The following is a 60,948-nucleotide window of genomic DNA, read 5'->3' as shown; positions in this document are numbered from 1 at the left end:
ACAAAATCCAAACATTTGCAGAACCATCTACCACGATGCCTTGAAAAACAGATAACAAAGAAAACTTTAATAGGTGATTTAGTCAACTGTCTTGTTATTTGAACTCAAATCAAATACGTATACAGACATGAAAAAGAGAAGGTAATAAATTTGGTATGAAAGAACATAATATCTAGGCCAGTAGTCACATAATAAGCACACCCATATGAAAATGTACAAAACAGTAACTGTTGGAACATGTGTGGAAATTGAGTAAAAAGACTATAAACACAAATTCCCATGTTGGGTAGAACTAGTGTTGTGTGAATTGAAAAAAGTGGAAGTCCCACATCGGATGGAACACACACATTAGTAGTGTTTATATAGAGGGGGTGTACCTCTAATTAATGGGGGTACATAAGCACTAGAGAAAAAATATATATTGATATATATTTTTATTATTTGGAAATGATAAATTAAATAATTAATTTAATCATTATTAGAAAGTGCTTTCTTAGTCCCCAAGTTTTGCTAAAATATTTTGGTACATAATATAATATATTTTTGTACTAGATTTAATATATTTTAGTACTCAATTAAGATATTTTTGTACTAGATCTAATATGTGAATTACTTAATCGCAAAGTAATATGTTACTTGTTCCCAAAGTTTCTCATATTACTTGTTCCCAAAGTTTCTCGCTTATTAGTTGTGAATTTTCTCTATAAATAGAGAGCTCACACAGTGCATTCCACACACCGAAAAGAATTTCATTGAGTTGTCGGGAATTCTTTTCTTCTCTTCTCCCTCCGACTTGTGTTAACAAGTTTCTTCTGCTTCTACTCCTTTCTGTCCCTTTCGGTTTCAAATAGAGCGGTTACGTACCGTATCGAGTGGCTTTGATCAATCGATTGAACCATATTTTTAAGAGTGTTCTTAAGACCATAGTCCCTTTTCGGTTTAATGTCCCTTCGGAATTAAGAGTGGTCTTAAGTTCATAGTCCCTTTCGATAATATATGTCCCTTCGGAATAAAGAGTACTATTAAGATCATAGTCCCTTTCGTAATAATAATGTCCCGTCGGAATTATGAATGATCTTAACAGTATATAAATTATTTAAATATTTTTCTATTTGAGGAGAAATGGTGGTATCACCATATTTGAGTGGTCGTAGTACCATATTGAAAGTTTGGAGAACTTAAAGGTTAGAATGGTGGAAACACCATATTTGAGTGGTCTTAGCACCATATAGAATGGTAATAATACCATATTAAAGTGGTTTCAGTATTAAAGAGTGGTCTTAGTACCATATTTGAAGGTGTAATTCTCGAACGGTTTTTTACAGTGCAGTAGTTAACCGCACAGTTGTAGCTGGGCTTGTTTTATCCTGGAGGCGGCGTGGTTGATAGTCTACCTTGCACAATTTTGGGTAGTGCCACGAAACGTCTTAAAGAGAGCGACCTGGTCGTGACTCAACCTAGTAACAACTTCGGTAGATAATAGAATTTGGAAATCCAAATACAACAGTTTGGAAATCCAACAACAACAATTTTAAGACGTTTCGATATGCTATGTCTACCGGAGAAGTTACTTATTGAGGTTAAGATTAAGGATAAATCAAGCTATAGATTTACATCTTTCGACTGAAACGATGAAGTGATTGTTGTTTCAATCAACAACAATAAAATTTTATTTGATGAAAACAATAATTTGTTACAAAACAAATTATTAGTTACAGAACCAAACAAGTTTTGATTGTTACAAAACATGAGAAAAAAACATTTGGAGCTCATAATACGAGCGTCGCGTATTTTTTGTTACAAAAACAAGAAAAAAAATAATTTAGTTCCATTTGTTACAAAAATAGTAACAAAGAATGGAAAATGATAAAGTTTTATTTTTTTATAAAACTTAATGTCCCTTACGTGTTATTTTAAAACAATAACAAGAATTGCCATAAATTTAATGGCATACTGGATATCTAGACATGTTGGATGCTTTAAATATTGGAAAGAATTTGAATTTCAGATTTCTATTGAATAAGACTGAGTTGACTCAGACTTAAAGAGAGACTTGTGTGCTATGCACTCTTGTTGGAAAAAGATGGCATGTTCAAAATTAAAATTCTCCTTCTATTTTATTAGTTGTGTGATTTTAATATTTGACATATCAAAATTGACCACGAACAAGTGTTTAATTTTAAACTTGAGTAACTTGGGCTTAATTCCAACATTATATGATTAGACAATTTTATTTATTGCAGTCAAGAAATATGAACCAAAAGTTCATATAAATCAGAATTTAGAGGATATGAATCTCTAAACATAATAAATTATGATATGTGTGAATTTGATGACACATAAATTAGAAATGATAAAATGATGTTTTTATCATATTTATTGATGACTGTGAATTTTGGAAAATAAAATTGATATGCTTGAATGTTCAATTTTTATAACAAAAATTGAAATTTATAGAGTACCCAAGTCTAAGAACAAAAATTCTAATTAAGAAATTTTTGAAGAAAAGACAATCCAACTTGTCTTATTTTTGAACTTGGGATTGTCCGGACTATATTTGGCTTCAGGACCCCAAGAGAGTTAAACTCACTAGTAGAGCCTATGAATGTGTATTCATTAGGTATGTTATAAATAACGAAGCATATAGGTTTTAGGACCTAAATGTTAAAGTGATCATAGAATTAAAAGATGCTGATTTCTATGAAGTAAGTACCCCTGTAAATTAAAGAATAGTGGGGGCACTAGTGGGGGTAAACAAAATTCCCCTTGTATATTAAGAACTAGTGGGGGCACTATATCTAATCACATTCATGTAATTAGAAATAGTTATGAAAACATCATACGAGATGTTATAGAACCTCAAGGAGGTAAGAAAGCTAAAATTGCTAAAGAGTATGAACTTGGTTTATACATTGGAAGAAGATTCATTAAGCCTTAAAGAAGTTATATCCTCATTGGATGCTGAATTATGGCAAAAACAATAAACGATGAAATGAATTTTCTAGAGTCTAACAAAACATGACACTTGGTTGACTTGTCTCATAGTTGCAAAATTAATCGGTTGTATTTGGATTTTGGAAAAAGGAACTAAAACCTGAATACAAGGCTTTCCTTGTAGTCAAAGAGAAAAATATAGACTTCTTCGACATTCATTCACCAATCACGAAACTCATATCCATAAGAGTACTAGTCCCTTTAGCCGCCGTTCATAACTCGATAGTACTCCAAATGGATGTGAAAGTTGCCTTTTTTTATGGTGAACTAGAAGAAGAAATCTATATGAAACAACCTGAAAGTTTTGCGATTCATGGACAAGAAAACAAAGTCTGTAAGTTAGATAATTCTTTGTATGGTCTAAAATAAACTCCTGAGGAATGACATGAAAAATTTGACATTCTAATGTTATCGAATGAGTATAAAGTGAATGAAAGTGACAAATAATATTTGCACGATCATATGTCTCTATGAAGACGACTTGCTCATATTTGATTTAAAGATTCATGTTATGGATTATGTGAAATCATTGCTTATCAATAACATTGATAAGAAAGACCTAGACAAAGTTGAAGTAATTCTTGGTTTCAAGATTACTAGATCGGAAAAAAAGAACTTTTTTGATAAATCTCACAAAGTTGAGAAGTTCTTAAGGAAATATTATTATTTCACCGTAAACTTGCAATCATATATTATGATCCAAGTGTAAGACACTTGAGATGGAGTTAAACAAACAGAGTATGCGAGCATCATTGGCAGTCCATAGGTAAGCCACTGAATGTATTAGACCCGACATTGCTAATGTCGTGAAACTCTTGTGCAAGTTTACTAGCAGACGAATGAGAAGCATTGCCATGCTATAGAAAGAGTCATGAGGTGCCTTAAGAAGATTATGACTCTAAGATTACTTCACTAGGAGTAACCTATTGTACTTAAATGGTACAAGATATAAAATAGAACATCTTTCAGATGAATATTTAGCGACTAGTGTTTGTATATTGAGCATCACTAGAGGAGTTATTTGTTAAAACAAATGATATTGACTCAGTCCACTATGGAATGAATCTGAGATGAGAACACTAGAGAAAACTAGTGAAGAAGCAAGTTGATAAGATACTTGCTAGTTGTAATCCCTTAGTGGATAAAACCGTTTCCAGAAGTGTTAATTTATTGTGATAGTCTGCAGCTATTACAAAATTGAGAATCGTTACCACAATGGTAAGAGGCGATTATTAAGGCACGAACACATAGAGAAATAGAGAGCTAGCTACTCTCAAAAGGAATGGTTAAAGTAGATCATGTACGTACTGATAAAGAATTAGTTAATCCTTTGACGAAAGGAATTACTAGAAAGAAAGTCCTAAACACATCCAATAGGATGGGACTAATGCCCAAAGGTCACAAGTGATGGTAACCCGACCTACATGACTGGAGATCCCAAGAAATAGGTTCAATGGGTAATAACAAGTCACAAGTGATAGAACATGCTATGTTAAAAGTAAGAAAGCATGATTCCTGCAGCGATAGAAGGATGAGATAATAGAAACTCTTAATGAGATCTATACTCTATTTGGAGTGGAGTACATAGCTACAGGAGTACTCTTGATAGACTCACCTATACGAATGTGGAACTAAGGGCCGGTTCCTATGGGATTCGGGGCAGAATACCTAGAGCGTTCGTTAAACCGGGATACACGTGCAAGGCCATAAACGCACGAGCTTTTAGAATACACCTTATGAAAAGGTTTGTGTGTGGGTTCTATGTCTGAGATAGAGTTCAATGCTGTAAGCAACTCTTGTTAATCAGAATTTTACTCGCTATGCAAAGGTTCAAGTTGTAGGCGACACCTTTGTTTACTAGCAAATCTTATGGAGACGTTTTTGACGTTATTTATGAAACCATTTTTTAAATTCAAGTGGGGGATTGTTGGAACATGTGTGGAAATTGAGTAAAAAGACTATAAACACAAATTCCCATGTTGGGTAGAACTAGTGTTGTGTGAATTGAAAAAAGTGGAAGTCCCACATCGGATGGAACACACACATTAGTAGTGTTTATATAGAGGGGGTGTACCTCTAATTAATGGGGGTACATAAGCACTAGAGAAAAAATATATATTGATATATATTTTTATTATTTGGAAATGATAAATTAAATAATTAATTTAATCATTATTAGAAAGTGCTTTCTTAGTCCCCAAGTTTTGCTAAAATATTTTGGTACATAATATAATATATTTTTGTACTAGATTTAATATATTTTAGTACTCAATTAAGATATTTTTGTACTAGATCTAATATGTGAATTACTTAATCGCAAAGTAATATGTTACTTGTTCCCAAAGTTTCTCATATTACTTGTTCCCAAAGTTTCTCACTTATTAGTTGTGAATTTTCTCTATAAATAGAGAGCTCACACAGTGCATTCCACACACCGAAAAGAATTTCATTGAGTTGTCGGGAATTCTTTTCTTCTCTTCTCCCTCCGACTTGTGTTAACAAGTTTCTTCTGCTTCTACTCCTTTCTGTCCCTTTCGGTTTCAAATAGAGCGGTTACGTACCGTATCGAGTGGCTTTGATCAATCGATTGAACCATATTTTTAAGAGTGTTCTTAAGACCATAGTCCCTTTTCGGTTTAATGTCCCTTCGGAATTAAGAGTGGTCTTAAGTTCATAGTCCCTTTCGATAATATATGTCCCTTCGAAATAAAGAGTACTATTAAGATCATAGTCCCTTTCGTAATAATAATGTCCCGTCGGAATTATGAATGATCTTAACAGTATATAAATTATTTAAATATTTTTCTATTTGAGGAGAAATGGTGGTATCACCATATTTGAGTGGTCGTAGTACCATATTGAAAGTTTGGAGAACTTAAAGGTTAGAATGGTGGAAACACCATATTTGAGTGGTCTTAGCACCATATAGAATGGTAATAATACCATATTAAAGTGGTTTCAGTATTAAAGAGTGGTCTTAGTACCATATTTGAAGGTGTAATTCTCGAACGGTTTTTTACAGTGCAGTAGTTAACCGCACAGTTGTAGCTGGGCTTGTTTTATCCTGGAGGCGGCGTGGTTGATAGTCTACCTTGCACAATTTTGGGTAGTGCCACGAAACGTCTTAAAGAGAGCGACCTGGTCGTGACTCAACCTAGTAACAACTTCGGTAGATAATAGAATTTGGAAATCCAAATACAACAGTTTGGAAATCCAACAACAACAGTAACTCAACACTTTGCTCAAGGCTGCTGAGTTTGGCATGTGCTTAGGCATAATCTTTAATGAATGCTTCCTGATCTACAACATATTTCTCAGCATACACCTGCATATTTCACAAATAATTTTATGGTTATATCACAATTTAATTTTATGTTGAATACAAATGAACATGGGAAAATGCATTTTTAAATAATAGCAATCAGTCGAGAGGTAACCGTAAATCATAAAAATGTTTCAAAGATCTGTGAAAACATGAGTTTCATTATCAGGCCAAGAAAAGTATAAACTAACCACTTCAAAAGTAGTCTTGCTCCATAGCTTTTGGGAAAAAATTGAGCATAAATCACCTACATACAATCCATGAATAATTTCAATATTAAAAAAACCAAGGAAAAATGAATACATAATTTGAAGAGTGATGCCATAACAGTTAAGAGTAAAGAACTATCAACCCTTATTTCCTTTAACAAATGGCAAATAGAAATACAAATCACTCACATAGTTACATACGCAATATAAATCACTCAAATAGAAATATAAGATAACAAAAGTATATCCATTAGACAAAATTGCAAGCATCGGCAGATAATATTATGATAATAAAAGAACCAAATATATGCAATATTATATGTCAATTCTCAAACATTAAACCATGCAGGTTTCCCAGCTTTTAACCCCTCCCTCATTATTTGTAGTTAAAAATTGTCGTAGAGAAAATGAATAGAGTACCAACCGCTTCTCTTATATTGCTTCTATTCCCACCAGCTCGATGAAGACAGAGAGCAAGTTGGTACTGAGCCAGGATATTACCACCTTCGGAAGCTTTATACAACCATTTTAAAGCTTCCTCAGTGTTTGGAGGCTCAACTGCATAGCATAGGTATACCTTTGTTAGACATAAACTATCATCATAATTTTCTTTTCCATTCCATTCTAAGGATAAACTAATACTCATTAAAATTCACAAAAGATATACACACGCTACAATAAAAAGTAACAGCTTGCCCTATATACAATTATAAACAATGGAGAAGAAAACATTGAAATGAGAGATGTGCAACTCAAAATCCCAACAAAGAGCAGACGCATTACAATGTCATCTATTTGCAAACTACCAATCAATAATTTCAAATATGCCAAGAACTCCCATCAGCCATGCAATCATTTTCACCTAATGAAAAATTTGAATGTTTCCAAATTATTCAAGACCTGAACATTGTTGTTTGTCATACATAAGAGCTTAATGTCAAAAAATGGGACCTTTTTGAATAATTAGAGATAGTTACCTGTTCCAAGCTATTATAATCATCACCTATTTTTGTAAACTTTCTTGTATGACTTCTTGCTTTGTTGAGAAGCATGACCAACACCACCAACAGCTTTGCAGACAGTTCCTCTTGAAAACATGTTTTGTTAGAAAATTTATTTACCATTTTAGAAGTGGTACTTGAATTCCTATGGATTCAAAAATGATATATGAATGTGTACCTTCTTCACACTACTCTTGTTTATTGGAATATTAAGAACAGCGCAGAAGACAATCAATTTTTCTTTCACACATTTGTCGATCCTCTCCTTTACCCTTGTTCTCTGTTTTTTCTGCCAATAGTTGTGAAGATGTAGATTTAATTGGAGGTTAATATCAGCCATATGGATCAGATCATCATGTTTTTAATGAAAGATAACATGAACACAACCACTCACAAAGATTCATATCTATTGTTATGAATATAATACAACATTATAACAGAAAAGTACCTCATATTCAGCCCACGCATAACCAGAAAACTGGCCTATATTCCTCTTTAGATTGTTAACCTGACAATCATTCAGGAATAGCAGAGGTGTTAGAGGTTGCCATCCTATATTCCTGTTCCATATGGTAATACTCTATCAGCAACATCACCTTTGTTTTCTTCCCAAACAGTATACTATGGAGCATATGCAGGTTGCCATCAGGTTTTCTCTTTGACAAATTGAAAGCCATTGAAACAGTTTACACATAAATAACTATATTAGACAACACTGAGGTAAAAAAAATAAATCTACTGCCACTAATAGGAGGGTGTTCAGTTATGATCAATGCATAAACCAGACAACAAACCTGAATCACCAAAACAAACCCTATAGTTTTAGAGACATGAGTGTATGAGTTAATTGATATAAGTTATTTTTAACATGTTAGAAACTGAAATCTACATAATATAATTGAACATACCAATAGATATCATCATGTCCTTAAGATCGACATAAGGATTGAAGCAAATCAATGTATCAGGACCTTGCCATTATCATTTTAGGTTTAACCTTTCATAATCACCCAATCTAGGGAATTAGTATGCAAAAAAACCTATAGCAATAAAAAACTTAACCATCACAGGTCACCAATCAATATGAAGAGCAGGAAATAAGGCTATGAAATAAGAGATAGTTGTGCTTACCGTCAAATCGCAACATTGGCCGTGAGACACATTTTCCGCCATGAGCCGTCATATTTTCATTTAAGTATCTTATAGTTTTCAACCGCTCTAGAGAGCTTCATCAAAAGGCTCCGTAGTCAGAAATTAGACTTATAAGCAGTAGAAGATCCATATTCAAAACCTCCAATGACATTACCTGCCAACCCTTCAAGCATGCATTGCGCCAAAAGAAGCCTTATCAGTCAAGCAACAGTAAAAAAATTACCACGTGATGCAGGAGGGTTCATGTGATCAAATACCATTGAATCATTGTTTAAAAAAAAATTATATGATTAGAAATAGGTGCAATCATACTCATACCCTGTTAGCCCGGTTGATTATATGTTAATATGTAACTCATGTCTAACAATATGTTTATTTACACAGATCACATGTATTGTCTAGGATATATAATTAACTTCAAACAAAAGTTTCTACCTTTTGTCATATATATGCATTGGGCTCTGAAACGATAGTTGTGGGTATGTGTTTTTAACTTCAAACAATTTTTAACCAAATCACCTCCTGGAATATCACTAATGAACAAAAGAAGCCTAAAGTAATTTTCTGGAAAAAATAAACATGTAGTCTGTAACAGCCCGATTTTCGCTAGATTTATTTTATTATTTATTTTATGTGTGTTATGTGTGCTCTTATGTGATTATTTGCCTCTGTGTGTATTTTTGGTTGGGAATTGTAGAATTCGGTGTTAGAAGGGTATTTTAGTCATTTTGGACTTGGGGGCATTTTGGTCATTTTGAGAGTAAGGGTAATCTTGTAATTTGGTTGAGGATTATTTTTAGTGGTTAGTGAGAGTGGTTATTTTATTATGTTACTAGAGAGTGTGGTAATTTATTTTATTTACCGGTAGGTGACCGTTAGTGTTACATTTTACCGTTAAGTGAGTAGTAACATTTTGGGGTTGGAATAGAAATGGGTTAGGCCCATTAAGGTGTTGTGGGTTAAGCCCAGTTACATAGGACCTATATATACTCTTGTTAGTAGAGAAAATAGGTTTTCACCAACATTTGCAATTGATAGAGATAGAGATAGAGAGAGAAGAAAGGGTTTGAAGAGAAAGAACAAGAGAAAGGGGTTGGAGGTTACAGTTAGAAGAGGAATTCATCATCTAGGAGCTAAATTGAAGCTTGGGTTAGAGATTCTTGGTGCTAGAGGTAAGAGGGTTAGGCTTCACTCATAATTTCATAATTTTTCCTTTTTACCCATTTTGTGAAATTGATGAATTGAACCTAAATGTTGTAAATTCGTGCATGATTGTTATTGCTATGTTTGAGAACATGATTTGTATGATAATTGTATGTTAGTATGTGCATTAACATGTTGAAATGAATAAATATGGGTATATTGTGTTCTTGAGCAAATTTGATGAGAAGTGGAGTTATGATGTTGAATTGTGCATGAATATGTGTTCATTAGTTGTTGTTGATGATTATTGAGCTATTGGAATTGAATTGGTGTAACTGGAAATGTTGCTTATGAATTTGTGAGGAGATTTGTGGTTGTGTTGGTGTTTTGAGAAAATTTCATGATTTTGGTGAAATGAGTTGAATTGTTAGTTCTAATGCTTGATTCATGTTTGTTTAAGTGTATTGAACCTATTAGAACCTATAAACACTTTCTCGAATTTGTTTTGGTGAATTGGGGATTTGAAATGGGGATTTTTGGGTGAAAATGGTGTGAAACCCGTAAACTGCTGAAGAAACTCGCCAGGAACTCGCTAATAGCGAAGTTGTCTAGAGTTTTTCGCTGATAGCGAAAATCTCGCTAATAGCGAAAATGCTCAGAGACGGCTTTTTCTGTTTCGCATTCATGTGCCTTTTTCCCTCGTTTTTGTTTTGATCTGGCTTTTGGTGTGAACATGTAAGTTGTAGATATTTGAGTTGGCTTTCCAATGTCGTCGGTTTGACATCAAAATGATTTTTGGTTTTTGAGTTATGAGGAAAATACTCTTAAGAGGTCTTAGTGAATTTTTACGAAAATCCGGATAACTATTTCTAAGTCGACCCAAACCTCATGAATTGTTTCTTAACTTTAAATTTATGTTCTGTGAGTTCAATTAAGGTGTTTAAACTATGATGTGATGGATTTAACTTGGTTTGCTTTAAAATGGTATTCATTTGGAAAAGTGATAAAGAGAGACGAACTTTGTGATTTTCATGAATCCGTCATATTTGGCTGATGAAATGCTTATGTAACCTCTACTGCACGTATATGTGACTTATGAGAATACATGGCATAGGCAATTAAGCTTGTTTACTTGGTTTTGACTTAAATGCTCAATTATTTTCAATGTTGTGATTTTTGGAGACGAACTTGGTAGAAAATGATTTTTGAGAGCCAATTGCTTATGAACCCTTTATGAATAGATTAATATGATTATGAGATGATGTATGAATGGTTGTTGAGTGATGTATGAACTTGGTTTTGACTATATGTTAATTTATGTGGAGATGATTGGTGGTGTATATATGTGACAACTATATGTTGCTTGAATTATGGATGTTGTAGTGATTGTATATATGTTAAGTGGTGGTGAATTGTTGTTGATTGCATATAGACAAGTATTGGTGATGTTGAGGTGATTGGTTTGTGTGAACATATGCATTGTAGTCGAGTCATATGTTCATGCATTCATGACTGATGGTGGTTGATTTTATATCCAATTGAGGTGATTACGATGTTTTTGTTGCATCAAAGGTGACGACCTTGAGGTGATATGGTACCGCATGCATCTAGATGAGTCTAGTGCCATTACATATTGACATGGTTGAAATTGTGATACGTGTATGATACTCTTGTTGATACGAACTTGGAATGATGATATTGATTGATCTTGAATGATATGAGTATTGAGAATACTTGTGAATATATATATGAATTGTTCTTGAATATATCTTTCATTTCCAATGTTCTTGATTAAATCTTATATGGATTATGATGATGTAATGCTAACCCTCAGTGGTTTACCACCTGCCTTTCCGTATGGACGGGTAGATGGAGTGCATGGTGCTTAGTTTGTGTGTTTGATGTTGCAGAGGAGCGAAGTTCCTTCTTTTTATGTGCAAGTGTCTAGATTAGGGCTCTTATCTAGGGTAGTACTTGCATATTGGATTTTACTTTGACTATGTAGTTTGGTGTTGAGACATTGATGTATCTGAGAGATGTATTTATTGTCATGAGATTTGGAGATGTTATTCACATGATTATATATGTTCCGCTGCTATGTTTATGAGACTTGACAATTTATACATGTATGTCTTGCTTTTGTTTGATGATGTAGCATCTATTTCTAGAATATATTTGTATATTCGCGTGTTTTACCGCTTATTAGAGGTAGGGTGTTACAAGTTGGTATCAGAGCCTGGTTAGTCCTTGTCCGGACTAGTATTGTTGATTTTTCCTATTAGTATGCGAATGGTAATGAGTTAACATCGGTACTTGTTCGTTGTGCTGTTGTTCTTATCTGTCGGTTGGTTTTGTGCAGTCTTGAGATGGCTGGTGGTAGAGATGATGTAGCGATTGCGCAGGCTTTAGCTTCGATGGCTCGGGTGTTGGCTCAGGCTAACGAGCAGGCGGCAGTTGGTCATCGTGATCCTGGAGAGGCTGAAGAGCGGAGGCTTGATCTTTTCTTGAGAAACAGTCCGCCTACGTTCAAGGGTAGCTATGACCCGGATGGAGCTCAGACATGAATGCAGGCCATGGAGAGGATCTTTCGTGCTATGGTGACTAGTGAGGATCAGAAGGTCAGGATGGCTACTCACATGCTTGCTGAGGAGGCTGAGTGTTGGTGGACCAATGCTAAGGGAAGGCTTGAGGCTGGTGGAGCTGTGACTTGGGCTAGGTTCAAGACCGAGTTTTTGAGGAAGTACTTTCCTGAGGATTTGAGAACTAAGAAGGAAGTGGAATTCTTGAACTTGAAGCAAGAGAACCGTTCATTAGCTGAGTATGCTGCAAAGTTTGAAGAGCTTTCGAGGTTTTGTCCGTACATCAATGCGGAGGATGCTATGGTTTCCAAGTGTGTGAAGTTTGAAAGCGGTTTGAGGCCCGACATCTATCAGTACATATGTGTTCAGGAGATCCGTGACTTTGACACTTTGGTGCATAAGTGTCGTATGTTTGATGACGCCGAAAGGGCTAAAGCTAATCACTACAAGGCTCAGAATGAGAAGAAGGGAAAGGGTCATGGATTTGGGAAGCCGTATAGCAAGGATAAAGGAAAGAAGAAAGAATCTGGTGGAGGCTCTAAGTCTAATGTTGCTGAGGTGAGGTGCTACAAATGTGGAACTTTGGGTCATTACTCTAATGATTGCAAGAAGGGAGAGAGTTGCTACAAGTGCGGGGAAGCAGGTCACAAGGCTTTTGAGTGCAAGAAGGAGATTACTTGCTACAATTGTGGTGAGAAGGGGCATATCAGTACTAAGTGTACCAAGCCGAAGAAGGCGACGGGGAAGGTGTTTGCATTGAATGCGAAAGAGGTGGAGCATCCGGATAATCTCATCCGAGTTATGTGTTTTATCAATAGTACTCCTTTGATTGCAATTATTGATACTGGTGCTACTCATTCTTTTATCGCGGTTAGTTGTGTTGAGCGTTTGGGTTTGGTTGTGACTCCATTGTCTCGAGGGATGGTTATCGACACCCCAGCTAGTGGTTCGGTAACTACTTCTTTTGTGTGTGCTAAGTGTCCTGTTAGTTTTGGCAGTGTTGATTTTGAGTTGGATCTTGTGTGTCTTCCGTTGAAGCATATGGATGTTATTTTCGGTATGGATTGGATGTTGACTTTTGGTGTTAACATTAATTGTTTTACCAAGAGTGTAACGTTTTCTAAGTCGGTAGCTGAGGAAGGTGGGAAGTTCTTGACCGCGGAGCAAGTGAAGAAGTCTTTGGATGGTGAAGCTAGTGTGTTCATGATGTTTGCTTCTTTGAAGGAAAATGGAGAGAAAGGAGTTGGTGATTTGCTGGTAGTAAAAGAGTTTCCAGAAGTTTTTCCGGATGACAATACCGAATTACCGCCGGAGAGTGAAGTTGAGTTTGCAATTGATTTGGTACCAGGAACGAGTCTTATTTCGATTGCGCCGTATCGGATGTCTGCATCAGAGTTGGGTGAGTTGAAGAGTCAGTTGGAAGTATTGCTTGAGAAGCAGTTTATCAGACCGAGTGTGTCTCCGTGGGGTGCTCCTGTGTTGCTGGTTAAGAAGAAGGATGGAAGCATGAGGTTGTGTGTGGATTATCGGCAGTTGAACAAGGTGACAATTAAGAATCGGTATTCGCTTCCGAGGATTGACGATTTGATGGATCAGTTGGTTGGTGCGGAAGTGTTCAGCAAGATTGATTTGAGGACAGGATATCATCAGATTAGAGTCAAGGCAGAAGATATATCCAAAACTGCGTTCCAAACGAGGTATGGACACTATGAGTATTCTGTGATGCCATTTGGAGTATCTAATGCGCCAGGCGTTTTCATGGAATATATGAATAGAATATTTCATCCTTTTTTGGACCGTTTTGTGGTGGTGTTTATAGATGATATTTTGGTGTATTCGAAGTCAGAAGAAGAGCATGCCGAGCACTTGAGGATTGTGTTGGGAATCTTGAAGGAGAAGAAGTTGTTTGCTAAGTTGTCGAAGTGTGAGTTTTGGTTGCGGGAAGTGAGTTTCCTTGGTCATGTGATTTCTAAAGGTGGTATTGTTGTGGATCCGTCGAAGGTTGATGCAGTGTTGCAGTGGGAATCACCTAAGTCTGTTTTTTAGGTTAGAAGCTTTCTTGGTTTGGCAGGTTATTATCGGAGGTTCATTGAGGGATTCTCTAAGTTGGCGTTGCCATTGACGCAGTTGACTCGGAAAGGACAAGCTTATGTTTGGGATGCTAAGTGTAAGAAGAGTTTCCAAGAGTTGAAGAAGAGGTTGACTTCAGCTCTAGTGTTGATTTTGCAGAATCCGAAGGAATCATTTGTTGTGTATTGTGACGCTTCTAAGATGGGTCTTGTTGGTGTGCTTATGCAGAATCGTCAGGTTGTGGCTTATGCATCGAGGTTGTTGAAAGTACATGAGAAGAATTATCCGACTCATGATCTGGAATTGGCATCCGTTGTGTATGTGTTGAAGATTTGGAGGCATTATCTATATGATTCTAAGTTTGAAGTGTTCAGTTACCACATGAATTTGAAGTATTTGTTTGACCAGAAGGAGTTGAATATGACGCAGAGAAGATGGTTGGAATATCTTAAGGATTACGATTTTCAGTTGAGTTATCACCCTTGAAAGGCGAATGTTGTTGCTAATGCTTTGAGTAGGAAGTCGTTGCATATGTCTGCTTTGATGGTTAAAGAGTTGGAGATGATTTAGCAGTTTCGAGATTTGAGTTTGGTTAGTGAGTTGACGCCGGATGGTGTGAGGTTGGGAATGTTGAAGCTGACGAGTAATATTTTGGAAGAGATTAAGAACGGTCAGAAGGAAGATTTGGAACTTGTTGATTATGTGGTGTTGGTTAGCCAATGTAAGGGTGGAGACTTCAGATTGGATGAGAACGGTGTTTTGATGTTTTGTGATCGTGTTTGTGTACCAGATGTTCTTGAGCTTAAGAGAAGGATTTTGGAAGAAGGTCACAGAAGTAGTTTGAGTATTCATCCAGGAGCGACTAAGATGTATCAGGATTTGAAGAGGTTGTTTTGGTGGCCTGGAATGAAGAAAGAGATCGCGGAATTTGTGTATGCTTGTTTAGTTTGTCAGAAGTCTAAGATTGAACATCAGAGACCGTCAGGTTTGATGCAACCGTTGTTTGTGCCAGAGTGGAAGTGGGATAGTATCTTTATGGATTTTGTCGGAGCGTTGCCGAAGACTGTGAAGGGTTTTGATTCGATTGGGGTAATTGTTGATCGGTTGACAAAGTCGGCACATTTTGTTCCTATTAAGACTGGTATGTCTGTGGCGAAGTTGGTTGAGATCTACATTGAGCAGATTGTTAGATTGCATGGTATTCCTTCTAGTATTGTGTCGGATCGGGATCCGAGGTTTACTTCTAAGTTTTGGGAGAGCTTGCAAGTTGCTTTGGGAACTAAGTTAAGGTTGAGTTCTGCTTATCATCCATAGATTGTTGGTCAGACGGAGAGGACTATTCAGATTTTGGAAGATTTGTTGAGAGCTTGTGTGTTGGAGCAAGGTGTCAGTTGGGTCAAATGTTTACCGTTGATTGAGTTTACTTACAACAACAGTTTTCATTCTAGTATCGGAGTGGCACCGTTTGAGGCTTTGTAAGGTCAGAGGTGTAGGACGCTGTTGTGTTGGTATGAGTCAGGTGAAAGTGCTTTGTTAGGACTGGAAGTTGTGCAAGAGACGACCGAAAAGGTTAAGATGATTCAAGTGAAGATGACAGAGTAGGCAGAAGAGTTATCATGACAAGAGGAGGAAGGACATTGAGTTTCAGGTTGGTGATCATGTGTTTTTGAGAGTGAATCCTGTAACTGATGTTGGTCGTGCTTTGAAGTGTCGGAAGTTGACTCCTCATTTTGTTGGACCGTTTGAGATAGTTGAGAAGGTTGGGGTTGTAGCGTATCGGATTGCGTTACCGCCATCTTTGTCGAATCTTCATGATGTGTTTCATGTGTCTCAGTTGCGGAAGTATGTGTATGATGCGTCTTATGTGATTCAAGTGGATAATTTGGAAGTAAGAGATAGTCTGACCGTTGAGACTTGACCAGTTAGGATTGAGGATCGTGAAGTGAAGCGTTTGCGTGGCAAAGAGATCGTTTTGGTTAAAGTGATTTGGGTTGGACCAACTGGAGAGAGTGCCACTTGGGAATCGGAGAGTAGGTTGAGGGTTGCGTATCCAGAGTTGTTTCCTTCAGGTAATTTTCGAGGGCGAAAATTCTTTTTAGTGAGGGAGAGTTGTAACAGCCCGATTTTCGCTAGATTTATTTTATTATTTATTTTATGTGTGTTATGTGTGCTCTTATGTGACTATTTGCCTCTGTGTGTATTTTTGGTTGGGAATTGTAGAATTCGGTGTTAGAAGGGAATTTTAGTCATTTTGGACTTAGGGGCATTTTGGTCATTTTGAGAGTAAGGGTAATTTTGTAATTTGGTTGAGGATTATTTTTAGTGGTTAGTGAGAGTGGTTATTTTACTATGTTACTAGAGAGTGTGATAATTTATTTTATTTACCGGTAGGTGACCGTTAGTGTTACATTTTACCGTTAAGTGAGTAGTAACATTTTGGGGTTGGAATAGAAATGGGTTAGGCCCATTAAGGTGTTGTGGGTTAAGCCCAGTTACATAGGACCTATATATACTCTTGTTAGTAGAGAAAATAGGTTTTCACCAACATTTGCAATTGATAGAGATAGAGATAGAGAGAGAAGAAAGGGTTTGAAGAGAAAGAACAAGAGAAAGGGGTTGGAGGTTACAGTTAGAAGAGGAATTCATCATCTAGGAGCTAAATTGAAGCTTGGGTTAGAGATTCTTGGTGCTAGAGGTAAGAGGGTTAGGCTTCACTCATAATTTCATAATTTTTCCTTTTTACCCATTTTGTGAAATTGATGAATTGAACCTAAATGTTGTAAATTCGTGCATGATTGTTGTTGCTATGTTTGAGAACATGATTTGTATGATAATTGTATGTTAGTATGTGCATTAACATGTTGAAATGAATAAATATGGGTATATTGTGTTCTTGAGCAAATTTGATGAGAAGTGGAGTTATGATGTTGAATTGTGCATGAATATGTGTTCATTAGTTGTTGTTGATGATTATTGAGCTATTGGAATTGAATTGGTGTAACTGGAAATGTTGCTTATGAATTTGTGAGGAGATTTGTGGTTGTGTTGGTGTTTTGAGAAAATTTCATGATTTTGGTGAAATGAGTTGAATTGTTAGTTCTAATGCTTGATTCATGTTTGTTTAAGTGTATTGAACCTATTAGAACCTATAAACACTTTCTGGAATTTGTTTTGGTGAATTGGGGATTTTTGGGTGAAAATGGTGTGAAACCCGTAAACTGCTGAAGAAACTCGCCAGGAACTCGCTAATAGCGAAGTTGTCTGGAGTTTTTTCGCTGATAGCAAAAATCTCGCTAAGAGCAAAAATGCTCAGAGACAGCTTTTTCTGTTTCGCGTTCTTGTGTCTTTATCCTTCGTTTCTGTTTTGATCTGGCTTTTGGTGTAAACATGTAAGTTGTAGATATTTGAGTTGGCTTTCCAATGCCGTCGGTTTGACATGAAAATGATTTTTGGTTTTTGAGTTATGAGGAAAATACTTAAGAGGTCTTAGTGAATTTTTACGAAAATCCGCATAACTATTTCTAAGTCGACCCAAACCTCATGAATTGTTTCTTAACTTTAAATTTATGTTCTGTGAGTTCAATTAAGGTGTTTAAACTATGATGTGATGGATTTAACTTGTTTTGCTTCAAAATGGTATTCATTTGGAAAAGTGATAAAGAGAGACGAACTTTGTGATTTTCATGAATCCGTCATATTTGACCGATGAAATGCTTATGTAACCTCTACTGCACGTATATGTGACTTATGAGAATACATGGCATAGGCAATTAAGCTTGTTTACTTGGTTTTGACTTAAATGCTCAATTATTTGCAATGTTGTGATTTTTGGAGACGAACTTGGTAGGAAATGATTTTTGAGAGCCAATTGCTTATGAACCCTTTATGATTAGATTAATATGATTATGAGATGATGTATGAACGGTTGTTGAGTGATGAATATCATGTTTGTGATCATATGTGATATTTGTTCCTTATTTGGATTGTAAGGAATTATGTGGAAATGCGGCAACTATATGTTGATTTATGTGGAGATGATTGGTAGTGTATATATGTGACAACTATATGTTGCTTGAATTATGGATATTGTGGTGATTGTATATATGTTAAGTGGTGGTCAATTGTTGTTGATTGCATATATACAAGTATTGGTGATGTTGAGGTGGTTGAAATTGTGATACGTGTATGATACACTTGTTGATACGAACTTGGAATGATGATATTGAATGATCTTGAATGATATGAGTATTGAGAATACTTGTGAATATATATATGAATTGTTCTTGAATATATCTTTCATTTCCAATGTTCTTGATTAAATCTTATATGGATTATGATGATGTAATGCTAACCCTCAGTGGTTTACCACCTGCCTTTCCGTATGGACGGATAGATGGAGTGCAGGGTGCTTAGTTTGTGTGCTTGATGTTGCAGAGGAGCGGAGTTCCTCCTTTTTATGTGCAAGTGTCTAGATTAGGGCTCAGATCTAGGGTAGTACATGCATATTGGATTTTGCTTTGACTATGTAGTTTGGTGTTGAGACATTGATGTATCTGAGAGATGTATTTATTGTCATGAGATTTGGAGATGTTATTCACATGATTATATATGTTCCGCTGCTATGTTTATGAGACTTGATAATTTATACATGTATGTCTTGCTTTTGTTTGATGACGTACCATCTATTTCAAGAGTATATTTGTATATTCGCGCTTTTACCGCTTATTAGAAGTAGGGTGTTACACAATCTATAACAAAGAACCTGAGCCTGTATCCATTATTGCAACTTGAAATGCCTCCAACAGATCCTGTAGTGAAAATCCAAAATTGCATGAACCCAAAAATACAATCTTTGACAAAACACAAAAACAAAAAAAAACCCATACCAGTTGGACGCGATTCTGAGAGTCTTGTTGAGGCCAATCTGCATTCTAAACACATGAAACCCTAATCACCATCGAAACACAGGAAAAAAAATTCTGGAAAAAATAATAAAACAAAAATCGTTGAATATGCATTCAATCATGATTTGAAATCCATCAAATGAGATCAACAAAAACCCAATCCTCTCAATCGATCAAAGAGGAAATGAATAAAACAGCCAAATCAAAAAAGGAGAGAAAAAATTAATAAAAACAAACAACACAAAAAAATGAAATACATCAATAACCTAGACATGCATGCTGAAAAAGATGATGAACGGTGGAGATTAGTGTGTTCGACGGCGAGATCGACGACGGCGACAACGAGATTGACGGCGGCGGTGAAGATCGCAGGTGACAGAGAACGCGTTTTAGGGAACGCATTTTTTAGAGAACGCAGAACGCGTTTTTTTTTTCCTTTCCAGAGTCACTCCATATATATAGCCCAAATGTTAGTGGAAACAATGAGATTACAAAAATGCCCCCTTCTCAAATAATTACATTACCAAAATGCCCTCAGAAGGGCAAAATGGTAAAAAAAAACAGCCATTAACTTTAATAGATTGTTTAGTAGATATGTGTGAGGAAAAAATAGTAAAATACCCTTTTTTTACCCTCTCTATAAGTTCAATTACTAAAGTGCCATTTATATCTCCTATTTTATTTTGTTTCTAAACGTCTACTATACTACTCTTAATTGGACCATTCTATGTTTGTGATATTACAATTTCCAACGGCTCTATAGACCCCAACCTATTAAAAATTTATATTTGCTTTAAAATACATGTGTCGTACCCCAATTTTTGACCTAAGGTCCCACTGACACGCGTCACGTGACCCTAATCAGTCCCAGACATTTCGGTGAAAAATTCGACAGAGAGGTATTTTAAAATACCTCATAATTTGTTCCGAGTCGGGCCCTCTTCGCTCATTATTTTTTATTTTCTAATTTCCATCTTTTATTTTAATTTTAAATCAATTAATTATAACTTTAGTTTTTAATTTAGTCATTATCTCTTGTTTCCTTTTATTTTTATTTTTTTTCATTATTTTTATTTTTAAGTATTAAGTATCAAAATAGGTCCAAGTCCTTTTTTATTCAAATCCAAATTTTGTCTAAGTCTGTACGCGTTTTCCATTCCATTCCAATCCAGTTCAGTCCAGCCTCATCTGCTACGTGAACTTAGGAACAGATGCAGTTCATTCTTCCCCAAGCCAAGGCATTCAGTTGTTTTTTTTGGAACCCTAATGCTAACACTATAAGTAGAGTCTGCAGAATCACACAGAAGGGGCCAATTTTTCAACGCACAAACAGGCCAAAAATATTCACAAACCGACGGCAAACTCACAAATTCACAACATCAAAACCTGCACAATACAACAATTTCGACAGCCAATTCATTCGAACCTTTAAACCATTCAACAAACCAGCTTCAACGCTCACAAATCCAATCGACATAACCAAGCATCAATTTCAAACCGATCCATCAGCCATCGAGACTCATATCCAAACCTTAGGGACGCTATCAACAGTTCCAATCAACATATGACCAAACCATAAAGTTGTTTTCAAACCACAAACCAACATTCGTACCAATCCGATTCAGAAGCATAAGCCACAGACCAATTAGCGTGTTCTTTCAAGGCAACAACATCAGCAAACAACAACTCACGAATCCAACACCACAACAGTTCATTGAACCGAACCAAAAACCAGTACCCAATCTGATTCAATCGCAAATCAACTCTGTGAATCAAACCAACATAGCCTAATCCACAACACAAGCCGTGAATCAAACAGCCAAATTCTTAAACCAGAATCACGTCGAAAGCCAACAGCACAACCGTCACAACAAATCACAAAGGAGGGGCGGTTTCCACATCAAAAACAACACAACCAGAAGCAGCTCGCAAGGAATCAGCACCAGCGGAACAACAACAACCGTCACCGGCAATCGACGTAATCGTAAGCGATCCGGAACTCCGTTACGAGGTAAAATCCATTTTGTTTTGAATCTAATTTTTTTTTTTTTATTATTACATTTGTTTTTTGGGAAGAGAAAGGTTGGAGAAGAAATAATAAAAAGGAAAAGGATAATTGAAAGAGAATGAGGGATTGAATCAAAAAAGAAGATGAAAGAGGAGTAGAAATAAGGAACCAAAATGAAGAAGAAGAGAGAAAGAACACGTCTGTAACATAAGAGAGAGAGAGAGAGAGAGAGAGAGCAATTGATAAAAATGAATGAAAAAATTAGTCTCACTCCCTTTTATACCACTGGGTCGACCCATCTGCAGACCCAAACTCGTTTAGTGAACCGACCCGGTTCGGTTATCTTTAAGCCCAATCTGTCCTTTTTTTTATTTTAATTTTTTACATCTCCCTGCTCACTGCTCGCACCCCCCTGCATTCATATTTATTGCTACATCTTGTTTAATTCTCTCATGCATTTTTCCATTATGGCATTTTATTTCTATTCGTTACATTACATTTTTTAGCATTTTAATTATCGCCACTCATTTTCCAATAATTAGAATGTATATTAGATTAACGTAAAATCATTCATGTGTTGATATTTTAGGTTTATGCATATCTAAATTTTCGCTATTTATTTTATTAACATGGATATAGTTTGTACACTAGGCTTGAATGTAAATAGTTCATGCATATTTTAGTTTTAGTGTTTCATATTTTAATTTAACTTGTAGTTTATTGCACACAATTTAGAATATATATTAAGCCATTGTAAAAAATCATTCATGCATTTTTAGTCTAGGATTATCTTCATGCATATATACATAGTCATTTTTTTTATGTCATTTATTTTTTATTGCACAATTTAGAATGTAAATATTAGGCTTAATGTAAATATGCATTTTTATTTCCTCCGCAGACCTTAGAATGTATTAAATAGGTTTTTTTTTGTAATAGCTTAGGTGCATGTGTGCGTGCGTGTGTGTATGCCTTTCTTTTTTATGTTTCTAGATTAGGTTAAAGGTCCTTGTGGTGGTCCAACGCCACCATAAGGTACCTACGCTTTATCTTCTCGCTCCGTTAGTGTTAATTTTAGATTGGTCATTATTCAAAAAACAAAAACAAAAACATGCAAATAGTTCCAAAAAACACAAAAATATTTTCTTAAATAAACCTTGATCCTAAATCAAGTGACCGTCTTTTTTGTTTTATTTTCTTAATCAAACTTCAATCAATTTAATCTTATTTCAAGTCCATTTTTTCTTTAATATAAAAAATACAACCAAATTCATTTTGCCATTTGGCTTTTCCATTTTAAAACCTTTTTCAAACTAATAAAAAACACACAACCAATCAAACGTCAGTTTTTAACCCCGAACTACGAGGTTTTGATCCCTCATGGGTACGTAGGCAGAGGACACTCGTCCTTCCAAATCAATAAAATGTAGATAATTAGGTCCTCCCTTTCCATTTTAAATTCCCTTCTTTTTTTCAAAAAAAATAAGCAAGTTATAGCGCACTAATTAAATAAAACCAAGAGGTTCCCGTAGAGTACTACGGACATAAAGGGTGCTAACACCTTCCCTTTATGTAACTAACCCCCGAACCTATAAATCTTTTCAAAGTAGGGTGTTTGAACTTTTTCCCCTTTTTCTTAAAAAATTAAAATGTTCAGTCGTGAAATAACTAGTGAGTCAAACGCTAAACAAATAGCCTCGATCTCCAAAAAATGACGCGACAGAAATGGCGACTTCACTGGGGACCCCCCCCCCCCCCCCCCTCCCTAAGAGGGTTGAGCCTAACTTGGCTTTATTTAAATCTTGTGCTATAACTTGCTTAAAAATCAAATCAAAAAAAAAAAAAATAAAGGATGGAAATTCGTGTATATATTTGTTCTTCCTTCTTCTTTCTCCCTTCTTAAACGTGAGTGGTGAGATAAGTCCTACACCCGGACTTGAGGGAAACATAAGATAGGATGGTGGTATAATCAAAGTCCCATACCGAGAGTAAGTTTCGGGATATGGCACATGTGATAACCCCACTCAACGGAGGTCTCTTGGAAGTAATTTATGTCGACATGAGTAGTCGTGATTGGCATTACTATTTTCAAGTGACTGTTAATGTTGAGGACCTTTAGTTACCTTTAACCCATCTTGGCCTTTTAGGACGTAGTGCGGTGGCTAATCAAGAGTAGTCTTGAGTTGGTTGATACGCGATACTACACTCAGACGAGACTTTCTTACGAACGTTGTTGGACCGGAAGTAGTTCCGCAACCCGATAATGTTCGGAAGTGGTTGACAACTCTGGGAACTTGGTAGAACCCTTGTTACAAGTGCAAATAAAACCATAGTCCTTACCAAATGGCGTTGTTACCCTTGACTCCATCATCATGGACCTTAAACCTCACCATGTCTTCACCGTTTGTGTAGCATAATCATGCATACATGCATTCATTCATAAAACTTTTTCTCTTTCATCATCAAAATGTCAAAGGACTTATATGAAATTTTTTTCTTCTGTAAACATCGTAGATGGAAATTCCTACAAGAAACACTAGGAAGTATACTTTCCAGAAGCCAGATGTGGCTAAATTAAGGGAGCTAGGGAGGAAGGTAGCTAGTCAGGATGATTTTCGCGGACTTCATGGGAAACTGCTAGATATCCTCAAGGTAGATGTTACAAAAGGCGTCTTGGAGACTTTGGTTCAATTTTATGACCGTTATTGTCACTGTTTTACTTTCCTAGACTATCAGCTTGTCCCTACACTAGAAGAGTACTCTCATTTGATCGGTATAACCGTGCTTAACAAAGTACCTTTCAGCGGCCTTGAACCCAATCCCAAAGCCACAACCATTGCTAAAGCCCTTCATCTTGAAGCCTCCATCGTAAGAGATAATCTTATTGTCCAAACCAAAGGGGGTCCCTCAGGTTTCTCCATCGATTTCCTCTACGATCAGGCTTCCATTTTTGAACAGTCTGGCGCCAACCATGCCTTTTACTCTGTCTTAGCCTTACTTATCTATGGTCTTGTGCTTTTCCCGAACATCCCTAATTTTGTTGACATCTGTGCCATCCAAGTTTTTCTTACCAAAAACTCCGTCCCTACTCTTCTAGCAAACACCTACCATTCCATCCATGATCGAACTCTTTCAACTCGTGGAGCTATCCTTTGTTGTGCACCTTTACTCTACAAATGGTTCGTCTCTCATCTACCTCAACCCCGCTCTTTCATAGCCAACCTTGAAGGTGCTCCCTGGTCTAAAAAAATCATGGCCTTGACAACAGCTGATATAGTTTGGCACCATCCAACCTGGGATGATGGGACAGTCATTATCAGATGTGGTGACTATCCCAATGTACCCCTCATTGGTATGGAGGGAGGAATTAGCTACAATCCCGTCCTTGCCCGACATCAATTGGGATACCCGATGAAGACACAACCAAGTAACCTTGCTTTAACCAATGAGTTCTACTGCAATGACAGTAATCACCTAGGTAAAAGGGAGGAATTTGTGCAAGCTTGGCGGAGTATTCACAGACTTAACAGGAACCAACTCGGAAAAAGGGACAATTTTCTACATGGATCTTACATTCAGTGGGTCATCAGTAAAGCTGTCCAGAATCAGATGCCTTACACCGTACCGAGACTCGTATCCGCAACAATTCCATCTTCATCATTACCTTTACCCTCTAAGACTCTGGGAGAGCACCAAGAACGATTGGCTGATAAAGACCGAGAAATTGCCACTTGGAAAAGGAAATATGACGAGGCTATGCTCATGATGGAAGATAAAAATGAAGAAATAAGGAAGCAGGAAAGTGTGATTCTCAAATTAGGGCAACAGATGATCGAGAGAGATGATCTACTCCAAGAGAAGGATAGGCTGCTTAAAAAGCATATCACTAAGAAGCAGCGCATGGATTCCATGGATTTGTTTGACGGTCCACACTCAGATTTCGAGGAGTAGTCCACTACAAGGGCTCAAGAGTTTCCCAGTTGTTTCACCACTTTATGTTATTTTCTAGCTTTTGTGATGTACATTGGAGTCCATCCCTTGGCTCAGTTTTGTTAAAAAGGAATTATCTTGTAGTACTTTGATTAGTCAATGAAATTCTCAATTATGATGTTTACAAATTTGCTTTTATAAGTCCTTCGATAAAAAAAAAATGTGTTTATTTTTTGCATAAGCATCATGCATCATTTTGCATTTCATAGTCTCAATTCCGAGTCTCACAATTTTTTCTTTTCCATAAAAAGGTTAACCCGTGTCACAAAGTGGTCCGACTGTTCTCATCCAAAGTCGACTCGCACATACAATACTCACGCAAACAAAGGAGAGAAGTGTGGACAAGAGATGACAACACTCCAGGCCGAGTCAAAGCAGTCGCAGTTCCAGCAAGGGCCCAAACGCCAACATCAACAGCAGTCTCGACAACAGGCTCCAAGGATGCAGTTTGACCCAATCCCAATGACATATGCAGAGCTGCTCCCCATCTTGCTCATGAAGAACCTTGTCCGAACTAGAAAGCCTCCTCGAGTGCCTGACAAGTTGCCGGTTGGGTATCAACCTGACTTCTCATGTGCCTTTCATCAAGGAGCACCCGACCATGACATTGAGCACTGTCTCTCTTTGAAGATTGAAGTCCAGAAGCTGATGGAAGCCAATATATTGCTCTTCGAAGATTGAATTCGGACTTGCAAGCCACATTTGGGTCGTTTTTGATGTTCCTTCTACTACTTATCTGTTCAAATAATGCGTTGGTTTGTTTGTTGCTTTTCGCTTTTCAAAAACATCCTTTCGTTCTGCCCGAGATGAAAGTGAACTGGTGTAGGGCTTTTTGCTTTAAGTATTGTCGTCACTAATAAAAAGTTGTTTTGATCCTGACTTTGTTTTATTTTGTGCTTTTTCTGGAAAAATGGTAATACAAAAAACCAAAAAATATAATCATTCTCAAATATCTGCATAACCATAACTTATACTTGTCAAAATTAATAATCAAATCATGCATTAATAAACTCATTGAACACATTAACCATGTACTCTCTTCCAACTTTGAGTTCCTTGTATCCGAAGCTGAAGAAGGGAATGAAGAGACTCCCGATGAGATCTCTCACATACTGGGGCATCTTAGCCGTCGAAGCTGCAAACAAAAATCAAGAACATTGTTCAAAAGATGGCAGTCACTTACAAAGACTGGCATGAGATGTTACCGTTGCCTCGTATGGACATCGTACTTGAGTACAAATTTCAACAGGGGCAACCCTCCCTCCTTCCCCAATATACGACATGGAGATAGTGCTTCCCGTGGAGGTTGAAGTCCCGTTAATAGGAGTTCTACTAAAGTCCAAGCTTGATCGAATCTAAACTCATGACGACCTTGTACAAATATATCAAAAGAGGTTTGAAACAAGCTTCTAACAAAAAGGTTCGTCCCCATGAATTTCAAGAAGGGAACTTTGTACTACTTTCCAACCAGACTCCAGGGGCAAGTGGACGCCTAATTATGAAGGCCCATGTGCAATGACTCTTACAACTACGGATGATGACAAACTCGCACGTCCTATGAATACCGGTGCAGTCAAGAAATACTCTGTCAAAAAATAAAAGCTCGGTAAGTCGCAAATCTTAAAAACCGGCTTAGGCAAAAATGAGCGTCTCGGTGGACAGAAAACCCGAAGGGGCGGTCCAGGCAAAAATTAAGGATCACGACAAGTAACTGCATCAGTCAGCACAGTCCACTTGGGGCATCCAGTCGTCAAAAGCACCTCTAATTCGAAGCATCAGCAGATCAAAGACTCGGAACTGGGGCATTCAAAGTTGTCAAGGAGTATAACGGTTATTGTGTTCAATGTACCTTCCCATATATTTACCATTTTCCAAATTTTTCAAAGATCCGTGGAGCCATGCCATTGGTAGGCCACCACTCAATTTATCAAATTCGAGCCGGTGCCCATCTATTTGGAACTCTCATTTATTCTATTTGCAAAATTTCTTCTATTTTTGATGGCAATACTTGAAGCAAAAATTTTCAAAATACAAAAGCTTTTTTTTACATCTTTTGAAAAGTGTGAACAACAAACGCACTCTCTTTGAACTTGTGAGTAGTCGAAGCGTACATCAGCATCCGCCTCGAGAACGGCTACATTCCGGAAGAGAAACATGTCTAAACACAATGGAGGGGACCTCTGCTTCGAGCAAGATGCTTTCACAGTCAAAAAAAAATATACAAAAAAAAAGAAAAATAATACAAAAATAAAAGCTCGCTAAGTTGAAAACCCGAAAGGGCAGCTTAGGCAATAGAGAGCGTCCCGGTGGACTGAAAACCCGAAAGGGCGGTCCAGGCAAAAGTTAGGGATTTTCAAAGAAAAATACAAAAATGACTGTCGAAGCATGACAAGGGAAAAGCATTCCGCGCTGATTTACAAATGGCGACTTATTCCAGGCTGTTGGTTAAACAATGGGCTTTCTCCCCAAGATTCATCGGTTGCTATTCATCAATTGCAACCTTGTGCCGGGTTTTACACCGTCAACGGCTTGATTTGTTCACAATAACATCATCTCCAAGGAATTTTGCCGAGTGTTCAGTACTGCAATGTTGGTCCACTTCCCACCTTACCAGTCTTGTCTCGTTTCATCAAGTCGCCTGTCATATACAGTTCATACAATCATACATTCACACATCCATACAATCATACATTCATACATTTCATATACGCAATATCAATTCATACATGATTGCATTAGTCACCAAAATCTTGTTTCGGTCATGTCTTTTCAATTTGGCCTCTACTTATCATTATGTCAAGCCGCAAGTTTCTACACATGAACATCTGACATTTACCTTCTCATCGTCAAAAGTGCCATCCCCAGTGTGTCTGGTCAAGAGATGTCACCCGTCAGTGTCAAGTGGCAAGTCCTAAACAACGGACAGCTTGAGTCTATCTTGAGTCTATCTTTATCTTCTTTCAAGTGGCAGGTCCTAAACAACGGACAGCTTGAGTCTACCTTTACCTTGTTTCGAGTGGCAAGTCCTAAACAACGGACAGCTTGAGTCTACCTTTACCTTGTTTCGAGTGGCAAGTCCTAAACAACGGACAGCTTGAGTCTACCTTGTTTCTAGTGGCAAGTCCTAAACAACGGACAGCTTGAGTCTACATTTTATCTTGTTTCAAGTGGCAAGTCCTAAACAACGGACAGCTTGAGTCTACATTTTATCTTGTTTCAAGTGGCAAGTCCTAAACAACGGACAGCTTGAGTCTACATTTTATCTTGTTTCAAGTGGCAAGTCCTAAACAACGGACAGCTTGAGTCTACCTTTATCTTGTTTCAAGTGGCAAGTCCTAAACAACGGACAGCTTGAGTCTACCTTTATCTTGTTTCAAGTGGCAAGTCCTAAACAACGGACAGCTTGAGTTTACCTTTATCTTTATCTTGTTTCAAGTGGCAAGTCCTAAACAACGGACAGCTTGAGTCTACCTTTATCTTGTTTCAAGTGGCAAGTCCTAAACAACGGACAGCTTGAGTTTACCTTTATCTTGTTTCAAGTGGCAAGTCCTAAACAACGGACAGCTTGAGTTTACCTTTGTCTTGTTTCAAGTGGCAAGTCCTAAACAACGGACAGCTTGGGTCTACCTTTCGTCATGTTTCAGTTTGGAATCACGTTTTATTTTCTTCAGTGTCATCCCCAGTTCAACTGTTCAAGTGATATCGCTAAAAAGTTTTGTCTTCATTAAGCTATCGTTCCAAACCGATACGGTAGTAGACAATCTTCTCCCCAATGAAACTACATTCCCCTAGCGGAGTCGGATCCCATTCTTCAACAAATTTGGGTATCCTGTCGTTGTTTCTCGTCTCAGTCAAGTCAACTTTGTCGTCCTGCATTCATATAAGCATTTCACAATCATTCATAGCACCTTAGGTCCAAAATTGGTGTACTTTGTATTTAAGTCTCTTCGCTCCGATCGAATTAAAGATTTCATCTTCAAATCTCCGGACGAAGAAACTTAAAAAGGGGCATCTGTCGTACCCCAATTTTTGACCTAAGGTCCCACTGACACGCGTCACGTGACCCTGATCAGTCCCAGACATTTCGGTGAAAAATTCGACAGAGAGGTATTTTAAAATACCTCATAATTTGTTCCGAGTCGGGCCCTCTTCGCTCATTATTTTTTATTTTCTAATTTCCATCTTTTATTTTAATTTTAAATCAATTAATTATAACTTTAGTTTTTAATTTAGTCATTATCTCTTGTTTCCTTTTATTTTTATTTTTTTTCATTAATTAGAAGATAAAATCAAAAAGATGTACGTATTTATCCATTGTTTATTTTTTTTAGTTTTTATTTTATTTTTATTTTTAAGTATTAAGTATCAAAATAGGTCCAAGTCCTTTTTTATTCAAATCCAAATTTTGTCTAAGTCTGTACGCGTTTTCCATTCCATTCCAATCCAGTTCAGTCCAGCCTCATCTGCTACGTGAACTTAGGAACAGATGCAGTTCATTCTTCCCCAAGCCAAGGCATTCAGTTGTTTTTTTTGGAACCCTAATGCTAACACTATAAGTAGAGTCTGCAGAATCACACAGAAGGGGCCAATTTTTCAACGCACAAACAGGCCAAAAATATTCACAAACCGACGGCAAACTCACAAATTCACAACATCAAAACCTGCACAATACAACAATTTCGACAGCCAATTCATTCGAACCTTTAAACCATTCAACAAACCAGCTTCAACGCTCACAAATCCAATCGACATAACCAAGCATCAATTTCAAACCGATCCATCAGCCATCGAGACTCATATCCAAACCTTAGGGACGCTATCAACAGTTCCAATCAACATATGACCAAACCATAAAGTTGTTTTCAAACCACAAACCAACATTCGTACCAATCCGATTCAGAAGCATAAGCCACAGACCAATTAGCGTGTTCTTTCAAGGCAACAACATCAGCAAACAACAACTCACGAATCCAACACCACAACAGTTCATTGAACCGAACCAAAAACCAGTACCCAATCTGATTCAATCGCAAATCAACTCTGTGAATCAAACCAACATAGCCTAATCCACAACACAAGCCGTGAATCAAACAGCCAAATTCTTAAACCAGAATCACGTCGAAAGCCAACAGCACAACCGTCACAACAAATCACAAAGGAGGGGCGGTTTCCACATCAAAAACAACACAACCAGAAGCAGCTCGCAAGGAATCAGCACCAGCGGAACAACAACAACCGTCACCGGCAATCGACGTAATCGTAAGCGATCCGGAACTCCGTTACGAGGTAAAATCCATTTTGTTTTGAATCTAATTTTTTTTTTTTATTATTACATTTGTTTTTTGGGAAGAGAAAGGTTGGAGAAGAAATAATAAAAAGGAAAAGGATAATTGAAAGAGAATGAGGGATTGAATCAAAAAAGAAGATGAAAGAGGAGTAGAAATAAGGAACCAAAATGAAGAAGAAGAGAGAAAGAACACGTCTGTAACATAAGAGAGAGAGAGAGAGAGAGAGAGAGCAATTGATAAAAATGAATGAAAAAATTAGTCTCACTCCCTTTTATACCACTGGGTCGACCCATCTGCAGACCCAAACTCGTTTAGTGAACCGACCCGGTTCGGTTATCTTTAAGCCCAATCTGTCCTTTTTTTTATTTTAATTTTTTACATCTCCCTGCTCACTGCTCGCACCCCCCTGCATTCATATTTATTGCTACATCTTGTTTAATTCTCTCATGCATTTTTCCATTATGGCATTTTATTTCTATTCGTTACATTACATTTTTTAGCATTTTAATTATCGCCACTCATTTTCCAATAATTAGAATGTATATTAGATTAACGTAAAATCATTCATGTGTTGATAGTTTAGGTTTATGCATATCTAAATTTTCGCTATTTATTTTATTAACATGGATATAGTTTGTACACTAGGCTTGAATGTAAATAGTTCATGCATATTTTAGTTTTAGTGTTTCATATTTTAGTTTAACTTGTAGTTTATTGCACACAATTTAGAATATATATTAAGCCATTGTAAAAAATCATTCATGCATTTTTAGTCTAGGATTATCTTCATGCATATATACATAGTCATTTTTTTATGTCATTTATTTTTTATTGCACAATTTAGAATGTAAATATTAGGCTTAATGTAAATATGCATTTTTATTTCCTCCGCAGACCTTAGAATGTATTAAATAGGTTTTTTTGTAATAGCTTAGGTGCATGTGTGCGTGCGTGTGTGTATGCCTTTCTTTTTTATGTTTCTAGATTAGGTTAAAGGTCCTTGTGGTGGTCCAACGCCACCATAAGGTACCTACGCTTTATCTTCTCGCTCCGTTAGTGTTAATTTTAGATTGGTCATTATTCAAAAAAAAAACAAAAACAAAAACATGCAAATAGTTCCAAAAAACACAAAAATATTTTCTTAAATAAACCTTGATCCTAAATCAAGTGACCGTCTTTTTTGTTTTATTTTCTTAATCAAACTTCAATCAATTTAATCTTATTTCAAGTCCATTTTTTCTTTAATATAAAAAATACAAACAAATTCATTTTGCCATTTGGCTTTTCCATTTTAAAACCTTTTTCAAACTAATAAAAAACACACAATCAATCAAACGTCAGTTTTTAACCCCGAACTACGAGGTTTTGATCCCTCACGGGTACGTAGGCAGAGGACACTCGTCCTTCTAAATCAATAAAATGTAGATAATTAGGTCCTCCCTTTCCATTTTAAATTCCCTTCTTTTTTTCAAAAAAAATAAGCAAGTTATAGCGCACTAATTAAATAAAACCAAGAGGTTCCCGTAGAGTACTACAGACATAAAGGGTGCTAACACCTTCCCTTTATCTAACTAACCCCCGAACCTATAAATCTTTTCAAAGTAGGGTGTTTGAACTTTTTCCCCTTTTTCTTAAAAAATTAAAATGTTCAGTCGTGAAATAACTAGTGAGTCAAACGCTAAACAAATAGCCTTGATCTCCAAAAAATGACGCGACAACATGAGAAAAAAATTATTATTAAAAAGTAAACAAAATTATTATTAAATATGTTTCTTGTTGTTTTCGTTTTTATATTTTTAAGCCTCTTTTCGAAAAACTAAGACCGGATTTGGAACCTACGCGAAATTTCGAGTAACTCCAGCACGGTGGCCGGAGGTGTCGCCGCCGTGCCGGACCGGCGATGATGGTGGCCAGACTGAGGTTGAAGATGAAGATTCATCTTCATCCTTCAACCTAAACCCAGATTATATCCTAGCCGTCCGATCAAATCATTTAAATTCCTTTAATCATGTTCATCCATTCCTTTTAAGTCCCGACGGTCAGATCTGAGATTGGTTTAAGTGACTGGATATGAGGGCTATAGATGTGTGGTACCCTGATTTGGCTGATGGTGCGCCACACAAGATATCTTTTTGGTTGACCTTCTCCGTTTTTGTTTGACCTAGCGTTAGACTTGGGCTTTGGACCCAGAACTGCTATTTGCACCACTCAGACTTAATTCCTGCACCCCCTTCTGGAACTTAATTTTAATTAATTTTAAGCTTATTCAAATAAGCACTTATTTTGACAATAGCTTATTTAAGCTTATTGATCCAGATTTCAGCTTAAATAACGGTGATCTAAGATCTTTTTAGAACACCCATTTTATTTCTATTTGCTTATTTTTCATAAGTCCTTTTTCACTTAATTGCTTTTTTAGCTTATGCAAATAAGTGCTTAAGTTGAACAAGTACTTTTTTAAATGCTTGAGCAGGGACGGATCCAGACCTGAAATATTGGTGTGGCCGAAAAAAATATATTAGCAAAATTTTATAGCCATAATAACGAAAAAACTTTCCACGGTTGCATAAAACAAGGTGGATCGCACTAGTAATTACGCATAAATGATGATTAATTTTTTTAACATTCTTTCATTATTAATTTTTTTTTAATTATTTTCCTAAAAAAAAATTGGAGAAAACTTTCTCAAAATTAAACACATTCAATATTAGACAAATTATATAGTGTTGTTTTGCAGGAAATTTTATTTTAAATTATCGATTTATTATTAAAAAAATTAAAAATATTCTAATTAAAATTAATATCTTTAATTCTTCATTGATAACATTGTTTCAATACATGCGTAAGTTATCTATTTTTTGCTTCATTTATTCTAACCCAGCCTTTAACATGTGATATAATTTGTACAAGATGGACATGATAGGATAAAATCTATTCCTATCAAGAACCCTCCCTAAGGTATTAGAAATAAGGAACCCTGGAATTTATATGGGTGCCAGTTAGAATGCCAGCATGTTATGCATCCTTCCACTTGAAAGAAACTATTCTATATAAGAACCAAAATTGAGTTAAATTCAAACCTCCAATATTGCCTTCTCTGCTGCTATAGCCTATCCAAATCCTCAGGCTCAGGCACAATAGTAAATCTATTTGAATTCTATTCCTTAATTTCTTATATTATAGTTAATATAATAATGAATTTGATTTGAAAAAAAAAAAGAAATTCAGAATTGTTAAGTAAATTAAGAGAATTTTATATACAAAATTCAAAATGAGTGTTATTACTATTACTGATCAATAAAAATATCTACCAAAAAGAAGGGGGAGAGAAAAGCTTTGATTTTATGATAAAAAAAAAATTATACCTGTTATTTCACAAAAAAAAAAAAAACCCCTGGATCAGTTGAATTTCAAGTATTCAATTTCACTAATAAGATACGAAGACTTACTTCAAATTTTGAATCACACTCAAAAGACTATTTATCTCAAAGAGGTTTACGTATAATTTTGGGAAAACGGCAACGACTACAATATTTTGCATTTGCATGCCACACTTCTTAACACCTTTATATAGTCCTATCACTCAAATCCTCCAAAGCAACAACAAAAATAAACACGGGGATGAAGAAAGGAAACTCAAGCACAATATGTAGATAGCGTTTGGGAAACAAATCCAACAGTGTCAAAGAGCATCATAGTTTTTTTGACACAAGAACATCATAGTTAAAGAGCTAAAAAATAACATTCATTTCTATAAAGTTAATCGCGAAGCTTAGCAGGTAGTCTCTTGCTTCTTTCCGACTTCCTTCGGGGTTCTTGTATCTGCTTCTTAGGTGGAGGCACAGCAGAAGCCGAAGCATCACCAATGGACAGGGAAGTCACATCCAACACCAACTTATCATACCCCTCCTTCGTCACGGAAGCCATATTGCCGTCCGCCGAACAATCCTGCTCCCCTGAAGCCGAATTGTCATCCACCACAGCATTAGTCGAACTGTCATCCACCACAGCATCTGAAGCCGAAATGTCCTCCACCACAACATTAGTCGAAATGTCATCCACCACAGTATCAACCTCTACTCCATGTTTACACCATTGACAGGCCGTTATCTAAAAAAAAATAAGAAAAAAATTTGATTTCGTTGCTAACCTTAATTATAAAGCTAAACAGACAAACTAACTATATAAATACTATGGCATCAATGGTGCTACAGCTGAATAATGATGACAACAGTATAAAGGAATTCGGCAAAGTAGAATACTGAGGAAATGGAATAACGATTACAATAAGAAATAGAAGAAAAATACTACCTCTGAGGCTTCGATCGTTTTCAACAGCCTCCAACTGATCCTTTTACTTTTGTACATCTGGATGGGAGGATGCATAAAAGCAAGGTCTGGCTTTGGCATTGGAGCTAAGGATTGTGTTCTACTAAATACAATTGCCTAACAATGGACATTACTTAAACGAATTACCTCAAAAATTGATGAGAAATATCAGATATAAAAAAAATAAAATTAGACATTGAACTTAAACGAATTACCTCAAAAATTGGAGCGAACCCGCAGAAGTAGTGTTGTACCTTACCCAGCGCATCCTTCACATTCTTAAGTTTCGCGAATGAGGCATAGAGATTATCAAAGATAACTTTAGGCCAATTAACATTTCCTAAGGCCTCTAAGTTATCTACCATTGCCCAAGACGATGAACGCGGCACGTTTGGATCCGGGGTGCATAGTAGAATGAGTTCAATCAAAAAAAAAAAAGAAGTTTTTTGAAATTTGTTTTGCTTTGCTCGTCTGTTATGTCCATTTTTTCTAAAATAGTTTTAACATCTGTGGTTTTTAATCTTTTTGATACTAGCAAGTTCAACTCTTTTTTCAAATCAAAGATAAATTGAGGAAATTTTCCTTCACGAGAGATTGCTAAACTACTAGTTCCGGTATTTTCCATACCAATAACATACACTACCTCTCTAACACAAAAAGAAAAGGAAGCACAGTTGTTCAACACAAAAACTTTAGTTGCCGGTTCATAAATGTCACAAAAACTTTCAATCAATGTAGCAAAACTTTCTCTACCATTTTCTATTTCTAAGAAACCTCTGGAAACAGAGTTGCTCATCAGAGCCTTTTTTTTCAGGAGTTAAGTTACTGGTCAAACCTACGAGTGTTTGTATGCTTGCACATAGCTTAACACGCTGACTCATTTTTGTATCCTACAAAAAAAAATTAACAAAATAAATTGCGGAACTTTCTCCAATGTGGCGCGTAACGCCGACTCTCAAAATTAAACATAAATTCCAACAACATACATAAATACTAAACACACAGCGGGTTTTTATCCTGCAAATAGCGGTCGCTCACTTTATGACTTATTTCCAAAATAAGGGTTTTTATCAATTTTTTCCATCCAAAACGCAAAAGCAGCCAAATAGCGCTACCGATCCGCTACGCCGCCGCTATTATCCTGCAAATAGCGGCCGCTATTTCCGCTTCTCTAAATAGCGGAAATCGGCCTTATAGCATAGCGGAGAGGTGGTCTGACGCCACGCTATAGCGCCGCTATTAACATCATAGCTTTTTACATTGTAATTTGTAATATCATACCTTTGTTGACATTGTCATTGAAGAGGAGCCTCTTGCACCAAATTATCACCACTACAGAAACACACACACACACAAAGTCAAAACCCAATTAAAAAACCAATTAAAAAAAACTAAATTTTAAGCACATTGATACAAATAGAAATTAATCAGAATCACATAAACCCTAATTTAATTGATCACTCTAACAAACTCAAATCCATTAATCACATCGAAGTATAATTTAATTGATCACTCTAACAAACTCAGAATCAATACACACAACAAAAACATATACCAATTGAAAATCCAATTCCAACCACATTCCTACGTCAAAGTAACAAATCAAATCAAATCGACAACTAAAATTGTATCTCACTCAAAACTTGAATGGAAAAGTGTTGAAGTCAGGCGGAAGGTAGGTAGATAAGAAATATTGCTTCAGAACAGACAAAGGGCAATAACATATTTGGTTACACATACTAGCTGACGCTAACAAAATGCAGGGTTACTTTTGAGAAAGTGAAAGACACTACAAATGATAACTTTATTCTACTTTTCATATAGAAGATTAAAATGATAATAACCAACAGGTCATTCAAATAACTATTGCTAAATCAGTATCTTAAAGTTTTCATGTTCAGTTCAAAGCAAATTATAGTATCCCCTGCAAAAAAGCAGATGTAGAACAATTTCATCACACATGCCACTGAAATCTTAACATAAAAAAACTTAGCCTTACCAGTAGAACAATTTCATCACACATGCCACTGAAATCTTAACATAGAAAAACTTAGCCTTACCAACATGCAGATGATCAAAAGATTTAGGGATTTGCAGAAAACCTAAAACCTGAACAAAATAAAAATAATATGCTGAACAGTTGAATTAAATCTACTTAAATGTGTTATACTTTTCATGCATTTTAAAAACAGCAATGAGTGTGCAATTACACCACTGTTAATTCTCTAGTTGATTATGATTCACTAGAAAATAACACCTATGAGGTGTTAGATAAAATACCCCATGAACATGATCCATTTAGAGACACACAAGCTGTTTTCAATTTTCCAAGTGATGCTTGGAGGATGAATGAATAGGGTACTTTGGTTGGGGATGTCAGAGGATCATGAAGGGAAAAAAGAGGCCATTTGATGAATGGTATTCATCATATCTTAGAAGTAACATGGTTTCAGCTATCAAAGATGTTTGATGAGGTACTTAGCGATGATATAAAAAGTTCATCTATTTTCTGTGCTAATTCTGAATCATCAAATTCACAAATTGCTAGTTCATTAGGATCTAATGGAAAACATCACGTTCTACGAAAGGTTCAAACAAGGGTAAAAATCTAAATGCTACAGTAGATTTATGGACTTTTTCATGTGAATGTGCACAAGCTGTTGGTAGTAATGATCAAATGAAAGCAACTAATATGCATTACCCACTCAAGAATAAAACCCAAACAAACCAGTTAAATTTTCCATAAAACCCCATAACCAAAAACACATAAACTGAATAAACTTAGAATCCCATAAACTTTATAGCATTGACTCGACACATGTTTGTGTCGTGTCCGAGAATATGCTTCATCGTATTGAAATGTTTGCCCTAATATATTCCATCCAACTTTCCAAACTAATTGCAATCCGTAAGAAAACGCCCGGTTCCTTGCACATTTTAAGTCCAAATTAATGGACTTTTTCAAAATTAATTTTTTATGATGAAAATATAAAATATATGACACTAATTATTGTTATTTACATTTTTAAAAATGTCCATTAATTTTTTTTTATATACTTAAGATTGATATTATACTAAAGTATAAAATATATGATTATTTTATTATAATTAAATCCGTAAGAAATTATTAGTAATTAGTAATTAGTAATTACTAATATATGATTATTTTAAAAATGATTATTTTAAAAGTGTTGGGTAATGAGCATAATTCCACACTCAATTTTAGTTTCTTGTGTGTGCATCTTTCTTTCTTTCATTGCGTGTGTGCATTATCGTTCTATTACTTTTAAGAATGAATATCCATCCACTTTACTACTAAAAAAATAGAGATTCAACATGATCTCACGCCATTTGCCCTGGGGAACTTGACGACCCTGAGCCTAAGTTATTGTTATTTAGGTTTTTAAAAATGTCTGTTCTGGACCTGCCAAAAGGATTCTTGGCCCATCCGCTTAGGCCTAATATCACTCCAAGCCCAAACTCCACGTTTGGCATTATTGCTCACAACATATCCCCTCTCCTGAAGGGGGGGGGTGCACGAAGCAAAGAGACCGGTTCAAACGAACCCCAACGTCTCTCTTGCACGTTGTGCACGTTCCCGCAATAAAATCTCTGGCGGTTACACTTCCCACGATTTCGTAACCGCCAGAGCCAGTGTGCCTCCTCAACGGCTCTGCAGCTCTCAACCTCTATAAATAGGGGACTCATTGCAGTCCCCAAGGTAGAACTCTTTTCTTCCTCTAAACCCTCACTCTCTGATCTCTACTGGCTAGAGCGTCGGAGTGCCTGCAGGTACACACCCCCCATCCGCTCCAAGAAGCATTCTGACGCATTCCACCACCGTCACAACCACCGCATTCAAAGCACCGGCAGTCTCCTTCTGATCAGGTACGATCAGTGGCGCCGTCTGTGGGAAATCTATAAGCTTCCCCGTTTTTATCCCTAAAAACCAAAGCTTTTCACAAAAAAAAAACTACAATGGCTGCCAACGGTGCCAAATCCCAGTTACGAAGTGAAGTGCGCATTCCTCAACGGGATGGCATGACATCCTCACCTTCACCTATGGATACACCCAGGGAGGAACCAACTCAAATAGTTCCTCTCCAACATAGGCCTCTGCAAGGTCCCAATCAACCTACAGAGACACCTGAAGATGCATCAACCGTCGTGGTCATTGGTAACCTGATCCGCACGGTTCAACGACAGACGTCGTTAATCGAGGAACAGAACCGCCGACTGATGGATCTGGAGCAAGCACGTCCAACCGTCCAAACCCGGCGATCTCTCTCCCCAACACGTAACAGAAGAGGAGAGACCCCCAGCCGGTCACAATCCAGATCCCCCCGGCACTCGGTCAACATCGGATCTCCTTCATTCACCAGGAGGTCAACAAGGAGATCCCCCCGGCGGTCTCCACCTAGAAGATCTCCTCCAAGACGGTCTTCACCAAGGAGATCCCCTCCTAGAAGGGCCCCGTCGCGAAGATCCCCTCTGCGTCGAACTCCACCTAGGAGGTCTCCGCCCAGACGCAACGGCCGTTCACGGTCACCTTCCAGTTCATTGGACACTTGCGATACCCGAACAGATCGTAACGCTTACGGTCCGTTCACACGGCGTATCCGGGAAGCTCCTATCCGTCGCAGACTGGAAAAGCTGCCGCAAATGGACTCATACGACGGGACTACCGATCGGATGAGTACATCGAGAACATTGAAGCAGTTCTCACTTATCGGTCGGTGCGAGGCGCCGTCAAATGCAAGCTCTTCGTCACTACTCTGAGACGAGGAGCCGTTACGTGGTTCAAGAACTTGAGGAGAAACTCCATCGACTCTTGGAGTTACCTCTGCAACGAGTTCACCACCCATTTCACCGCGTCAAGCACGCAACCAAAAACGGTGGCTTCCCTCAAAGCCATCGTCCAAGGAAGAAGCGAGCCTCTCCGAGACTACATTGAGAGGTTCAACAAAAAAGTCGTCCAGGTCCGGGGCGCCAATGAGACAATGAAGCTGTACCTCATTGCCAAGGGCCTACGCGACGAGACGGACGTGAAGAAAGCTGTCCTTCTGGATCGCCCAAGGACTCTCAACGAGTTCCTAGCGATCGCTAAAATCTACATCGCCTACGAAGAGGCCTTGTACGCGGACAGCCTCAACAAGGTCAGGAAGGAGGAACCTGCTGCTGAATCCTCCAAAAAGCCATTCCATGAGAAAAAGAAGGAAGGCAAAGCTACTCGAGAGAGCAAGAGGCCCAGCGGTCACTTCACCGAGTACACTCATTTGACCATGTCAAGGGAGAAAATCATCGCCGAGATCGCAGTAGCCGATCTAGCAGAAGTTGGCATCAAGCCACCAAAGGCTCCATCTCAGGAGAGGAAAGGGATCGACAAGACAAAGTATTGTAGGTTCCACAAGTGCCACGGACACACCAGCGACGACTGCATCCATCTGAAGGACGCCATCGAACTCCTCATCCAAAGGGGTCGGCTCAAGCAGTACGTGAAAAATCCGAAAGCAGAACGGAATGCCGTCGAGCTCATAGGCGACGGGTCTGAGCCCGGAAAGACCATCGTCATGTCCGTGGATCATCTCGGTGATTTCCCTGACAACGTGGAAATCACCCCCTACTTATGCACATGGGAACAGTTCCCGACCGCCAACATCATCACCGGAGGAACGCTGAACATTTCCATGGGCAGCATGAAGAGGAAATTTCAGGAGCTCATGGACGTCAATGCCATGGCCCCCTCCACTTGAGGAGGAAGGCCACCTTTGGCATTTTACGACTCCGAACTGCCTGGTGGAGCTTCAAATTCTGCCATCCCGTTGCTCGTGCGAGCATCGATGGCCAACGCAGATGTCAGACGAGTCCTGATAGACACAGGGGTCTCATGCGACATCATGTACACCAGCCTGTTCAGAACGCTCCAACTGACGGAGAAAAACCTTTCTCCCTACGTTGGGGATGAACTCTATGGCTTCAACGGCTCATCCACTCAACCATGGGGGTACGTAGAGCTACTGGTCACCTTCGGCGTAGAGGAGGCCGAAAAGACAATAAAGGTCCCATTCTTGGTGATCGACTGCCCTTCTCTCTATAACTGCATTATAGGGAGGACCAAGTTAGCCCAGCTGGGGGTCGCATGTTCAACCGCTCATCTGAAGTTGAAATACCATGCAAAGGACGACATCATCGCCTCTCTCAGCGGAGACATCGAAGCTGCAAGAAGATGTTTCCTCCAAGCTAATAAACCCCAGAACTCGGTTTCCCAACCCAGCAAACCTGCTGGGGACAAAGGGAAAGCTACTGCGAGTACCCTGGACGCCAACTTGGTCGAACTTGACCCCAGGTTCACCAAGGAAGACCTGAAGGAGCAAAAACGGGAGAAGAAGGATCCGCTCAACGCGAAACTTCTTCGACCTGTTCCCGATGGTGAATTCGAGCTGGTCCCTTTCGGGAACGACCCCTCGAAGAATTTCAAGATCGGCAAGGATCTCCCAGAGCTCGTCAAGAACCAGCTGATCGCCTGCCTAAGGGAGAACGCTGACCTGTTCGCATGGAGCGCAGCTGACATGCCCGGAATCGACCCTAGCGTCGCCTGTCACCAACTGACAGTGGATCCCGGAGTTAGCGCTGTGATAACATGCAAAATACACTGTCTAAATAGTTTGTTTTCCATTTATTTTAGAGTCAAATATTTTGTTTTGCACGATTACTGGTGGTACTTTGATGTGTTTCAGGAACATAAGGTGTAAAAAGCAGAAATGAAGAAAAAGGAGGAAAAAGAAAGAAATCATGTGTCATAAGCCCAACGACCTTTGGCAATTTTTCTGCTCAAGAATTACACTATAAAAGCACATGAGACACTCAGTTGTGATATGGGAAGCTACCGCAATTTTCAGAACCCTAGTTTTTAAGTTTCACTTTTATTTTGTTATTTCTTTTGAATCTTAGCTACGGTCTTGAATAGAGTTCTCCAGAATATTATGAAAACTTTCGATTGAATTCAATTCCAATATCCAGTTCCCTATTATCCCTTTTTATTCTAATTTAATTGCGTTCTCGTTAATTATATCCAGCCAATTTCTGCACCTGCTATTCCATTATTTTCTTTGATATTCACGGTTGCTAGGTAATGAAATTATAGTTTCATTGCTGCCATATTTGCTATCCCTTTATATTCTTTTTATGTGAATTCCAAATTGGTACCGTATTTGCTTGTGCCATATTAAATATATTTATTGCTTCGTGGCTGTTCCATTCGATTCCAACTGCAAGGACGTGGCTATTCTTTTTATTCAAAGTTTCCATCTAAATAACAGGTTCGGTTCCTTTTATATTTTTTTTCCTTCAAATATGAATTCATCAAAATTATGTTTAGAGAATAGTTTAATCATGTCTGAGTAGTCTAAAGTGAGTCCAAAACGAAAGGACCATCGTACCAACGGACCTCATGTAACTACGCGCCCCTTTTAATTGTAGCGAGAAATTAAATATTTGTTTTGAAAAATTCTGTTTTGCAATTTAAAAAGTCTACTACGAAAGTAGAGACACTGAGATATCGTTTACGCGTCGAAAGAGTGAAAACAATATCCGACTTAGAAAATTTCAGATTTTTAATTGAAAAGGTTAAAGCGAAAGCACTTCTTTTCTTTTAATTAAGAATTTATTGAATCAAGAAAAAGGAATTTTTAAGCTTGTAACTATACACTACGAAAGTAGGGAGTTACGCGTCTAAAAATTCTGACAACGTATTGCGAAAGCAAACATAATCTCTTAGTTCAATATTTTCTACAAAAGTTTTATTTTTCTCGTTACTATTTAATTAGCGCGAAGTTATTTGAGTGACGAAGGTCGACGGAAACCGTCGTTTTGGTCTCTACCCGTCATATATTTAATTAAAATCAATATTTATTTTACTCACAATACACACTATTTTGAATTTTGCCTTAGATAAACATAGAAACAATAAGAAGCGGTATTTGTTAAATTGGTCTCTGTGGATTCGATACTTTTTATACTAAAACCGACATTGCCGTACACTTGCGGCCCTGTCACGTTGTAGCCCAGCGTCGTAGGAAGCAGTCTCCTGAAAAGTCAGAGGCTGCAGAAAAAGCTGTAAAAGATCTCCTATAGGCAAAGTTTATTTCCGAGGCCAAATACACTACCTGGCTTTCCAATGTTGTACTTGTCAAGAAATCTAATGGAAAATGGCGTATGTGTGTTGACTATACCGATCTTAATAGGGCCTGCCCTAAAGACGCATATCCTCTTCCTAACATCGATAAACTCGTTGATAATTCCTCTGGCTATAAACTTTTATCCTTCATGGACGCCTATTCTGGGTACAATCAGATACCCATGGCTGAAGAAGATAAAATGAAAACAACCTTCATGACCGAATCAGGGAACTATTACTACAACGTAATGCCCTTCGGTCTACGAAACGCGGGGAAGGAAAATTTTCGCATAGTGAAGCAGAAACATACCACAATCATAGCCATTCTTCTACTGAGGCAGCTAGAAAAAAAAGGGAAGGAAAAACAGAAGTCAATAAAAAGTTCAACTGAAATTGTAAGATTCGTTTGAAGAAAGGATACCTCTAATGAGACGAACGACATCTGCAAAAATTTATCATCCAAACTATTATCGGGTTGTCTCTTTTTCCATTCTTCATATAGAAAGCTGTCATTTCATGGTATATGGAAGAAAGCAATGTCAAACTCTGATAACAGAAAGCAAATGAAATCCACTTCAACAAGCTTTTACTTTATTAGAGTTTCATTTTTGCTACATTGTGTTGATACAATTTTCTGCAGTGGCTCCATTAAAAGTAACCTTGTGAAACCATCTAAGATCATGGTTCATCAGATAAAATATAATACAAGCTTTATGTTGTTTGGTCACCAATTGTGAAACTTACAATGTCAATGCCTCAATAACTTGCAAGGTAACCATTAGTTTAATATGAACTTCAATGGCATGTTTGGTTGACAAGAACATAACAGGAATGACAATAATCATATCAGAAGAAAAGAGTTATCGACATGACAAAGGGGTAAAGAGGTGGCAAGACTGATGTGCAAATATTTTATTCTAAATAAATTTTATACTTTAGACGAATGAGCCACTTCTTTATATTTTATACAAAGAAGTGCGAACTTTTCCCTCGTTCACCATAATCGCATTAATCCGGATTGTATTTTCCGGACTGCATCAATGTCATGGCCGGTGGTCTGCACCACACGCATTTGTCGGTGGTCAAGTCAAAAAAACGTGTTTTACCATGTTTTTTGACTGCATTTATGGCTTCCCAACCATTTTTTACCCACCCCTCCCTATAAATAGCCTCCCAAACCCCACCATTTCTCAGACCATCCTCTCCCACCCTCTCCTCCTCTTCTTCCTTCTACAACCATGGTTTTCCATCGTTGGCCTTTCATAGTTAAGGGCCTCGTTGAAAACTTTCAGGGTTTGTATGAACGATCAATGAGGATGGAACCGCGCTGCAACAAAGAGCGGTTCATCTGAGGGTCATGTGGGTCAGTGTGGTTCTTAGCTTCGCCTGTCTGGGCGTAAGTCTGTGCACCCCCCACCTCCCTCAGGGGCATTGGTTTCTTCTTCCCACCCTCCTGTTCCCTCCTCCTCTGGTTTTCCTCCAATAGGCAAACTACTGGTATGTCCCATCACATACCAGTGGTATGACACTTAGGATATAAGAATTAGGCTCTTAGGAGATTAGAAATAGATTTAGGATATTATGTAATAAGCTTAAAAAGCTTGAAAATTATTGTAATGTATTGTTTATATATTAATAAAATGAGTTTTTTTTATGTTAGTGTTTTTTTATTTATGTTTTTTACTTTATTTGCATTTTCTTTTACGAATTGTAGAGCTTAAAATTGCAAAAGTTCTGGTAAAACACTATTCTGGATTATATAATCCGGATACATCTGCAAAATTTTAACAATACAATCCGGAAAATAAAATCCGGACAAGGGGTAAAATTGGAAAAAAATAGGGCGCGCGAGGAAAGACATAGGGTGGGAAAAGAAATACTCAAAAAAAGAAAGGGCAAAATTGTTTTATTTGTTTCAGGCGCGCGTACAAAATTAGAAGTTGGAACTCTTCTCCTTCAGAGATAACTCATGACTCTCTAGCTCTCTGTCTCTGTTTCACACTTTCGGCTTTCCTCTCCCTCTCTGAACTAGTAGCGCCTCTCTCCCTCTCTCAACTCTCAGTCTCAGTCATTTTCATTCCTTCTCCTCTTTCTCCTCTCCAGTCTCCACTCTCCTCCAGGGTTGTTCTATGTTATTTTTTTGTATTTGTTCTATTTTATTGGTGCTTGTTATTTTGTTAATGGATGAATCAATGAGTTGATTATTCAAATTCCAAACCACAATTTAGTATTGTTGATTATCCCCAATTTTGTTTTCTCAAACCCTAATTTAGAATTGTGCATTTTGTGTGATTGAGTGGAGAGAAGGGACACTTACGGTTGTGATCAATTGATTATAAGGTTGTGATTATCACAACTTCAATTTATAATGTTTGCATTTTGTGTTAATTGTTAAATACTTTCATTTTGTAAATTGTGTGGTTATACTACTTATACGGTTGTGTGATTTTTGTTGAGAGATTTGGTATCTAAATTTTGTGTTAATTGGTTATAATACTTATATGGTTGTGTGCTAATTGGTTATAATACTTTCATTTTGTTAACATAGGCAGAACTGTGTTTGTAACCTAGCGCAAATGTTGTTCAACACTTCAACTTCAATTATTAAGTGCTTGTTATAAATATTATGTCAAATTGTACTTTTGTTGAAAAAAAACGAACCTCTTTTATTTCTATATATATATATATATATATATTATGTCATATATGAATTCGGGATAAAAATTTTGCCCAGGCTCTAGAAAAATCCTGGCTCCGCCACTGGTCATAAAGCATGCATGAGATAATTAATGGTTACGTGTATAGTAGTAGCTCCTATCCCACTTTTTGGTTTATGTGTATGAATTGATACCATCTTGTAATAATTCTTCCTGTTTGACTTGGATTATTGCTAAGTTTTGCATATGATATCCATTATTATATTTTTAATAGTTATGAAGATTTGACATTATGTTTAATAACTCATGAAGAAGGGCATTCATCATTTGCTATGTTTAGATCTATATGATGCATTCATCATTTGCTATGTTTAGATCTATATGCTCCAGCTTCTAAATTGTAATTATGGTGTGTGATTTTAGTTGTCATCTGGTCAATTACTTATACTAGTAGACTATTAGATTCTCATTTCTGGTTAATTATATGGATAGATGTACATGAATTATACTAGTAGACTAGTAGATTCTCATTTTTGGTTAATTATATGGATCGATGTACATGAATGTATGTTATTTTAATTTGAAGTTGTTAATGATAAACGTAAGCAAGCTTTTTTTTCTATAAATGCAGGAAATGACGAAAGGTTGTAATAAACTACCATCCTTGTCAAACCTTTTGAAAGAACTGAACGAAGTAGACCCAAATTTTAAAACTAAAATTGACGAAATAATTCATAATAATGGTAGGGGTAGCTCTTTATTAAGACTACTAAAACTTGTTCCATTGGTTCAAGTGGACTTTGCACCTGATTTGTTGAACGCCTTCATGAGATTTTACAACCCTGATCCTACTCCGATCAACAATAGTTATAGTTTTGACGTTTGTGGTGGTCAAAGAATGAACGTAAAATTGGAGGACGTTCTATATTTGACCCACCTGCCCATTGTTGGCCGAGCAATTGTCAACAATAGTAATAAGGATAAAGAGGCTTTCCTACGAGTATTTTCGATTTCTAAAGGTGGTAATAAGATGTACCTAGTTGATTTGAGAAAGATATGCTTAAATAGGGAAAGAACCGAAGACGAGAGGATCAAGGCAGTACTCCTCATGATTGTGACATGCCTGAAAACTCCTGATGGGAGTGGACATGTTTGCCGATCTACTTATGTTAAATTTATTGAGAATTTGGATGAGGTGGATTCGTATGTCTGGGGTGCGGCAATGTTGTCATACTTATATCAAGGCATGAGGCAATATAAGGAAAAGAGGAAGTCAATTGACGACTTTACATGGCTCATAATAGTAAGATCAATTTTTTTCTCTTAGATCTTTTTTTTCCTTATCTTTTGTTTTTGACAACTTTTTAACCAACTGTTTTTTTTTTTGCAGGGATTCTTCTTTCGTCATTTCAAAGATCTTCTTGGGATCTTCGAAATAAAAGTGGAGCAAGGGCCTCAGGTGCCAATGCTTTTACCTTTGATAAATGCATTGACTCAAATCGGCAAAAACCACCACTGGAAGAGCCATAAATTGAATTTAAAATTGGCCTCGCTACATGAGCACCTGGCAAACCCGGCAACAGAGGAGGTACTAAGTCTTTCTTAAACTTTGTTTTTTTTTTCTTTTTCTTTTTTAATTGGGTTAATTGGGTTAGGGATGGGCAAAGTTCAGTTCTAACTTTGAACTGTGTCTGAACCAAACCAAACTGGTCTTAAAAATTGATTCCTTCCGAGGTGTCGATTGGACAAATGCGTCCATAGTGACTAGGATGAATATCCCGTATCCGAAAACTAATAGTTCGCCCCGTCAATCCTCCAGGACCCAAATCAATTTCTAACTCTAATCTTCCTCCCCGATTTGATATTATTGTGCCAGTATAGACTAAAATTCCGTTATGGTCCAACTCTGAACGATAATAGATACCAGGGCTTTGCAATATTTGATTGATTGCAATTCTGTATATTCCATTTACTATAGAAGTTCCCAGGGAATTCATTAGAGGAATGTTTCCAATAAAAATAATTTGTTCTTGGATATATATAATTCAAGAGGAATATGTAAGTGATTCATATACAACATCTTTTTCTTTTATCGAGGGTTCTACCAATTGATATTTTTCCACAAATAACTGAAATTCAATTTCTTGCTCCATATCTTCAATTTTTGGAAACTTAAAAAGTTCTTCTGTTAAGCCCCGATCAATGAATCTACAAAACCTTTCAAATTGTATTTGATTCAATCCGGGTAGTGTAGACATTCCTTCATTCCCAACCCCAAGCAATTTCAATTTCCCCATTTATTTTATAGAAAATATCACATGATTTGCTGTCATTCTTCATTGAATCACATGAATCGATTTAGCAATAATGGAATTTCTGGTCTTTTTACTTTATTGAATCACATGAAATTTTACCTAACTACGTCTATGAAATACCTATTATGAAAACCGGAGATTTTAAACTCAAATTGGAATTTGCAACAAAACAAACAAATAGAATCTAACTTGTAATATAAATCGAAACAAATTGATAAATTTCACCTAGACTTGGTGTATTTTATAGTAGTAGTATAGTATGTTATTACATAATTCACACTTCCTCTGTGATGAGTCATAAATTAGTCTATTTTAATGCATTATTTAGTTTAGTTTTATTAAGATTTGATTTGATTTTATTGCATATTTATTTCCTTTTTGAATATTTTACTTTAAATTGCTTTTTATTTTATTTTAGGAACGAATATATGGTGGAAGGTGTCTTGGAGCAAAAGAAAGAGGACTGGAGCAAATACAGTGCGAAAATACGAAGATACGAGACAAAAATATGTCTCTACCAAGTCAGAAGCTTGGCACGGCCCGTGCCAACATGTGGCACAGCCGTGCCACCCTCCAGGATGCTCTTTTGCTGCTTTTCTTCAAGCCCAAGTTACCCTGTTGCAGCTCTACTGATTTGCCCTTATAGTTGCTTAGATTTTAAGTCAATTGTAAAGCTATAAATAGAGTAGCATTCCATCATAAACATTCACCTCTTCTTAGAATATTTTAGTGAATTATTTCAATAAAGTTCTTTTATTTCTTTCTCGCAATTTATTTTATTGTTTTCTCTCTTCTTCGCCCATGTCTACGATGAACGTTAGTGAGTAGACTTCTCTTGTCTTGGGATTGTTGGATAAGTCTAATGACATAATCCTAATTGAACCAAGCTTTAACCCTAATTTCATGTAGCCGTAATTTCTAATTTAGATTCACCGTTTTAACATGGATTAACCATTATCAAACTGTAGAAGCGAAAGTGGAGGGTTTGATAATTGTTAATCCATCATCCCAAATATCAATTCATAAAGCGAAAGCGGAGCTTTGATATTGGAACAAGTGAATCTAGACAATAATTGCAAAGGCAGCGAAATAGTCTTTGCAATTATTGAGACATGTGTAGTTTCAATCCTTATAAGCTTCTTCTAGTAATCAAGTCAGCGAAATAGGCTTGGTTACTAGGGGTAAACTCTCACCGGACTTTTACCGGAAAGGTGAGGGGCTAAAGGGAAACCGGTCTTTAGAAATTAAGGTGTAAAACATGAGACTAGAAGTTAAGGTTTTGGCTAGTGAAGGATTTGTCATTAGGATGAACCAATAATCCCAAGGCACTTTTACTTTATTATTGTTATTTTCTTATAATTAAAATTCCAAACTTTATTCTCAAAACCTTCATCTAATCGTTATCTAAAGTTAATTGAATTCATAACTCCTTGTCGGAACGATACTCTCTTTTACTACTATTACTTCGATAGACCGTGCACTTGCAATTTGGTTCTATCATGTTTTTGGCGCCGTTGCCGGGGAGTTATTGCAATTTGATGAATTTTTTTTTAACGATTAGACTGAAAAAAAAAATCTTTTCCTTTATTTTATTTTATTTTATTCTATTTTATTTTATTTCTTTCTTTTTCTATTTCTTCTTTTGCCTTTAACTTCTTGGGAAGATAATAGCGATATGGCTAAGGAACGCGCTCTCAAAGAGTATGCAATCCCATCTTCAAATGAGTCATACGATGCTATTGTGTACCCAACGGTTGACGACAATTTTGAAATAGAACCTGCACTTGTTTACTTAGTGCAGCAAAATCAATTTTTCGGATCACCCACTGAGGATCCGAATTTTCATATTTCAGTCTTTTTAAGACTCAGTGGAACCGTGAATGCAAACCAAGAGGTAGTAAGACTGCACTACTTTCCTTTTTCCTCAGGGGGAAGGGCTAGTACTTGGTTTAATTCATTGGAAATTGGTTCTATAACTTCGTGGCAGCAAATGAGACAAACTTTTCTTTCCCGATTCTTTCCTCATTCTAAAACTGTTAAATTAAGGAATCGAATCACATAATTCACTCAAAAAGATGGAGAATCTCTTTACGATGCGTGGGAGCATTTCAAGGAAATGCTTAGACTTTTTCCTCATCATGGTTTAGAGAAGTGGCTTATTATTCACACTTTTTATAGTGGTCTTTTGTATCCCACAAAAAATTATGTTGATGCAGCTGCAGGTGGAGCTTTAATGAATAAAACATACACATGAGCATATGCTTTGATCGAGGACATGGCACAAAACCACTATCAGTAGACCTACGAAAGAGACATCACCAATGTTGCTCCTTCACCCTCTAAAAAAGAGGTAGGTATGTATGAAATTTCTTCCCTTGATCATCTAGCTGCTAAGGTTGACGCACTCACACAAAAATTTGATAAAATAAATACTAGTGCTGTCACACCTGCTCTTGTATAACCTCCCAGTGAAGCTTGTGGTGTATTTGGCCATATTGGCATTGATTGCCAACTAGGTAGTGTTGTTAGCGGTCCTGAGCAAGTATTCTATAATCAAGGGTGTAGAAACAACCAAATTTTTTTTTCAAACCCCTCAAAATCTTTTTGGACAACAAACAACACCACCCATTTATGCAAACAACCAAAGAGTGCCTCAAAAATCCAGCTTGGAACTTTTTTTAGAAAATTTTCTTATCAATCAATCCAAGCAGCTCCAAGAGCTTCAAAATCAAACTAAATTTATGAGTGACTCGTTTGCCAAACTTACATCGAAAGTAGACTCCATAGTTACTCACAGTGAGATGCTCGAGTCTCAGACATCTCAAATGGCTACTTCCTGTCAAACCTCTGAAGTCCTTCTAGGCCAAACCGAAACTAACCCCAAAGACCATATAAGTGCTATTACTTTTAGGGATGGTAAACAATTAGAGGACCCCGTTGTGAAAGTTATGAACAATGAAGGAGAGATAGGGAGTGATGAGCCTCAAAGTGAGAAAGCCATAGGAGAGAATGACAAGCCATTTGTTTCACCATCTCATGAGCCTGAAATTCCATCAACACAAGGTCTTGTTAAATCCAAGTTAGATGACCAGTTTAGGAATTCTATTGAAATACTTCCAAACAAATTGCCACCTAAACTTAAGAATCTAGAAAGTTTTTCCATACCTTGTGTCATAGGATCTAAAACCTTTGAGGAAGCCATGTGTGATTTGGTTGAGAATGTCAGTTTGATGCCGTTGTCCCTTTCTGAAAGATTGGGTATAGGATAGATAAACCACTTTCTAACCGTCAAGCTAATGACTTTAAACGAGCGCTTCGTGGGAGCCAACCCACGCATTTAATTGCTTTTGTTTTGTTTTGTTTGTTTTTCTTTGTTTTAAGTTGTTTTGCAGGTAATTGTCCAAGTACGATTCAAGAAAATGAAAATTTTTGAAGCCCCCTAGACCAGAAAGGTGGCACGGCCCGTGCTAAGGTTGGCACGGCCGTGCCAGATGTTTAACACACAAAAGAGGCCAAGTTCCAGAATGTTGGCACGACCCGTGACAAGGTTGGCACGGCCGTGCCCGATCTCTAGTGGCCTATAACCCAATTTTTTCTCTTCTTCTTCATTCATTATCACACACAAACCTCTTTCTACCTTCAAACTTCTCTCTAAAACCTCCATAACCATCAAACCTCAAACCTTCATATCTCCATCAAGACTCCACCAAATCAATCTAATTCTTCCACAAATCAATCCCAAACCTCATTCAAAACACAAACCACCATTCAAGAATAACTTTCATCCGCCCAAACCCATAATTCACCAAAACCCTATTCTCATTACACCAACCCCAAACCAACCCTTTTCACCAAAAATCTTCCAAACCCTAACCTTCAACCAAACCTCACAAAAGTCAACCTAAGGTCTAATGGCTTCAAGAAGTAGTGCAAAAGTACAAGCAAGCTCTTCCGGAGGACCTCCCTCAAAGAGGCAAGCACAAGAAAAGAATCATGGAATCAAATTCAAAGACATCAAGCAAAGGGATAGGTACTTGAGGAGGAAAATCTGGATGAGGGAGAAGGTGCTCACAAGACCATGATGAAGGAGAAGGTGCTAACTTGCACCATGAGAAAGAGCACCATGACCATGAGAAGGTGCTAACTTGCACCGTGAGAAAGAGCACCAAGGTCCTCTTTATGGACCTCAATGATAAATTGTGAGCTTTCCTCTTCCTCTCTTCCTTTATCTCTACTCTTTCTTCTACTCCTTCTTCTACTTCTTCTCCTTCTCTTTTCTTTTAATTCTCTTTTCTTTTGAATCATTGAGGACAATGCTTCTCCTAAGTGTGTGGGGGAGCCTAATAAAGTGTCAAGAGTCGTAGTGTTCCAAACTCCCTTAAACTTTATTCCTTTGCTTTGTTTTTATAGCGAAAGGCATGATTAGTAGCTTGTTTTTAATGAAAAATATGGCATAAATTTTTTGTTTTGTCTCTTCTTTGAAGGTTGTTTCTTGTACATGAAAGTAATTTCTTGTGTTTTTAGTGTTCTTGCTATGCCCACATCTTGTTTTGTTGTGAAAATTCTCCATTGAGAAAAGCACCCGGTTGCAATCTTTGAGTAAATGTATGAGTAGGTATTTTAAGGAGCATGTTCTATCTTTAGTGTTAACTTAGACCCTTAAAAGTCTTTAGAGTAAAAGTAGTATAAGTTTGTGTGGGAAATTAATCAATTGTGCTTCATTGTTATATTCTCTTAAAATTGTAAATGTAAAATGGGGCGGGAGAATGGCACCAACATGTGGGGGAAAGGACAATCCCTAACTTCCTAATTGTGGTGGTGACTCCCTAATTTGAACTTAAAGTAAAATAAATTCATCAATGCTAGGGGGAAAGGACAATTACATCCAAAAAGACTTCCTATGCGGAGATGAAATAAAATTTTGCAGCACTACTTAGGGTGATTTTGAATCTAGGGGGAAAGGACAATTACATCCAAAAATACTTCCTATGAGGATAGATAGGCCCTAAGCATCTGCAACCCCTTGTGCTTAATTGTTAATTTAATTCTAACTTAAATTCCCATCACTCTTATATGAAATGAAGAAAGACTTTTCTCGGTTACTTTAGCATTAAGGATAGAACATGTTCTTCATAATATCTGTCTTATACATGAGCAAGAAAAAGGTTGGACTGCACACACACACTCACTTGAGACTTGATGTTGGGTTGAATAGGTTCACGAGGAATGTTTGAAATTGTGATTAGTGTACTTGAGACAAAACCTTTCTTTTGAGACATGTGTTCTTAATAGTATTGGCATGATTAATCTTTTGTTGTTGCTAATGTCTATTGCCTTTTGCTTGAGGACAAGCAAATATTCAAGTGTGGGGGAGTTTGATGAGTCATAAATTAGTCTATTTTAATGCATTGTTTAGTTTAGTTTTATTAAGATTTGATTTTATTTTATTGCATATTTATTTCCTTTTTGAATATTTTACTTTAAATTGCTTTTTATTTTATTTTAGGAAAGAATATATGGTGGAAGGTGTCTTGGAGCAAAAGAAAGAGGACTGGAGCAAATACAGTGCGAAAATACGAAGATACGAGACAAAAATATGTCTCTACCAAGTCAGAAGCTTGGCACGGCCCGTGCCAACATGTGGCACGGTCGTGCCACCCTCCAGGATGCTCTTTTGCTGCTTTTCTTCAAGCCCAAGTTACCCTGTTTCAGCTTTACTGATTTGCCCTTATAGTTGCTTAGATTTTAAGTCAATTGTAAAGCTATAAATAGAGTAGCATTCCATCATAAACATTCACCTCTTCTTAGAATATTTTAGTGAATTATTTCAATAAAGTTCTTTTATTTCTTTCTCGCAATTTATTTTATTGTTTTCTATCTTCTTCCCCCATGTCTACGATGAACGTTAGTGAGTAGACTTCTCTTGTCTTGGGATTGTTGGATAAGTCTAATGACATAATCCTAATCGAACCAAGCTTTAACCCTAATTTCATGTAGCCGTAATTTCTAATTTAGATTCACCGTTTTAACATGGATTAACCATTATCAAACTGTAGAAGCGAAAGTGGAGGGTTTGATAATTGTTAATCCATCATCCCAAATATCAATTCATAAAGCGAAAGCGGAGCTTTGATATTGGAACAAGTGAATCTAGACAATAATTGCAAAGGCATCGAAATAGTCTTTGCAATTATTGAGACATGTGTAGTTTCAATCCTTATAAGCTTCTTCTAGTAATCAAGTCAGCGAAATAGGCTTGGTTACTAGGGGTAAACTCTCACTGGACTTTTACCGGAAAGGTGAGGGGCTAAAGGGAAACCAGTCTTTAGAAATGAAGGTGTAAAACATGAGACTAGAAGTTAAGGTTTTGGCTAGTGAAGGATTTGTCATTAGGATGAACCAATAATCCCAAGGCACTTTTACTTTATTATTGTTATTTTCTTATAATTAAAAATCCAAACTTTATTCTCAAAACCTTCATCTAATCGTTATCTAAAGTTAATTGAATTCATAACTCCCTGTCGGAACGATACTCTCTTTTACTACTATTACTTCGATAGACCGTGCACTTGCAGTTTGGTTCTATCACTCTGTCAGGTGCATATAAAATCCAGGTAAGGAACCAATTGAAAACTAGGTTGTGGTGTGGTCTGGTTAGTAAATTTGGGTTGGTTAACCACATTTTTTGCAAACTCTTTGTAATTCTATTGTAATTTTTTGTTACAGGAAGAACGTATCACTAGGCACCCTTACACTCCAGACTTGTTGCCTCCACACCTGCATGATCAGATCCCGTACTGTACTCTCGTCTCTCCATTGTTTTGCTACAATTACGTGGAACATCATCTTCCGCATCATGTAGCAAGACAATTTCAGGTGCTTAATGGGATTGATTTTACCAGTGTCAGATATAATCTGACCACGATTAGATTCAAGGTAAATGCAGGCAGGTTTAAGATTAATTTCGAGGAACATTATAACAAGGAGATAGAAGAATGGGAGGCTCGCCGTTTAGCCCAAAGCTATCGGCCTTATGAAGCATCTCCCCATTTGGAGGAGTCGGAGAGCTATCGGCCTGCTGAAGCATCTCCCCGTTTGGAGGAGTTGGAGATTCAAAAATATGTGGCCTCTCCCCATTCCGAGGTACGAGAACACCAAGTTTTAACTAACCCCATTGTTTGTAATTTTTTTTTCTTCTGACGAACCGTGCGGTTTGATAGTGTGTTGTTTTTTGTTCTCTTTTTGTGACGAACCGTGCGGTTTAATATTTTTCGGACAAGAAATCAATTTGTATCAAGTTTTATCTTTGTAATAAGTTTGATATATAAGATCTTTGTATTATTCAAATGGAAGTTTTTAGCTAGAATTTCGAAGGTGTTTGAAAACGAGTATCCCGTACACCAATTAGTTCTGTGTAAATAGCATCAACAACCTAAGTGCATGTTTGGTTTGGCGTTTCCAACCCATAGACTCATGTTTACCAACCCTCACTATGATTTTGACATTTTGCATTATGTTTGGTTTTCTTTCTTAAAAGCAATTCTGGCCATTAAATGTGATTCTAGCTCAAGCTGGAATTTACATTAATGTCCTTATATAACATCCTTAAATTGCAGAATCATTTTGCTGTCTAATTATTGTAATTGGAAAATATTATATTCCTGTTCAATGTTTACATATTCCAACATTCTTTTTAAAAATATTCCAAACTTTTTTAATTGCGTGAAAAAAATCTTTTATATTCCAAATTTTTTTAGTGGAAAATATTATATTCCAGTGCACCGTGAAAGTTATATTGCCCCATAAATTATACTTATTTTTTATTTATGTATTAGAATTTTATGTGCTAATTTAGTGTTATTATCCCAATCTTTTATGTTACATTTTTTACTTCTTTAACACCAGTAGATGTTACCTTTAAATTGGGATAATTTTTATGTTACATCTTTTACTTCTTCTGCTTTTCAGGTGGCACGGGATGCCTCCCACATCCAGACGCTTTCAGAGTCTACGGCTGATCAGGTGCACAGTTCTGATGAAGCAATTGACAAGTTTACTTATCTGGAGGGGGACCTTAATGTTGTTACCATTAGGAAGAGAGATATTGAACTTCTAGAGCCAGAGAGATCCGTCAATGACAATATCATTGACTTTTATATCAAGTAAGTATGATTGAAGAAATTGTAACTTTCCATAGATTCCATTGATAAAACAGTGTTTAGTGTTTACCCTCATTTTGTCTCTCATTCATGCATACACGAGATCTTTATTATCCAATCACTTGTACTCTTCTCCATCCTTTAGCTTGAAAGTTGTTAATTTAGTTATTCTTGATAGTTGTTTTACCATTTTCTTTTCAAATGGAATATGGTGTATTTGTAGGTATTTGAAAAATAATCTCTCTACCGATGAACAGAAGAGGTTTCATTTTTTCAATTCCTTCTTCTTTCGAAAGCTAGTTAACGGAGATCCATCATGTGCTTTTGATAGAGAAGAAGCTTTTCAACGTGTACAAAATTGGACTAAGGATGACATTTTTAAAAAGGATTACATCTTGATTCCCGTAAACTACAGGTAAGAGCCTAAAACAATATTTTGATAGCAAATGTGGTTTCTGCAGCAACTTAAGAATAATTATTGATGTATCTTGATGGCAGTGAACACTGGAGTTTGATTGTCATTTGTCATCCTGGGGAGGTGTCATGCTTAGGAGGCAAGATATCTTTCTTTTAAGTTGTTACTTTATGGTTTATTTGGGCAGTCTTCATTTTATTTGATTGTCTTGTAGGTGAAGAAATTAACAATGAATTTCCAAAAGTACCTTGCATCTTGCACATGAACTCCATGAAAGGAACTCTAACCCAAAACAAATTCCACCAATCAAAAACAACTTTCATCCATCCAAACCAAAAATCCACCAAATTCGTATACCTTATAACTCTAACCCAAAAACCAAAATTTCTTCACCAATCTTCATCATTAAACTCAAAAACCTTACTTAACCCACAACCCTATCACTAAACCAACCTTTCCGACACAAAACCTTACCGAAACCTAACCTTCCCCACAAACCCAAACCAAGTCAACAAAGGTCAATGGCACCCAAGAGGAAAGGAAAGGAAGTTGCTACCTCCGATGATGGCGCAAGTAGAAAGAAAGCAACACCAAGGAACCACAACATCGAATTCAACACTCCGGAACAACGGAGTAAGTATAAATCTCTTCTCTCTAAACATTTACACCCTTGTAGGTACCCTGATTCTCATACTATGAATGTATTAGGGATTAGAGATAATGTGGTTAGGTTGCTGAACAAATTAGGATGGGTTGAGATGCTAAGGTCTATGAGGGGTTTGAAAACTTCACTTATGAATTCTTAATCTCTATTGCCTTCAAAAAGGATAGGTTGAATTTTGATAACCCCGATCATAGAGTCTCCTTCCTGATTATGAACATTGATTATGAGATGTCTCTTGAAAACTTTTGCTTAGAGATGGGCTTCGGAAATGCGGGGTTCATCCATGACTTTTGGAATCATGATCTAAAGCCGAAAGACTACAACCCTGCTGCCTTTTGGGAACGTATCACAGGTTTAGAACAATACAACTCTCGTTCTAATAAGGCTAGTAACATTCACAACCCTGTGCTTAGGTACCTTCAAAGGGTTATGGCTTGCACCATTTGGGGTAGGAAAGAGGTAGGAACGACTGGGACGGATGAACTCTTCATGTTGTGGGCTATGCTTAGTGACCACCTGTGAATACCAGTTATTACTTGCTTGATTATCTTGCTTCTGTAGGTGTGAAGTCTGACGGTAAGAGTGAGATAGTAGTAGGTGGCATAATCACTTTCATTGCTAGGAAGTTTGGAGTGGGTGAGGATCAAGAGATAAACCAAATTGAGGGCAACAATAAGCTTAACATAGACACCCTCGTTCCCATGAACTTTTTTAAGCCTCATCCGCCTGACAACATGACTTATGAGCTTAAGCTCAATGTGCATTTATTGTTTATCCTTCCTAACCCATCTCGGACTGACATCAAGGTGAAAGAAAATTTGTTGTATGTTGGTGATGACCCACAGGTACAAGAAGAGCACAATGATGTTGAGGAGGAAGGTGCACACCTGCAAGATGATGTGGAGCACCATGAACATGAAGTCGGTGGGCACTATAATGAAGACAATGACCGGTGGGCATGGATGCAAACCGAGGTTCAAAGAATAAGCACCGAGCAACAAAGACAAGGTGTAGAAATCTCCGGGCTAAGAAATGATGTCCAAAGGGGAAATCGGGTAGCCGAAGAAAACAACCATATGCTACAGATGATGATGCAACACCTTCACCTCCAAGGTCCACCTTATGGACCTCAATAAAATTGTGAGCTTTCCTCTTCCTTTCACTTCTCTTCCTTCTTCTTTTTTTCTCATCTCTCTTCTTTTCTTTTTTGAATCATTGAGGACAATGCTTCTCTCAAGTGTGGGGGGAAGCCAATAAAGTGTCTTGTCTTATTTTAATTTAGTGTTGTAGTGTTTCCAAACTCCCTTGAACTTTAATTCTTTTGTTATGTTTTGTTGCGAAAGGCATGGAAAGAGGCTTGTTTTTATTAAAAATTATGACATAATTTTTTTTTTGTCTCTTCCAAAATGGTTGTTTCATGTGCATGAAAGTGATTTCTTGTGTTTTAAGTGTTCTTGCTATACCCACATCTTGTTTTATTGTGAAAAATCTCCAATGAGAAAAGCACAAAGTTGCAGACTTTGAGCAAGTGTATGAGTAGGTATTTTAAGGAGCATGTTCTATCTCTAATGGTAAATTGAACCCTTAAAAGTCTTCAGAGTGAAAGTAGTATAAGTTTGTATGGGGAGAAAAGACTTGAAAAATAAAGAAAGTGACCAAGTGCCCAAAACTGGTTGGTCACAAAGACATTAAAATGATCAAAATGCCTAAAAACAGGTTGATTATCAAGAGGGTCGGAAGCAAATATACTTATAAGGGGGCATCACTGAATCTGGGAGAAAAAGGATAGGCCCCACTGACTTCCCACGTGAAGGTTGTGTTTCTCTGACAATAAAAAAAAAGTTTCTGTAATTCCTTCTTAAAATGTCAAAATGATCCAATGATCATATAATTCACATCTCTCTTATATGAAATGAAGAAAGGACTTTTCTCGATTAGTTTAATGTTAAGGATAGAACCTATTTCCTCATAATATCTGTCTTATACAGGAGCAAGAAAAAGGTTGGACTATACACACACACTCACTTGAGATTTGTTGTTGGGTTGAATAGGTTCACAAGGAATACTTGAAGTTGTGATTAGTGTACACTTTAAATGAAGCTTTAGAGGAGACATAAGTTTTTAATTATATTGTCATATGTTAATCTTATTTTTGCTGCTATGTTTATGCCTTTTGCTTGAGGACAAGCAAAGATTCAAGTGTGGGGGAGTTTGATGAGTCAATAATTAGTGCTTTTAATATAATATTTAAGTCCGTTTTATTTATATTTGATTCCGTTTTATTTAATATTATTTCCTTTTTAGAACTATTTTACTTCAATTGCAAGTTATTTAATTTCAGGAACAAATAATTCAAAGATTGAGTCTTCGAGCAAAAGAAAAAGGATTTGGAGCTGATTCGGGCTGAAAATACGAATATTGAAGACAAAAATTTGATTTCCCCAAGTCAGAAGCTTGGCACGGCCCGTGCCACCAGCCACACGGCCGTGCCAGCCCCCAGGATCTTCTTTTGCTGCTTCTGCTTCAAGGACAAGCTACCTATTAGTTTATTTCTGACTTAAAAGCCCATGGTTTCTTGTGGAACATTCTAGTGATGTATTTCTTAAGGCTTAAGTCATTGTAAACTATAAATAGAGTAGCTAGCTATCATAACAATTCATCTTTTGTTCTTGGAATTCAATAGTAACAATTGTCTTCTTTTAATAAAAGTTTTTCTTTTTATTTTATGTTCTTTTCCTTCTTCTCTTCTATGTCTATGATGAACATGAGTGAGTAGTGTAACACCCAGATTTTTAATATTATTTTATTAATAAATTTATTAGATAATGTTAGTATTATTAGTAATAGTAGTAGTGTTGATTGTTTGATATTAATATTTTTTTATTATTTTTATTTGAATTAAATCCGTTTTAACATGTTTGGGTGAGGCTGTTTAGTTAATTGGGATAGAGACATTGGATTACTAAGGGTAGCATATATAAACTAGAGCTTTAATTAGTGGTAGTAGTTTAATTTAAAAAAAAGAGTGAGAGAAAATAATATTTAGAAAGAAAATAGAGTTTTTTAGAGAGAATAAGAAATTAGAGTGCGGACGGGGGATTAGTAAAATTGGGTAGAAAAGAGGTGTAGTTAATGAGATGAGTAGTGCTTTAATGAGTTAACTAGAGGGTAGTGTGAATAGCAAGACGGTGTAATTATAGAAATAATAGTAACAAATTCGAGAGGTGCAGATAATAATTTGAAAGGATTAGTAACAAACTTAGAGGACATATAGTAATTTAAAAAGATTGGTAACAAACTCAATTAGAGTTTATAAATAGATAAGAGAATTAGAGAAGAAGAGTTACCGAGGAAGAGAGAAACAAAGCGGCAAAAGAGATAAGAGGCAAAGAGGAACAGCGAGAAGAACCTAGAGAGAGATTTCACCTTAGGAATTCATCACTTTTGCAAACTAGAGGTAAGGGGGAGTTTCTATTCACCGTAAGGGTTGTATGATCATATAGATAGTGAAGGGTTTGTTTTTTTTCTTCCTTGTTCTCATATCTTTTATTGAATTCATGTTAAATTGTGCTC

General features: G+C 36.9%; 4 protein-coding genes, 2 long non-coding RNA genes and 1 other non-coding gene across 8 annotated transcripts; 3 read left to right on the top strand and 4 right to left on the bottom strand.

Annotated features, from left to right (window-relative positions):
- Positions 1-6,542: 6,542 nt before the first annotated feature.
- LOC146929211 (DEK domain-containing chromatin-associated protein 1-like) lies at positions 6,543-8,237 on the bottom strand. Of its 2 annotated transcripts, XR_015008244.1 has the most exons (6): positions 8,123-8,237; positions 7,975-8,034; positions 7,705-7,815; positions 7,503-7,612; positions 6,950-7,083; positions 6,543-6,563 (listed from the first exon to the last, which is right to left on the bottom strand). XR_015008244.1 is itself a non-coding variant. In XM_085708223.1 (5 exons), the coding sequence occupies exons 1-4, from the start codon at positions 8,201-8,203 to the stop codon at positions 7,529-7,531; spliced, it is 336 nt and encodes a 111-aa protein (XP_085564349.1). In that variant the 5' UTR covers positions 8,204-8,237; the 3' UTR covers positions 7,204-7,387; positions 7,503-7,528. The 2 variants fall into 2 exon arrangements, 1 of the variants encoding a protein (XP_085564349.1); XM_085708223.1 differs by lacking the exons at positions 6,543-6,563; positions 6,950-7,083 and adding an exon at positions 7,204-7,387.
- A 29-nt stretch (positions 8,238-8,266) lies between these two features.
- On the bottom strand, positions 8,267-8,863 carry LOC146929210 (uncharacterized). The gene is made up of 3 exons (XR_015005978.1): positions 8,658-8,863; positions 8,435-8,523; positions 8,267-8,340 (listed from the first exon to the last, which is right to left on the bottom strand). It is a non-coding gene; the product is annotated as an uncharacterized LOC146929210 (long non-coding RNA).
- Positions 8,864-20,683: 11,820 nt separating this feature from the next.
- Positions 20,684-26,248, top strand: LOC146929209 (uncharacterized). Its single transcript, XM_085701240.1, has 2 exons — positions 20,684-21,385; positions 23,897-26,248. The coding sequence occupies exon 2, from the start codon at positions 23,897-23,899 to the stop codon at positions 25,331-25,333; it is 1,437 nt and encodes a 478-aa protein (XP_085557366.1). The 5' UTR covers positions 20,684-21,385; the 3' UTR covers positions 25,334-26,248.
- Positions 26,249-34,282: 8,034 nt separating this feature from the next.
- LOC146929208 (uncharacterized) lies at positions 34,283-35,870 on the bottom strand. The gene is made up of 4 exons (XM_085707244.1): positions 35,764-35,870; positions 35,205-35,460; positions 34,972-35,106; positions 34,283-34,770 (listed from the first exon to the last, which is right to left on the bottom strand). The coding sequence occupies exons 1-4, from the start codon at positions 35,868-35,870 to the stop codon at positions 34,420-34,422; spliced, it is 849 nt and encodes a 282-aa protein (XP_085563370.1). The 3' UTR covers positions 34,283-34,419.
- Positions 35,871-46,219: 10,349 nt separating this feature from the next.
- LOC146929206 (uncharacterized) lies at positions 46,220-55,771 on the top strand. The gene is made up of 5 exons (XM_085707243.1): positions 46,220-47,125; positions 47,213-47,410; positions 54,713-54,751; positions 54,864-55,280; positions 55,754-55,771. Exons 1-5 carry the CDS (start codon positions 46,448-46,450, stop codon positions 55,769-55,771), a joined length of 1,350 nt encoding a protein of 449 aa, XP_085563369.1. The 5' UTR covers positions 46,220-46,447.
- On the bottom strand, positions 50,176-50,282 carry LOC146929207 (small nucleolar RNA R71). The gene has a single exon (XR_015009121.1). It is a non-coding gene; the product is annotated as a small nucleolar RNA R71 (small nucleolar RNA).
- Positions 55,772-56,109: 338 nt separating the features above from the next.
- On the top strand, positions 56,110-56,988 carry LOC146929205 (uncharacterized). The gene is made up of 3 exons (XR_015005976.1): positions 56,110-56,299; positions 56,520-56,711; positions 56,795-56,988. It is a non-coding gene; the product is annotated as an uncharacterized LOC146929205 (long non-coding RNA).
- Positions 56,989-60,948: the final 3,960 nt, after the last annotated feature.

This window comes from Medicago sativa, chromosome 4, assembly GCF_051527215.1.
Source record: "Medicago sativa cultivar Bolivia chromosome 4, Bolivia_mono, whole genome shotgun sequence".
Taxonomy (NCBI): Eukaryota; Viridiplantae; Streptophyta; class Magnoliopsida; order Fabales; family Fabaceae; genus Medicago; species Medicago sativa.
The sequence above is the reverse complement of the archived record's forward strand: the minus strand, read 5'-3'. Positions and strand labels throughout refer to the sequence as shown.

Bases quoted from the DNA above. Each gene is read 5' to 3' on its own strand.
- LOC146929211 (XM_085708223.1), bottom strand. From the start codon at position 8,203: ATGGCTTTCAATTTGTCAAAGAGAAAACCTGATGGCAACCTGCATATG. The intron at 7,816-7,974 runs GTACTTTTCTGT...AACTATTGGCAG, and splicing joins ATGCGTGGGCTGAATATGAG to AAAAAACAGAGAACAAGGGT. The intron at 7,613-7,704 runs GTACACATTCAT...CATGTTTTCAAG, and splicing joins ACAAGAGTAGTGTGAAGAAG to AGGAACTGTCTGCAAAGCTG.
- LOC146929209 (XM_085701240.1), top strand. From the start codon at position 23,897: ATGGAAATTCCTACAAGAAACACTAGGAAGTATACTTTCCAGAAGCCA.
- LOC146929208 (XM_085707244.1), bottom strand. From the start codon at position 35,870: ATGAGTCAGCGTGTTAAGCTATGTGCAAGCATACAAACACTCGTAGGT. The intron at 35,461-35,763 runs GTTTCTTAGAAA...TGGACATAACAG, and splicing joins GAGCAACTCTGTTTCCAGAG to ACGAGCAAAGCAAAACAAAT. The intron at 34,771-34,971 runs GTAGTATTTTTC...ATTTTTTTTTAG, and splicing joins AAACGATCGAAGCCTCAGAG to ATAACGGCCTGTCAATGGTG.
- LOC146929206 (XM_085707243.1), top strand. From the start codon at position 46,448: ATGCAGGAAATGACGAAAGGTTGTAATAAACTACCATCCTTGTCAAAC. The intron at 47,126-47,212 runs GTAAGATCAATT...TTTTTTTTGCAG, and splicing joins ACTTTACATGGCTCATAATA to GGATTCTTCTTTCGTCATTT. The intron at 47,411-54,712 runs GTACTAAGTCTT...GTGCACTTGCAG, and splicing joins CAAACCCGGCAACAGAGGAG to TTTGGTTCTATCACTCTGTC.